The sequence below is a fragment of the Sarcophilus harrisii genome, chromosome 4 (assembly GCF_902635505.1).
Source record: "Sarcophilus harrisii chromosome 4, mSarHar1.11, whole genome shotgun sequence".
Lineage (NCBI taxonomy): Eukaryota > Metazoa > Chordata > Mammalia > Dasyuromorphia > Dasyuridae > Sarcophilus > Sarcophilus harrisii.
Genome location: NC_045429.1, coordinates 99,360,250 through 99,432,338, shown reverse-complemented (window position 1 = coordinate 99,432,338; position 72,089 = coordinate 99,360,250). Strand labels below are relative to the sequence as shown.

The window sequence follows — 72,089 nt, the reverse complement described above, 5'->3', positions numbered from 1 at the left end:
GCACATAAATGCTTAAATGTTGACTTGATCTACACAAATATGTCTTGGTGGTTGAGAGTGGAGATTTCTGTCCTATTTAAAAAGATTTCTAGGGAAGAAAATCCCACAATTTACCTTAATCCTACAGCAGTAGAACCCAGGAATTTCTTATTGGAACTCGAATATTTCTTGTTGCACCTCATATCTATTTTTTCTCTTGAATTTATAGGAAAGATTCCAGACAGTGCCTGGAAGTGAGGGTCACTGTCCATTTTAACAGTCTCTCCTTACCCTCTGCCTCCTCCCCACACACATTACCTGCCTTTAGAGTCCTCATTTCCAGACTACTGGGAAGCTTGGAAAGGCTTTGAGAACAGTTCATGGGCTTGTCAATATTTTGATCATCCTAAAAATATTGAAGTCTGTCTGCAAAGGCTATTAGGGTCTGAAAGCAGGGGTAGGAAAGCAATAACCTCAGATGTCAGAGTTATTATTTTCTTTTACAAAATCAGAGGGGGTGAGGGGGCTTTTGACACTAGTGGCAATCTAACTGAAGACAGAAGCTGGAGGGCTCTGGTGTAATCAATATGTCTCCCCTTTCCTGTCCAATCTTTTCTGGGTAATGAGCAGTGAGTGGGAATGTCACCTCTGTTAATGGGGGAAGATGCAACTGTGCACAGCTAGAAACGCCTCTCCGTCTTCATTAAGCCAGTAACAGCCTTGACTGCTTTTCCTCCCACGCTGGGTAACAGATGATTCCCATTGAAGAGTGATCACTATCCCACCGTTCTCTCTTCAGACTTCAATCCCAAGCAATGACCCGACACCCACCATCAAAAAAACACTGCCTAGGAAAGTGCCCTTTGAGGATAAAACACAGAAATGACAGATTAAAAAAAAAAAAAACAAAACAGATAAAAACACAGCCAGGAGGGCACATAAATAAAATTTTATTTTCCAGGAACAGACACCAGTCTCCACTAGGGTTGTCTTGAATTGTGTGACCCCTTTTTCCTTTTTCCTCTTTCCCTTCCACCCATTCACCTCACACTTAAAATGAGAACCCTTGACCGTGAACAGATCCTTCATAATCTCTCTGGACCTCAGTTTCCTCATCTGTATAAGGAGGGGATTTGGAGAAGGAAAAGTCAAACTACTCCTACTGCTAAGAAAACTCCAAATGGGGTCACAAAGACTTGGACCTGACTAAATCAACTGAACAGCAACATTATGAGGGGGTTGATCTAAATGATCTTTAAAGTCCTTTCTAGTTTTAAATCTCTTCCAAATTTCCCAATTGCAGTCAAGAACTCCACCATCCTTCCAGACACCTTTGTATCATTCAGCCCTCCTCACTCCCTCTCACACATGTTCAGTCTTTTGCCCTGTCTTTTTGTTTCAGGTTTCATAATATCTCCACTCACAGCCACCACCCTATTTCAAGCCTTTATCAACTCTTGCCTAGACTACTGAAACGGCCTTCTAGATTCCTCTTTTATGGTCTGCTATGTACATGGCAATGCTTCTCTCTCCCCCTCCCCAATTTTATATTTAGTGTAAATTTTTTTTTTCCTGAGGCAATTGGGGTTAAGTGACTTGTCCAGGGTCTCAAAGTTAGAACAAGTTATTTGCCTGAGGCACATTTGAAAACAGGTCCTCCTGACTTCAGGGATGGTTCTCTATCCACTGCGCCATCTAGCTGGCCCAAGTGTAAAAATAGAAAAGAAAGAAATGGCTTTCTAACTGATTTTCCCAAGTCTTTCTTAGTCTAAGCTATCCTTTGAACAAGTACCAAAGGGAATTTCCTAAAACATTGTTCTACTCACATCAGACATTCCCTACGACATAAACTCTAATGGTTTCCTTTGGCATTTAAAGCTCTACAAAATCTGGTTTCTTCCTACTTCTTTACTCTTCCTACTCTTTATTCCCCTCCATTCAATCATTCCCCACTGAACTAATCTCCTTCACAAATCCCTATCTTCCATCTCTGTGCTTTTGAACTGTCAGTTTATTATCAATCAATAAGCATTTATTAAGCACCTACCATGTGCCCGGCACTGTGCTAAGTATTATTGATGAGGGCTGAGGGTACTGAAGAAGAGGTTAGGCAGAAATGGGTGAGGTTCAGCTGTCCAAGGCACGACTTTGGGTGAAGGAATTTTGCTAAACCCAAAGGCTATGGCAAAAAGCTTTATTGTTAAAGAAACACCAAGAGGGATTCTCTTAGAGGGCATATCATTCTCAAGAGAGAAGTGATCTGCAAAGATCCTTTTTATGTATGAGTCTAAGGGAAGTCTCAAGTGGATGTGAAATATTGCTGGGTCTCATGGCTTCTTCCAAGAAGGCTTATCTTGCTCCCAGAGGATGCAAGACCATTTGGGTTTGTAGATCAAAGGAGACATTTTGCTGGTGATTTTACATAATTTTACAGGGCTCTCTCAGATCAAGCAGAGTTTTACTCTCATCACTATGGGGTACAAAAAGAGGGAAAAGACCATCACAGTCCTCAGGGTGCTTACAATCTAATAGCGGAAAAAATATGCAGGATAACCAATCAATAAATATTGATTAAGCACCTACTATGTGTCAGGCACTGTGCTAAGCACCAGGGATACAAAAAGAGGAAAAAGATCATCACAGTCCTCAGGATGCTTACAATCTAATAGCGGAGAAAATATGCAGGATAACCAATCAATCAATAAATATTGATTAAGCACCTACTATGTGCCAGGCACTGTGCTAAGCACCAGGGATACAAAAAGAGGGAAAAGACCATCACAGTCCTCAGGGTGATTACAATCTAATAGCAGAGAAAATATACAGGATAACCAATCAATCAATAAATATTGATTAAGCACCTACTATGTGCCAGGCACTGTGCTAAGCACCAGGGATACAAAAAGAGGGAAAAGACCATCACAGTCCTCAGGGTGCTTACAATCTAATAGTGGAGAAAATAAGCAGGATAACCAATCAATCAATAAATATTGATTAAGCACCTACTATGTGCCAGGCACTGTGCTAAGCACCAGGGATACAAAAAGAGGGAAAAGACAATCACAATCCTCAGGGTGCTTACAATCTAATAGTGGAGAAAATATGCAGGATAACCAATCAATCAATAAATACTGATTAAGCACCTACTATGTGCCAGGCACCGTGCTAAGCACCAGAGATACAAAAAGAGGGAAAAGACCATCACAGTCCTCAGGGTGCTTACAATCTAATAGCGGAGAAAATAAGCAGGATAACCAATCAATCAATAAATATTGATTAAGCACCTACTATGTGTCAGGCACTGTGCTAAGCACCAGAGATACAAAAAGAGGGAAAAGACCATCACAGTCCTCAGGGTGCTTACAATCTAATAGCGGAGAAAATAAGCAGGATAACCAATCAATCAATAAATATTGATTAAGCACCTACTATGTGCCAGGCACTGTGCTAAGCACCAGGGATACAAAAAGAGGAAAAAGACCATCACAGGCCTCAGGGTGCTTACAATCTAATAGCGGAGAAAATATGCAGGATAACCAATCAATCAATAAATATTGATTAAGCACCTACTATGTGCCAGGCACTGTGCTAAGCACCAGGGATACAAAAAGAGGGAAAAGACCATCACAGTCCTCAGGGTGCTTACAATCTAATAGTGGAGAAAATAAGCAGGATAACCAATCAATCAATAAATATTGATTAAGCACCTACTATGTGCCAGGCACTGTGCTAAGCACCAGGGATACAAAAAGAGGAAAAAGACCATCACAGTCCTCAGGGTGCTTACAATCTAATAGCGGAGAAAATATGCAGGATAACCAATCAATCAATAAATATTGATTAAGCACCTACTATGTGCCAGGCACTGTGCTAAGCACCAGGGATACAAAAAGAGGGAAAAGACCATCACAGTCCTCAGGGTGCTTACAATCTAATAGTGGAAAATAAGCAGGTAACCAATCAATAATAAAATTGATTAAGCACCTACTATGTCCAGGCATTCTGCACCAGGGATACAAAAGGGGAAAAAGACCATCAAGTCCTCAGGGTGCTTCAATCAATAGGGAAAATAAAGGGATAACCAAATCAATCAAAAATTTATTGCACCTACTTTGCCAGGCATGTGCTAACACCGGGATCAAAAGGGGAAAAGACCATCACAGTCCTCAGGGTGCCTAAATCAAAAGGAAAAATAAGGATAACCAATCAATCAATAAATATTAAAGCACCTACTATGTCCCAGGCACTTTCAAGCACCAGGGAAAAAAGGGAAAAGACCATCAAGTCCTCGGGTGCCCAAAATCTAATAGTGGAAAAATAAAGGATAACCAATCAACTAAATTTGTTAACCCTACTATGTAGGCACGTGCTGCACCAGGGATACAAAAAAGGAAAAAAGACTATCACAGTCCTCAGGGTGCCCAAATCCAATAGGAAAATATGGATAAAGAATCAATCAAAAATATTATTAACACCTATATGTCCAGGCATTTGCTAAACCAGAGATACAAAAAGAGGGAAAAGACCATCACAGTCCTCAAAGAGCTTATAATCTACTTAAAGGCAATTATGAAAATACACACAAAACAAGCTACTTGCTTATAAATTTGTGACTACAATAAAGTGAGACATACTAAGTTTAAAACTGGACAGAGGAGGGAGGAGGAAGAGCAGTATATTGCATGATTCTAAAAAATCCTCGGATGAATAAGAGAGAATTAATAGAAGGAAGTCATTAGACTTAAGAAGGAGGAACGCTTCCGGTTGAAGATGGCATTTTTGTTGGAACTTAAAGGAAGCCTACTATGTGTTAGACATTGCGCAAAGCGCCGGGTATAGGGTGTCACAAGAAGCCCCCATTGCCTACGAGATTTCCCCTCCACTTCTTCCTCTGAATTCTACCAGATTCAGCTCACATGTCCACCTTTTCTTCCCGGAGAGTTTCAGCCAGCTTCTCCACTCGGGACACCCAGAGACTTCTCATCCTTTTCCAAGAGGCTTCTTTCCCGGAGCTCATCATTCTGCGCGACAAAACCAGCCGCAGCTCGCACCTCGGCAGATCATTTCCCACCTTGGGCAGAAGTCAGGGTACCCCTCCCCACTTTCTCGGCGCGCTCTCCCCCATTAGCCTAGAAGTTCCTCGGAGGCGGGGCGTCACGCCTTTTCTATATGCCCAGTGCTTAGCCAGACACACAGTAGGTGCTTAATAATTACTAAAATTAATTAATTAATTAATACTTAATAAATACGGACTCCGGCGTGCCCCATAGCGGGTCATTTTCTCCCTGGGACACCTTCTATCTATTCTGGTTTAACTGTATACCCTTATCTTGGGCTCCCTCCTTTTATGGGAGGGGCCCGTTTTTTCTCGGTTTCATTTTCGTTTATTCTCAGAGTTTCGTGGTGTCTGTGGGGACTTAATAAACGGGGGGGTTTCCAAAAAGCCCCGTTTGACCGGTTTAACCAGGGAAAGGGGGGGTTTTAAAGGGGGCCCCCCAAACCCATGTTTTTCCCCCCTTTGGAAAAAACCTAAAAAAAAAAGGAGCAGGGGCCCCCCCCTTTTTTTTTGAAAAAGGCCCTTTGGGGGGAAAACCCCAGTTCCCGGGAAAAGGACCCTGGGTTTGGCGCCGAAGGGGTCAAATTTTTGTTTCCCGGGGGGTTTTCCGACCCAAAGGGGGATTTTCCCGGCAGAATCCCCCTTTAAAAGGGGGGAAAAAACCCCTTGGGAAGGTTTCCCTCCCGGGTACCGGGGGGAAAAAGGTCAATAAAAATTTTTTAAAACCCTTCCTGCGGCCCTTGAGGTTTTTCAGGAAACCCCCATTATCGGTGGGCCCCGGGGGATAAAGCCCCCCCTTCCCCTTTAGGGGGGCCCTTTTTTTCAAGTTTTTCCCGGAAAATATAAAATTTAAAACTTTTTTTTTTTAAAAAATTTTTTTAAAAAGCCTTTTAAAGGGGTTTGCCCGAAATTTAAATTGGTTTCCCCAAACCCTCCAATTTCCCTCCTCCCCACCCCCCAGGGCCCGGGCCCTTTTTTTTAGGGGAAAAATTCTTAAAAGGGCCCCAAAGTCATGGTAAAAAAAAATAAGCCTTGGGTTTTTGGTTTTTTTTTTAAAAGAAAATTTTTTATTTAAAAATTTTTTTAAAACTATAAAAGGGTAAAAAATTTTTTCCCCTTAATTGCCAAATTTGGGTTCCAATTTCACCTTTTTAACGGGGGGGTTTGTAAAAAAAAAGGGGGTAAAAAAAAAGGGGGTTTGGGGTTTTAGGGGGGGTGTGGGGGGGGGGGGGTTGTTTTAAAATTTGGGGGGGGCCCCGGGTGGGGGGGTGGGGGGTTTGGGGGGGGGGGGGGGGGGGGGTGGGGGGGGGGGGGGGGGGGGGGGGGGGTGGGGGGGGAGGGGGGGGGGGGGGTGGGGGGGTTTGGGGGGGGGGGGGTTAGGGGTTGGGATTTTGAAAAGGGGGGGGGGGGGGGGGGAAAGGAAAGGGGGGGTAAACGGGGGGAAAAATCGGGGAAATTGAAAGAAGGTAAAATTTTAAAATGGGGTTAAAGAAACCCCCCGGGGGGAGGGGGGGAAGGGGGGGGTTTAAAAGGGGGTTTTTTTAGGGGGGTAAAAAGGTTGGGGGAAAAATTAAAAAAAAAGGGTGGGTGGGGAATGGGGGGGGGGGGGGTTTTTTTTTTTATTTGGGAAATTTTTTTTTTATGGGGGGGTTGGGGGGGGGGTTTGGGGGGGTTTTAAATTTTTTTTGGGGGGGGGGGGGGGGGGGGGGGGGGGGCCCTGGGGGGGGGGGTTTTTTGGGGGGGGTTTAGGGTTGGGGGGAAAGTGAAGGGGGGAAAAAAGGGGGCTTGGAAAAAGGGGGAAAAATTGGGGGGGGGAATGGGAGGGGGGGGGGGTTTGGGGGGTGGGGGTGGGTGGGGGGGGGGGGTGGGGTTTAGGGGTGGGGGGGGGGTGGGCTTGGGGAAAAAGGGGGTGGGCGGGGGGGGGGTGGGGGGTGGGTGGGGGGGGGGGGGGGGGTGGGGGGGGGTTTGGGAGGGGGGGGGGGTTGGGGGGGCGGGAGGGGGGGTGGGGGGGGGGGGGTGGGGGGGGAGGGGGGTGGTTTGGGGGGGGGAAAAAAGGGGGGTTTGGGGGGGGGGTGGAAAAAGGGGGAGGTTGGGGGGGGTGGGGGGAAAAGGGGGGGGGGGGGTAGGGGGGGAAGGGGGTGGGGGGGAAGGGGGGGCGGGGGGGAAGATCGTTTGGGGAAAAGGGAGGGGGAAAATTTGGGGGGGTGGGGTTGGGGGGGGGGGGGGGGGGGGGGGGGGGGTGGGGGTGGGGGGGGGTTGGTGGGGGGGGGGGGGGGGGTGTGGGGGGGGGGAGGGGTGGGGTGGGGGGGGGGGATGGGGGGGGGGTAAAAAAAAAAGGGGGGAAAAAGGGGGGTGAAAGGGGTGGTGGGGGGCGTTTGGGGAAAGGGGGTGGTGGAGTGGGGAAAAAAAAAGGGCGGGGTGGAAGGGGGAAGGGGGGAAAAGTAGGGCGTGGGGAAAAGGCGTGGGGGGGAAAAAGGGAAAAAAAAAGTGGGTGGGAAAAGGGGTGGGGGGGGTTGGGATAGGGAAATTGGGGAGGGGGGGAGGGTGGGGGGGGGGGGGGGGGGGGGGGTTGGGGGGGGGGGGGGGGGGGGGGGGAGGGGGGGGTGTGGGGGTGGGGGGGGGGGGGGGGGTTGGGGGGGGGGTGGGGGGAAAAAGGGGCTGGGTGGGGGTGGTGGGTGGGTGGGGGGGGGGATGGGGGGCGGTGGGGGGGTAGGAAGGGGGGGGGGGTTTGGGGGGAAAAGGGGGGTGGTGGGGGGAGGGGGGAGGGGGGGGCGGGGGAAAAGGGGGAAAAAAAGGGGAAAAAAAAGGGCGGTAAAAGTGGGAAATAAAAAAAAAGGAGGGGGAAGAAAAAAAAGGAAAAAAATTTTAAAAAAAAAAAATAATGCTCCAACAAATTTTTCTTAAATTTTAAGCCATTTCTGGGCATTTTTCTGGTGATTCCAGACCAAAAAAAAGACCGGTTCAAATGAATGCTGGGCCTTATTTTTTTTTTTCCCTTTTCCTTGGCAATATGAAAAAAAGGGGAACCATTCAATTTCCCCCAAAAAAAAAGGGAGAAAAGAAAAAACCTAGTTTTGCTTGTGAGGGAAATTCCCTCAGGCTAACTGGCCTCAGCTCTCTCTCTCATTTTTTGCAATTTTTAGGAAACTTATGGGATTCTATAAGAAATTAGAATTAAAAGAAGGTTAAAGGTTCTTAAAAATTTCCCCCTTCCCTATTATTCCCTTTAAATTTCTTTTTCCTTTTTTTTTTTTTTTTTTTTTTTTTTTTTATTTAAAGCCTTTTATTTGGGATATCTGGTAATTTCCTTAAAACCCCCCCCTTTGTTTATTTTCTTTTTTTTTTTTTTTAAAAATTTTTTAAATAAACTTTTAAAGGTTTTTGCTGGGTAAAAAGGATTAAAATTGCCAAACCTTTGAATTTTTTCCCCCCCTAATGGGGATTACCAGAATTTAAATTTTAAAATTCGATACCAAAATATACTGCCAAAATTATTTGTTACAAAAATCGATTGAAAAGTCAATTAAACTGGGAAATCAAAATATGGGATAAATTAGGGTTGGTTCAATTAATGGTTTTGTGCCCCCTTTTCTGGGCATCTGTTGTTCATTCTTCCAGGAAATATTTTTATTTTCATTTGGGGTCCAAGAATGGCATCAATTTTGGGTTTTAATAAAGGGCTCCCCATTTTCACAAACCCTTCCCTTTTTTTCCGGTTTTAATACCTGTTGGTCATTTCACAGGTAATTTCCATAAATTTCCTTTCAAAATTTATTCGTTCCCAACATGGCATCCATTGTTTCAGTTTTCCCACCAAAACCCAAAAATTTTTCCCATCGGTTTTCCCTTTTTATAATTTTTAAAAGGGGTAACACGTGGATAAAGTATCCTTTGAAATTTTTGGGATATTAAATTCTTCCAGAACTTGGTTTTCTTCCCCAAAAAATCTTCCCAGTTTTTTAAAAATACTTTTTTTTTTGCATCTTAAAATCTGAGGGGGTTTAACCTAGGAATTTCAAGGAAAACGTCCCATTTGGGTGAAATTCCCTCTAGAAGGGTTGATTTTGATTATCACTCTTAATTTCCATTTAAAGGGGAAAACCTCGTTTTTTTTTCCTGGAAAACGAAAATTTTTAAAGTAAAAAAATTTTTTAAAACCCTCCCCAAATAATCTTAGTTTAAATAGACCTCAAAGTTTAAGATCACTCTTTTGGAAAGGGCAAACCCAAAATTTAAAGTTAAAAAATTTCAAAATTTGAATCAACTACTAAAATGTTATAACGTTAAGGGATTTGGGGGTAAATGGGGATTTCAAATTTATTTACCATTTGCCCAAAAGTCATTTTAAAATTTTAAAAAAATTTGACTCCCATCACCTTTCTATGCCCGATTTCCCACTTTAAATTTCTTGTCTTTTTGTGGGTGAACCTTTTTTAGAAGTTGGGAGGAAAAAAAATCAACATTTCAGGAAGTGATCACTTACTGAGTATTTACATGTTTATCTGTTAACACGACTTGAGAAATTTAGGTACCCATGGCATGTTCAAAAATTGTATCTAGCACAATTGTGCCCAAATTACACGTAGCATTTTTTTATTTAGACATTTTGCTCAATAATAACAATGACTCACATTTACACAGCACTTACTATGTGTCAGGCGCTGTATTTGGCACTTTGTAATTATTATCTCCTTTGATCCCTTACAACTACCCTGGGAGGTGGGTAAAACTATCTCTGTTTTACAGATGAGAAAACAGAGGCAAATGGGTTAAGTAACTTGCTCAATTCAGCCTTTTTATGATTTCCTACCAGGCATCCTAACAAATCAAAGAGGAAAAGGGTTCAGATCCCATGTGACCCTGCTGTGACTATGGACTCTGCAAGTTAAGAGATCACCTTACAATTTATTCTTTAAAAATGAAGGATAAACTACAATTTGTGAAGTCATTTCAGGCCCTTTCCTGGGCCACAGGTTCCTCTTCTATAAAATGAAGGCATTGACTTAAGTGGTTTCTGAAGTCTCTTCCAGTTCTAAATCTCTGATTCCATGATCTCTTCCAAATAGAATGTTTAGTCCTAACTAACTGGTTGGAGATCCTTTGTTTTCCTGTTGTTTGCCTTTCCAGATAATGGTATCTGCCATCTTAATGGTGCCAGTATGCTCTACCTCTACAAAGACATGGAGTAGATACTTAATAAATACTTGTTCCCCTCCTGCTACATCCCCTGCTCCCTATTCTATGCCAATTCGTCTCCAGGTTTTTCTGTTATGTCTTTACAGAGGACATGCCCAGTTTATTGGAAGTCTTATTTTTTAAATGTCTAGAGGGTACCAAAGTGTTCAGTTTACCCATCTATTGCCTTTAATCCTCAATACTTGACTAGCTAAACTTCTTTTCTGGTTATCCATGCACTGATAACTTATCATCTCTAATAAAAGTCCAAAAAAATAGATAATAACAGGAATATGCTATTGTAAAACTGTGCATCTGGGACCAAGGAGCACCGGCTTTTGTGGCAGTAATGAGAAACCCATATGTTAATTCTCAAAAATAATCATGAGGCTAAGCCCAGAACAAAGGCTTTGAGCTAATAAGATAATTTTTGTAAAGTGTTTTTAGCACAATGCCTGGCACCGCAGTAAGTACTATATATTAGCTATCAGCAGCAGCAGCACTTTTATTATTACAAATACCTAAACTTGAAAGGAAAGGTGACATAGGAACCAAGCAAGTCAATGAATTTTACAACCAACATTAATTTTGTCTTCTCTAGCAACAGATGTGTGGCTAACATTTAGTGCATCATGAACTTTATCTAGGAAGGAGAGGAAGCATTAAGATGCCAATTTTTAGAAGAACATCACTTCATGAGAAGAAATATGTCAAAGTAGATATCATACTCTCTTGGAAGAGATTCTATTCCAAATCCATAGTTTCCTTGCCATTCTGAAGACCACATGGTACAGTAGAATGAGCAGTGGTTGCCAGAAGGGATCTGGTTTCCAATTCAGCTTTTAGGATGACCCCTTTACGTGACCCTAAAATGAATCATTTAATCTCACTGGGATATTAGTTTATCTGTAAAATGAGAGGGTTGAAGGAGATAACCCCTCAGGTCTCTTGCAGCTATAGAACTATTGTCCAGCTTTCTTGCTCCAGGCTTTGCAACCTCATCTGTTGCAGTAATGTACAGTAACAGCCTCTACTGTACCCCAAATCATCCTTCAGGTCATTTGCCAGCTTTATCCTCCTAAAATGTGCTTTGCTCAGAAATTCACTGACTCCCTCTAGTCTACAGCATAACAATCATTCCTGAAAGTCGTAGTTTTATCTGGATTAACCTCCCTTTTCTATGCAATGTTCCTGAGCAAAGCCTTTCAGTTTGGTTTATATTAGTAGTTGTTATTTAATTTTGTGTCATTTCCCCAAATAGATGTAAATTAAGGGCAGGAGCTGTGTCTCATACATCTTCATAAAAAATCCTTTGCACAGAGTAGGTGCTCAATCTTTGTTGAATTAAGGAAAGAAAAGATCTGTCTTGTTAAGCTCTGCAGTATAGTGACCAGTAAACTAAATTAGGGGGTATAGGGGATAAAGTGCCAAGCCTGCTATCAAGAAGTCATCATGCTGAGTTCAACTCTGGCCTCAGATACTTACTATTTGTATGATCCTGCACAATTTACTTAACCCTGTTCACCTCAGTTTCTTCATCTGTAAAATGAGCTGGAGAAGGAAATGGCAAACCATTCAAGTATCTTTGTCAAAAAAACAAACAAACTCCAAATGGGGCCATGAAGAGATGGACTAAGTGAAACAACTGAACAATATCACTACAAAATCTCTTGAGATTGTAATAGAATATGATGGAGACAGAGGGCTGGGATCAGGTACCACTGGTTTTTTAAAATATTACAATGAAACCCCAGAAAACTGAGTTGATAATATTTTATGACTCTGCATAAGAACTGAATAGTATTTATTTTATCCCCCTCTAGGATTTGACTAATTAATTATACAGTCAATTCTAAATTATCTGAATCCAGATTATCTCCTTTGTGGATTATCCATGGTGAATTTTTAATGCTGGACTGGCTTCTTCTTTTTGCCTAGCCTGAGCCTGAGCTGCTTCCCTTCATTGCCCAGCTGGTGTGAGCTCAAAGCATATGAACTCATTTCAATATTGACCCAAACAAAACATAATTAGGAGGGCAATTTTTTCACAAAATTTTTCACAAAAGGGAGAATGTAATGAATTCCAAAGCCAAATATAAATGAATTTTGGTTTACCCACCTTGCTGCTTCCCTTAAGTAGTATGTATAATCAAGAGCTGTATGTACTAAGTGGTGAATAATAATTGAATGCCAATATTGTATGAGACTAAATTCAACCTAGTTCTTCGGTAAGTGATTATTCATAGAATAGACATAAAGGATAAGAATACTATATTGTACAGACTTTGTCTGTTGCAAGCAAAAGAAAGAGGAAAATTGGTTAACTAGTTCATATGATGTCGACAACAATTTTGGATAATTCAGACAAACCTTTTTTTTAATGGCAATTACAGACTTATTTTCATTTGGCCCGAATTATCTAGTTAATTACTTCAATTCTCTTCTTTCCTTTGCCTTAGATTTCAACTCTGAGACAGGTGGTAGTTGTGAGTTCATAGTAAGGGGGAAGTTCTTTGGAAATAGTGATTGATGCAAGGAATTCAGCCTGACAGCTGCTGATCTTTGGTTCAGTTGATTTCCCTTTGCAGATGGTTATTGGCAGTTGAAACTGCATCTCTTCCGTTGCCTCCCCTATGTAAATTGCATTTACATTTAAATTGTGCATTCTTCCAAAGGATGGGGTAAGTAAATAACTGCAGATTAAACTTTAGTATTAGAAATTGTGTGGTACCAAACCTATAACTGAAGTGACATCTGGCTTTTATTATTTCTGTTACTTAGGTTTAATAACAGCATTTGGCATTAAGGGAGGAAAATTTTTATCTACATTTTAATGAAAGGAGGATGCTCTCTGTGTTTGGATACCTTATCATGTTGAATTCCTAGTAGATTGGCAATTGAAATAACACTTTCCAGTGAATAATGTGAATAAAACACCTCTATGAGCCTTGGGAAAACTAAAAAGCAACCTAAGGCCCATGTAGACATAGTCAAACATAAGTGGACGAAGAAGCAATTAACATGGTGAATGTGGACACATTCTTCAATACAAAATCTTCCTATGAAATATCTTAGAATCATAGAGCTGGAGATCAGTGTATGGCACATGCCTTCTCTGTCCAGGGATGCCCAGGAGATATTCTTTTAGGTAAAATAATCTATAGTTTACCCCTTTATATCCTTGCTTGCTGTGTCAAACTAGATATTTTTGCCATGAAAATATCTTGAAAATGTTTGAATCATCTCAACAGCCCAAGTATTTAATGAAAGCATTTCCACCTGGCAAGTAGCTTTTTGTTAGGAGCACTGCTTGGAAATGTAAACAAATTGCTCATGCATCCCAATAACTCAAACCTATCATTTATTTGCTTTTATTGAAACAAATGTGATAATTTTGTAAGTCTTTGTCTGATGAAAATCAATGTTTGACTGTTATTAAGTGTTCACACAAAGAATATGTTTGTAAACAAACACTTTATTTAGAAACAGCCTTAGCCATAGCCCTGAAATTATGGTTGCAATCACCCCGTGAACATCGCTGATGAAGAACTGAAGAATATTAGTTCTTTTGGTCTCTCTGAATAAATGACCAAATGAGATAGTGGAAATTCATCAAGTAGGGGAGGATATCTATAAAAATAGTATAGACTCTAGCCTGGAGTGGATGAGTGGAAAATATAATTAAATAATTTCTTAGCTCTCTACTAACATCTATATTTGTATTTATTTATCTGTACTTTCTTCTTTTTTCCATGTTGGGTTTTTTGTTTTTTTGGAGGTGTTTTGTTTTGTATTTTTTTGTTTCTGTTTTTGTTTTTTGCCTTATGATTTATTTTTGGTTCAGAAGCTTTTCTTAGAAGAGACTTCAGTCTAATGGTCTGATCATTTGCTTGTTTGTTTTTAACTAGTGGTACAGTAAAACCAATCTTACCTATCTAGAGGGATATGATTGAGAGATTGTAGATGTAAATTTCTAATCAGGAAACAATTGAATTTGAATACCATCTCCAACAATTAAGCAATGTCATGGTACTTAACACTATTGAGCCTCAATTTTCTCATTCCTGAAATGGCACTAATTAATAATAAATAATAATATCTTTATTACCAACCTTTTTTTTTTTTTTGAAAACACTATGTTGTGATTCACACTTAGTTGCCACAGTCCTCTCTCTGGGTGCAGATGGCTCTCTCCATCACAAGACCACTAGAAATGGCCTGAATCATCTCACTGCCAAAAAGAGCTACATCTATCAGAATTGATCATCATATTATCTTCTTGTTGCTGTGTTCAATGTTCTCTTGGTTCTTTTTTTTATTATTATAGCTTTTTATTTACAAGATATATGCATGGGTAATTTTTCAGCATTGACAATTGCAAAACCTTTTTGTTCCAACTTTTCCCCTCCTTCCCCCACCCCTTCCCCCAGATGGCAGATTGACTAATACATGTTAAATATGTTAAAGTATAAGTTAAATACAATATATGTATACATGTCCAAACAGTTATTTTGCTGTACAAAAAGAATTGGACTTTGAAATAATGTACAGTTAGGCTGGGAAGTAAATCAAAAATGCAGGCGGACAAAAATAGAGGGATTGGTTCATAGTCATCTCCCAGAGTTCTTTCGTTGGGTGTAGCTGGTTCAATTCATTACTGCTCTATTGGAGCTGATTTGGTTCATCTCATTGTTGAAGAGGGCCACATCCATCAGAATTGATCATCATATAGTATTGCTGTTGAAGTATATAATGATCTTCTGGTCCTACTCATTTCACTCAGCATCAGTTCATGTAAGTCTCTCCAGGTCTTTCTGAAATCATTCTGCTGGTCATTTCTTATAGAACATTTATTACCAACCTTAAAGCATTATAATAAAGGAAAGAGAAATAGCATTTAAATAGCTCCTTCTTATGTTTTGCACTTTTCACAAAAATCTCATTTGATTCTAATACAACACTGTGAGGTAGGTGCTATTGTTATCCCTATTTTATAGTTGAGGAAACTGAGGCAAACAGATTAAGTAACTTCAAATCACATTTGAATTCACATTTTTCTAACTTCAAGCTCAATGCTCTATTCACTGCCAGCTATAGCTGACAGTGTTTTAAGATTTGCAGAACTCTTTACTTATATTATTTCATTGTTCCTCAAAATAGCCTTTGAATTTAGTGATTTGTTTAGGATTACAGAACTGGTAAGCATTTGAGATAAGATTTGAGTCTTAGTCTTCCTGATAGGCATTTCAGCACTTCAACCACTATGCTGTTTATATTTACTTGTTTTTCATTGTACTGATGCAAAATTTTCTCCTCAGTTTTATTCCATTGTAATTGGAGAGCAGCCAATGAGTGACGACTACTCTACAGACTTTGCCAACCTCTAATCCACTGGGGGGAATTTGGCAAACCTGTTTCCAGGCACTAGTTTGTTTTTGGCCAGTCCCCTTTTACAAATATCATGTTGGCTAATTCTCATACTAGTGTGAGTGCTTATGTTTAAAATGTTTTCCTTTTCTTCCTTCTGCTATTTCTATGCCACATAACCAAATTACTCATCCACTAGAATCCCTTATTGATTCTCCAGACGTTTAGGCTTTTCTGATCATTTCTTTCTTCTGTATTTTTTTTTTTAATCCATTTCAGTTAGTAGTGTCTCCTTATTTTCTATGAGTCACATTTATTTTTTATATATGTATGCACTTGGGAATTTTGTTTGTTTCCCATGAGAGAATGTAAGCTTCTTGAGGGCAAGGGCTATTTCATTTTTGTCTTTGTATCCCCAGCTTCTTAATACATCCAGTAGCTATACTTAATGTAGACAATTAAATGTTTGAGTGATTTATTGATAAGGAATGATGATTTCTCTGCGTGTTTTTTGCCTCTTTATTTGCCTACATTATTCTAAGAAATTAATTTCTCCTTCAGTTGGAAGTTGGAATGAAATTATAAACTTATTTTCATATCAATCTGTTGCTATGGAGGTTACTGATGTCACACTGTCAGTATTATGACTATCATAGCATCTAAATAGACAGAAGACCTGGTTGCTAGTAGAAACCCCAAGGCAAAAAGTCACATAGCTTTGGTGCCTTTTACGTTATGAAGGGTAAGTGGATTAATCATACAATTGAATTCTGTTTTAATATTTCCTTATGTGTTTCGTTATTTCCTCTAGGCAATTGTCTAGTGTTGCTTTAAATTTCTTTTAGAGTCTGTTTTGGGGGAACAGGTAAAACACCAGAAATTGCTTTGCAAAGATAGATGTCCCAACACATGCTTGAGCTAATTTTATCTAAACTGATTCTTCAGTATCCTACTTTACTTTTTCTTCAGGGCACCTCCATGATCGGTAATAGCTCACAGCTAATAATAGTGGACATTTTACCCATTCTTTTCTAACAACTGGAGTGGTACAAGTATCATTATGTCCATTCTGTAGTTGAGGAATCTTAGGCTCAGAGATGTTTGGATTTGCCAAAATCATGCTAGCAGATAGTGGTCCCAGGTCTCAGTTGAGATCCTTTGATCCATAAGTCAGAACATTTGTTTTAGCTTCTCTATAGTACAAGTTAAGCACAGGTTCATTGTCATAATTCAACAATAATACATATCAGGAACTCAAGGGCCAGTGATTTCTTTCTCATGAGAACTCCAGCCATTGATTGATTACCAGTTGCCTCTTATGTTACTTACACTCTTTGAAAACCTAGGCTCAGAAAGATTAAATGATTTGCTCTTGGATCACCAAGATCTTCAGCTCAGAGAGGATTAGATCCCAGAGCTTCAAAGCAGGCCTTTCTGATTCCAAGTCCAGTAACTTTCCTAGACTGCCTTAACAATGAACACTGATCAAATGTATTTTTAAACTTCTACCATATGCAAAGCATGTGTTAGCCTGAGAAGGTTCAGAAGCAAAAATAAAACAATTGTTATGCCCAGCTGCTTTATATTCTGACAGGGAATAAGAAATAAAGTAAGGCTGGATTTGGGATGTCACTGATTCAAGGAATTCCCAGGTAACAAAAGCTTTTTTTTCTAGAGTTTGGTATGTCCTTTGCATCCCAAGAGTCTCAGATAATTGTTTGGATCACTAAGAAATTAAGTGACTTGTTCAGGATTAAATATCCAGAAAGGAGACTTGAATTTACATCTTACAGGCTCCAAGGTTAATTTGGTCTATAGTACCATGCTGCTTTTCAATGATAATAACATTGAAGTACGGTTAAAAAAAAAAAAACTAACACAAATCTGTGAAATGATCCAGCCATTCTGGAGATCAATGTGGAGCTGTGCCCAAACAGCTGTCGAAATTGTGCATACCCTTTGATCCAGCAGTACCCCTAGTGGGCACCCAGTATCCCAAAAAAAATCATAAAAGAGTGAAAAGGACCCACAATTGAAAAAATGTTTATAGTAGCTCTTTTTGTAGTGACAAAGAATTGGAAATTGAATGGATGCCCATCAGTTGGGGAATGGCTGAATAAGTTATGGTATACAAATGAAATGGAACGTTACTTGTATAAGAAATGATGAACAGGCTGATTTCAGAAAAGCCTGGAAAGACTCACATGAATTGATGCTGAGTGAAATGAGCAGAACCAGGAAAACATTATATACAGCAACAACAATGAAAGATTTAACTCTTCTCAGTAACCCAATGATCCAAGGCACAAGGCAATTCCAATTAACTTTGGATGGAAAATACTATCTGCATCCAGAGAATGAAATATGGAGACTGAATATGGATTGAAACATAGTATTTTCACCTTTTTTCCCTTTTGCTTTCTTTCTTTTTCACAACTTTTCCCTTTTGTTTTGATTTTTCTTTCCCAACATGACTCACATGGGAATATGGTAAATATAATGTTAAAAATGAATGCACATGTATAACCTATATCATATTGCTTGCTAGTGTGGAAAAGAGGGAAGTTAGGGAGGGAAGAAGAAAAAAAAATTGGAGTGCAAAATCTTACAAAAATGAACATTGAAAACCATCTTTTCATGTAATTGGAAAAATAATATACTTTTAAAAATAAATTGAAGTATTAACATTTTCTTCATTTTCTAAAGATGTGATAATAAAAACAAACAATAAAGTTAAAAAAAAAAAAAACCAACAAACCACCTGACTTCAAAAAAGAAAAGTGATAAACCTGCTGTTCCTGAACTATTGACTCATTATGCAAAATAGCTCATAAGATTTTTTTATTCTTTTTAATGTACTATGTTCCTCCTAGTTGCATAATGATTGATTACTTATGAAGGCAGATCTTCTTATGTTACATCATTGTCTTGCAGTGATTTTCACTTTAATGTTAAAACGCTTTGTAATCTGATAAAAAGAAGTGAGTGGATGCCTACAATAAATTAACTCAAGGTGGATTTTCTTTCTTCTTTCTTTCAAAAAAATATATTGCTAATGGGTTTTGCCTTTTTTTTTCTTCAGGTTTTTGTTAAATGGGTAGAGATTTTAGTTCTCTGATGAAGGGATTATCTCAATAAAACTGATTGAACCTAAGACTGAGGACTTTGGAATACTGAATCATGACTTATATAAATCTATATAAATCAATTTCTCTGCCAGAAAATGAATAACCAACTTCATTCAAATGCCAGTTCAACAATTACAAAGTCTGCTAGCGGTTAATTAAAAGCTACCATCTCATTATATTCAGAGGTAAATTACAAGTGTGAAAAACACTACTGTTCAGAATAACTTACTGTCCTGTACTTTCTTTAGAAGGTCAGAAATAAATAACTTTCATTCAACTAACTGAAATTTCTTTCTCTTTCATATTTAATTAGTTTCTTATCTCTCTTTTCAAAGCTTGAATCTACTCGAGGTTTGCAGGCAGTTCTCATACCAATTTGTTGGGAAAAATTAGAAGTAATTGAACAAGATAATATCGGGAAGGATGTCACTTCAAGTTCTTTCTAATTGACAACTGATAGGTTTTGTAAAAGAGGGAGCAAAGATAAAGATGATTTTAGTATATCTTTGTAATAGTCATTTCACTCCCTCATGGTGAATAGTAATTTTTTATAGTAAGGCAGAAAGAAAGGCTATTTCATTCACTGGTATATATTCTTGCCAGATTAGGAGAGGCAGATTAACAAACATTCTTGTGGAATGATAATTTTTTGGTATGTATTTGTAAGACTTTCTTAATTGATTGAATGTTTTATTATTTCCAAGGTTCCATGACTAAAGAAGCAGGACAAATTTCCATTGACATGGTGGATATTAAATGTCTGACAGACAATGAATTGCAACAACAGCTTATCAAGCACGGATATAATCCAGGGCCAATAATACGTATGCATACAACAAACAAAAACAGAAATTAGGGGCTAGTGAAAATTTTCATATCAAAGAGGGAGATTTAATTTCTTCATCAATAACAGAATCAAAATACAGGAAAGAGTTATATAGCTGGGGGGTCACAAACTGAATCATAAAATTTTATTATTCAATATAATTTCATTAGACAGTAAAAGTTATTTTAATAATTTCACTAAATCAATATTTAGTGCCAACTATGTGCTAAACTTTGGAGTTACAGAAAAAGACGAAATAATCTAATGAGGGAGACAATATTTAAACAAATACAAAGCAAGCTACATGCAGTATAAATAGGAAATAAACAGAGGGAAGGCATTAGAATTAAGAGGAGGCTTCCTGTAGCAGGTGGAATTTTAATCGGAACTTAAAGACAGGCAAGTCAGTAGTCTGAGCAAAGGAGAGAGTGCATTCCAGGCATTGAGGACAGCCAGATAAATACTTGGAAGCAAGAAATGGAGTGAGTGGAACATCCAGGAGGCCAATGTCACTTGATTTATTGGAGAGTAAAGTGTAAGAAGACTATAAATATAGGAGAGGTTAGGTTATGAAGATCTTTGAATGCCAGAGCATTTTGTATTTGCTCTTGTATACAATAGGGAGCTACTGGGGTTTATTGAGTAGAGAGGTGACTTGATTGGACTTGTGCTTTAGGAAAATCATTTTAGTAACTGAATGGAGGATGGATCAGAGTGGGGAGAAACTTGAAGCAGGCACACTAACCAGCAGATTTTTGCAGTATAATCCAGTAATAAGGTGATATGGTTGTTGGCAATACCAGAGGAGAGAACAGGGTTGAGTATATGAGAGATTTTTGCAATGGTATAGATATGTTGACCTTGGTAACACTTTGGATACTGGAAAGTTGGTGAAAGATAGTAAAGAGTCAAGGATGACTCCTAGGTTGGGAGCCTAAAGGGTTAGGAGAATACTATTACCATTTAATAGGTAAGATAGGAGATGGGCAAGATTTAGAGGGAAAGATAATGATCTCTTTTGGACATGTTTAGTTTTAGATGTCTACTGGATATCCAGTTCAAGATGCTTGAAGGGCGGCTGGAAATATGATTAGCAATCAACAGAGAGACTGGAGCAGGATAGGTATATTTGAGAATCGTCACTATAGAGAGGAGGATTAAATCCATGGGAACTGAGTTCATCAAGTGAATAGTATAGAGGAAAAAGAGATGAAGGCCCAAAACAGAATCCTGGATTGTTAAAGGACATGATCTGGAAGAGGATCCAGTAAAGGAAAGAAGGAATGGTTAGATAAGTAGAAAGAGTGCCAGGAAAGAATGATATCCCCAAAATCTAGAGCTAAGTATGAATAAGAGAGTGCTCAACAGTGTCGAAAACTTCAGAATGGTCAAGGATAATGAGGATTAAGAAAAATCTAAAGGATTTGGCAACTAAGAGATCATGAGAAATTTTGGAGAGATTAGTTTCAATGAAATGATAAGGTTAGAAGCTAGATTGTAAGGGCATGCGAGGAAAGAAAGTAGAGAACTGTATTGTGATTAGTCTTTTTGAGTATATATAAAAGGCAAAATAGATAGAAAAGGGTAAGGATAAGGGTAAGATTAGATGAGGAAGGGAAGGTTTTTTTTCAGGGTAGAGGGGGATTAGGACATATTTGTAGGCAGTAGAGAATGTAGACAAACAGTAGGCAAGGAAGAAATTGATATGAGTAGAGATGACAAGAAGGGACAATCTGTTAGAAGAGGTGGGATGGAATGGGATGAACTGAAAATAAGGAATAAAGGATCATGATATGAGACAGGAGTGAGATGATACAGTGACAGAAGGCAGTTGGGTGATGGGAAATGAGAAAGAGGGGTGAAGAGGGAACTCATGGTCTCTATTTTTTCTATGATAAAGAAGGCAAGGTTCTCAAGTGTGACCAAAAGGGGAACCATGGGAGGTGTGAGAAGAAATGAAAAGGTTTGAAAAAGCTGCACTGGACAGTGGGATAGTAAGTTGATAAAGGATAATTTAAACTTTTTTTTAACTTTCTCAGCTTCTACAAGGCAGGTTTATGAGGATAAACTACAAGAATTGATAACACAACATAAGGCTAAGAAGAAAAGCGAAGAACTAAATCAGGATCTGGAATGTGAGGGAGATAAAGGTACTATGGTTAATCCAAAATTCATTTAGCTTAAAAATTCTTATTTTAATGGATTTGTCTAAAGCAGTTCAGCATATAGCTTAAAATAATTATACAAAGTGAGCCCTTAAATAACAATGGGGGGAACACAATTTTCACTTAAGCCCTCCAATAGGTCATGAAAACCAAGGACTATTTGTTGTTCAAGGACTTGGTCCTACCAAGAAGAATTAATATGACTGTTGCTATTTGGCATCATACAGATACCTGGAAAAAATTTTATTTACTTGTAAATTATATATATCATCCATATATGACCATACCAAAATTGGTATTTCTTCCTAAAGTCAAAATCTACTACAGGCAAATTTCAGAATCCCTCAAGATTATATATCTGATAAAAGGTACTTAAGAGAACCAAATGGATTCTTGTTTTGGCTCTCATACATGTAGCCTCACTGTCCCAAACAATAGCTTCTAAGTTGTCCTTTGGAATATGTGGATTAAGGATACTCTTTGGAATTGCTGAATCTTCACTTGTAATGGCACATCTCTTCAGAAGCTCCAGAATTTCTTTGTGGAGCCTCCCACTTTCAAAATCCTTAGCAGATGAATCCTGTGGTCCCAAAGCATATCATTCAAAGCAATCAAGATTAGCAGCAATAAGAGATAAATGTGTTGGAAGAGAGGATATTTAATCCTCTTTTTCCTCATAATTCCCTCATAATTTCCTCATAATTCCCTACCAGCAAGTGATGAGAATGCTTTGAGCCACCTAAAGGTCTGCTATTCTTTTCTTTCTCAGGAAATGATACTGGGTACTAGAAGATTCTCTAATAGATGTGCAAAGTACATGTAACAAATGTCCTTCCCACCTCTAACGAGTGCAATTCATATGAAATACTTAAGTTGTCTATGATGGCAAAGGGTTTGGTGTCTTGTCAGAATCCTGGCATTTTTTTGGAAATCACAGAATGCTATCTAAATGTTAACTATTATTATTCATAAGATACCTCAGGGCACTATGATAGACCCTGTAACAACTTTTTGTGATAATCAGATAATGAGAACTCCAAATTTTCATTTTTTGCAAAAAACAGCCTTGTTAGTCAATGACCTTTGATTGGGCAACCGTCTTCCTATAAAGAGAAGCTGTATAGACAATCAATTTGGTATAGTACCCAAAAGAGAACAGTAATGGGCCTTTGGTAATTCTTCCCACTCGCAGCCACTGGTAGGTTTATACTTGTTGCTCATGACTATCAATGCAAAAAATAAACTATTCTTATAACTCAGTAATCTAGAACATTGATACTTTTAAAAATAATAATTACAAGCTCATTTTTTAAGTTGTGAAAAAATTGAATTTGGTAATTAATGTTCATTCCTTTGATAGTTTTCACATTCTTATCTCAGTTTTTATTATGTTTCCCATGATTTAGAGGATCTTGATGATCGCATTTTGGAAAGAGCCATCACAAGATCATCAAGAAGAAGTAAACAATGCAAAAAAGTATGTAGCTTCCCCACATGTTAATATTTTACAAATAATTAAGAATGATAAATTGCAAGTCACTACTAATGATTAGGAAGAAAAAGTATGTGTTAATAATGTTATTTTGGTGTAGAGTTCTGTAATATTAAGCCATTTCCATGCTCTGGAAGAATTCATAGAAAAGGTGCTATTCTTACTCTATTTAAATAAATTCTAAGCTAGGTATGGTGGTTTCTGCTTCAGGGAGACTGAGACTGGCAAATATCTTCAGCTCAGTAGTTTAGAATTGCAGTGGATTAGTCATATTCTAGCCTATTAGTATCTGCAGACACTAAGTCTGATATCAATACAGTGTAATTATCAGAGCACCTAATGCTTGTCTGTAGTGGGGTTGTTGTAAATGATTGCATGTCCAACTTGATGGCGTTAAAGAGATGCAGTCCCTTTCCCCACCCAAAATTTATTAAGCAAAAAATCCTATAGAACAGATGTAGTCTCAAGTTCATATCTGTGGATCAGTGAGACTGTTTAATGAGAATATTGTTTAGATTCAGCACCTTTCCACTTGAACTATATTTGCAAAAGTTTCAAGTGCCTTCAGATTCAAGGAAGCTGGGTAGAGACAAGAAGCAATCAAATGAGAGGAAAGATGGAGTTAGATGGGAGGTAGTACAGCAAAGGGACTAGTAGATTAGTGAAAAGCAAAATAAAAGGGCAGGCAATTAGTGGATCAGGAACACTAAAATGTGGCAGTGGAGAAAAGGAGGCTCAGAGACTCAGATTCTATTAGGTACAGTTAGAATAGAAGTCAAGAATACAGATAGAATAGAATTTATTCTTTCAGCTACTACTGCTTTCACTTACTCCTGATTTTCAATAAGCCAGAGAGAGACTCTGAATTCCAAATGCTGAAGAATCCATAGAAATCTGCTAATGTACTTCCCCACCAAAAAAAAAAAAGAAAAGTTGTTGTTCCAAATAGTTTTATGTATCATATAAAGTAGTTACTTAATCAGTATGGCAAAGAACTCTTGATTTAATCAGTATGAGTATTTGTACCAGTGCTGATCACAACCTTTTCATAACTGAGTGTTATTCCTGATTTGCTATTACTGGAAAATTTTACCTAATGGTCAGCCTTCTGGATAATAACATCTCTTCTAGCCTGCATCAAATGCCAGTCCTTTGCCAAGTTCAAACCATAAATCCAGCTTGATATAAAACTTTACAGCATCTATTCTGCTGGCATAACCTTTGAAAAACAGAAGATCATCTCCATACCACAAGGAAAAATCAAAATGGAATTTTAATGGAAGTTACTATTACTTTCTTTCCTTAAAAAAAATCTACTTAATCACAAACTTAAGAGATGGAAAAGATTTCAGATTCAATCCTTATTCACATCATGAATATTCTCTACAATATTCCCAGCCTTCCTGACTAATGGAAAACCTCTAGTATTGTGGATCAATGTCATCTTTCAATGAAACTTATTCCATTTTAGGACATATATAATTTCCTTATGAAATCCCTCCTATAGCTTCTACCTTTAGGCCCAATTCTATGTTCTGAAGCCAAATACAATTCAGTTCAACATTTAAAAATATTTACCATATACCATTTTAAAGGCTCTGGAATGCAGGCATCTCTTCTGTGCGTCAAGATATAGATCTTCAGTTTTTGCTTCTCCAAACTAAACATCTCTAGTTCTTTTTCCTAGTACTCTTTGGTATGGTTTCAAACTACCCATCCTCCCCATTCTAACTGCCCTCTTCTGGACAGGCTACAATTTATCAGAGGTCTTTACAAAAAAACCCTGAACTACCCCTGAACCAGATCTAATATTCCAGATAACCAGGATAGTGTCCCCACTCTGGAGATTACATCCTTATATTAATATAGTCATAAGTCATGTGAGTTTGGGTTTCACATCATATTTCTGGCTTATTGAGCTCACAAGTCTCTTTTAAAACTATAAATTATCTAATTACATCTATTTAACACTTGGGCAATTAAATTTTTTTAACCCAATTGGAAAACTAAACATCCCTTCCAAATTTCATCTTGTTAGCTTTAAGTCCACCATTCTTTGCTGTCAACATGTTTTTGGATTATTTGTTTTTTTCAATGTAGTAATGGTCACTCTTAGTTTTCTACAACTCATAAACTTAATAGATGTTCATCTCTGGCTTCTTTCAAACAATAGATAATACTTTTTGTATGTTATAACAATAGGTTCATATTAAAATGTAATTTAGATTTATTAAAGTAATCCTGATTTTTATTAAGTTAATTTAAAAATATTTTACAGTGATTTGAAGGGATTCATTAAAATTTTTTTCCATTTATTTAATCCCTGTTTTGCTTTTATAATATTTTTCATATAAATCATCTAAAGATATTCCCAGGAGAAATTGGCAATCTGTGATATAAAACTAGGTCAGCTGAAAAAGATGCTTTTCATCTTTCAAATATATTTTGAAAAATCTCAGTTTAAATCAATAATCTAAAGAAGTAGGCAATCTGAAGGATATGATGGATTAATAGGTTTTTAATCCAAATATCTTATATAAACCATTCTAATTTGACTAAAGACCATAAGACTTAAGAAGAGATGAAAAAGACCACCTCACTCTTCCTTGCAGAAGTGGAGAAATATGGGTGTAGAACATCTATATACTGTCAGATTCTGTTGGCGTGTACAATACTTTTGCTAAACTATAGTTTTTTTTTCTTTGTTGTAAAAGATGGCTCTCTGGATAGGAAAGAATAGATTCATAAATGGAAGTTTTATAAAAAATAATATAGCAATTCATTTAAAAACAATAAAGGACTATAAAATATCTTAAATTTTAAATTCAAAAGTAGCTACAACTTTAAGTTGTTATTTTAAAAGTGATAGCCAAGTGTATTTATTAATATACTTATCAAAGGCTATACACTTCAGAATTCTCAAAAAAATTCTTGCTTAATTCATCTATCCATATCAATATCTAGCCTTTTTTTTGTGGCTAGTGTTCTTGAGAAGGCCTTTTAACAATCAATGTCTCCATCTCCTTTCCTCTCACTCTTCTTAATTCTCCACAATCTAGCTTCTGATCTCACCATTCCAAACTGCTCTCTCCAGAGTTACCAATGATCTCTTCATTGCCAAATCCAATGATCTTTTCTCAATGCTCATTTTCTTGACCTCTTTGCAGCCTTTAATGAGCCATGCCTTTCTTGATGCAATCTTCTCCCTAGGTTTCAGTGTCATAGAAACCTAGTATAAGACTTATTAGCAGTATCATCAGGACCCAATCTTCTCTCTAGGTTTCTGTGACACTGCTCTATCTTGGTTCTCTTACATATCTGACCATTCCTTTTCTCCTTTGTTGAATCTTCACCTAGATCTTTTCTACTAGCCATGGGTGTCCTATGGGGCTGTGTCCTGGGCCCTCTTCTCTTCTCTCTCTGTATGATTTCTCCTGGTGACCCCCACCAGATACCCTGGATTCAGTTGTCATCTATATGCTGATGATTCTCTACTCTACTTACCTAGACCTAACCTTTCAGCTGATCTCCGCTCTTACACCTCCACCAGCTTATCAGACATCTCAATTTAGATGTTCTGCAGACATCTCAGTCTCAGAAGGTCCCAAATTGAACTCATACTCATTCCTCCAAAGCCCTCTTTCCTTCCAGATTTCCATATCATTATTGAAGGTTACACTAGTCACCCAGGCTCACAGCATCATCCTCAGCTCCTCACTTTCTCTTACTCCCTTATCCAGTCTGTTGCCAAGGCTTGTCAGTTTTATCTTCACAACATCTCTGACATAGCCCAGTTCTCTCCTCTGACACTGCAAATACTCTGGTTTGGGCCCTTTTCTAGTGCCAGAACTCTCACAGTAGCCTTCTACTTGGTCTGTTTGCCCCAAGTCTTTCCCCTTTCCAGTGTATTCTCCTTTCAGCAATAAATATGATCTTCTTTAAGCTCAGGCTCCCTTACAATAAACTCCCATTCAATAAACTCTACTGATTCAATATGACTTCTAGATCAAATATAAACATTTATTTGCCTTCTCAAAGTCCTTTATAATCTAGCCCTCTCCTTCCTTTCTGGTCTTGTTATCACCTATTCATCCCCAGGTATTCTGTGACCAAGTTTCACTGGCTCCTTGTTGTTTCTCAAACAAGTCACTCCAACTCCTGATTTCATCTCTTTTTACTGGCTGTCCCCCAACCTGGAATGCTCTCCCTCCTCATCTCTGCTTCTTAGTTTTCCTGTCTTCCTTCAAGTCTCAGCTGAAATCTTCTGCAGGAAACTTTTTCTGATCTGATTCAATGCTAGTGCCTCCCCACTAATGATTGTTTTCTAATTATCCTTTCTGTAGCTTCTTTGTGCCTAGTCCATTAGACTGGGAGCTCTTTAAGAGCAGAGATTTCCCGATTCTTAACACACAGTACCTGATACATTATATGTGTTTAATAAATACTTATTTACTGACTGAGAAATGGAGTAATACTTAATAGTACCCAGAGAAGTATTTGCATTTCCTTGATCAGGGCACCAGAGAATATTATTTTCTTATTCCAGTAGTTACATAATAGAATTGAAATTAAGATTAGGATCTTGGAAATGTCTACAGTAAATGTCCACTGAGTCAGAGAGGCAGCAGCATCTTGGCTTGTTGGCTTGAAATGCCAACTCTGGAAAGTTTATGGTGTAATTAATACACATTCGCTGCTGCATCTATGCTTAAAGACAGGAAGATGGGCTAGGGTATCTCCATCTAGGCCAGGATCCTCATGTTTCCAAACATTCCTTGTTCTTTCTTATCTCCACATCTTTGCTTATTTTATTCTTTCAGCTTGGAATGCTTTCCCTGTTCTTTACTATCTATCAAAATATCACACATGTTCAATGTCCACCTCAATGAAGACCTATGAATATGGCACAAAACAATATTATATGTTATATAACTTAACACAATATAACAATATAAATTAATATAAAGGAGCAGCTAAGTGATATAGTAAATAGAGTCCTGGGTCTAGAACAGAGAAGACTTGTCTTCCTAAACTCAAATTTGGTCTCCCTTACTAACTGTGGGATGCTGGCCAAGTTACTTAATCATATTTGCCTCATCTGTAAATTGAACTGGAGAAGGAAATGGCAAACCACTCCAGTATCTTTGCCAAGAAAACCCCAAATGGGGTCGTAAAAAGTCAACAACCATGTATTATAATATAGCATAATATAATGGAATATAGCATAACATAATGTAATATAATAAAACTTAATTTAATATAATACAATTCAATATAATAATATTGAATATATCTACAAAGAAAAGTATATATACATGTGTGTATATATACACACATAAATTTTAAAGGGAAGAGAATGCTAAAAACTAATGGTAAGTATAAGACTTCTTAACAGTATCATCAGGACCCATATGAGCCTCTCTGCTTATCTTTCAAGCCCAGGTAAGTAGTAGTGGAGTTACTGGCATATGCAGTTTCATGCATGTTACCATGACAGCTCATCCCAACTGTGGTAGCAATTCTGCTATAGAATATATAGCATATAGCATTGTTTCTTTCCTCTTCTGGTTTCCAAAGGAAACTGTTGGCATATTATTGACATTTTTAAGAGCAGTATGAATTTATGCATCCATATTCATCATTATTGATCCATATTCACCATCTTTTTTCTGTAGGAATGAGTATAATATGTCCACTACCATGGAAATCTTTGTGGCAGGGATTATCTATCTACATAATTCTGATGCAATCTACTGACACTTGCCATCATTTGCAACTCTTGTCCATGTCTTCATATATGTTTGCTACAGGGGAGCCATATCACATATCAGTGGAATGCTCTAGCTGTCCAATCATCATCTTTTGCTTCCTCCATGTGACCAGTACATCTGCTCTTCCTATCATACATTTTTCTCTTTGATATTTTTACTCCCATTCTTTTCTTTTGAAATTCCCTTTAAAATGCAAAATGTTTCTTAGGCTAGTGCTATCTCTTTCTGCCATCACAGTCATGGTGACAGAGGGGCAGGAATACATACAGAGATGCTAAGAATCCCAGTTTTTAGACTGTTGATAAACTTTAACTTCACAGTTACTACTTTAGATGTACCATAATTTGCCCAATGACCAGTATAGACATATGGCTGGAGAGATACTAATCTTGACATCCTCACTATATATGAAACTCGGAAGAAAGAAGAAAGTTGCATCCAATGTATACATATACTGGATTCAACATATATTTTAACATGTATTGAAATACCTGCCATCTAGGGGAAGAAGGGGAAAATTTGGAACAGAAGGTTTTGCAAGGGTCAGTGTTGAATGATTAATTACCCATGCATATGTTTTGTAAATAAAAAAACTATCATTTAAAAAAAAGAAAGTTGCATCCAAATGCAATGACGGCTCACAGGTATTTCTTGGAAAGAAAGAAGTTGGTAGAATTAATTTTATCATATATCCCAAAGCAACAAGAAATATTAATTCATGGGATATTTGGTTTTCTCACCTCACAATATCACTGATAACTACATGCAAAAATCCCCATAAAAATAATCATAGTTTATGCACCAGTATCAGTTCCTGAGATTAAAGTAGAGAATTTTTTTTTATTATTTAATAGCCTTTTATTTACAGGATATATACATGGGTAACTTTACAGCATTAACAATTGCCAAACCTCTTGTTCCAATTTTTCACCTCTTACCCCCCCCCACCCCCTCCCCTAGATGGCAGGATGACCAGTAGATGTTAAATATATTAAAATATAACTTAGATACACAATAAGTATACATGACCAAAACGTTATTTTGCTGTACAAAAAGAATCAGACTCTGAAATATTGTACAATTAGCTTGTGAAGGAAATCAAAAATGCAGGTGTGCATAAATATAGGGATTGGGAATTCAATGTAATGGTTTTTAGTCATCTCCCAGAGTTCTTTTTCTGGGCATAAAGTAGAGAAATTTTGTGACAAATTCATCAAGATCTTTCAAAGGCAATCAATACACACTCTGGCACTTGGTAACTTACAGAGGAAAAGTGGAAAAAAAAATATATATATATATAGGAAATCCTGGCTCAGGAAAAATGAATGAAAAGACAAAAACTTGTAAGCTACACATACCTTTATATCATAACCTCATATCTTTTATATCATAAACATTTTACTTTAAAAAAAAAAAAAGGTAGGCAGAACAGGTAGTTGGCACAGTGGATAGAACACAGGTTCTAAAGTCAAGAGAACCTGAGTTCAAATCCAGCCTCAGACACTTAATACTTATTAGCTGTGTAACCCTGGGCAAGTCACTTAATCCCAATTGTTTTACCAAAAGAAAGAAGAAAGGCACAAAACATAGAAGCTTCAAATAAAATTACCAAAAAAGAAATTAAATATCTTAAAAGCAAGAAGGAGATTTATTATTGATGTGAGAGTTATTCCTGAACCAGCTCTCTGGCTATATCTCTTTATTGAAATAAAGATCAAAATGAGGAGAAATAAAGAAAGACAATAGGAAAAGAAGATGTAATGCAGTTATAACGATTCAACCCCAAACTACACAACAAGTTGACAAAGAAAAATAAATGGACAACAGAGATGACATTGAAATGGATTCCAATAATCTTATGAAAGTATTATTTTGTTTTGATTGTATCCAACTTGTGATTTTATCAGCATAAGAAACTCTGGTGAACACTTTCTCCCACTAATACAGATCTGTATTTTGAAATCTGTACAAGTGGTGTCATGAGGAAAGAGTTTTAAAAAAACATACTAAACTGTGATTTCATTGTCATTGAGAGCTCTTGATAAGCAAAATCCTATCATAATTGCTAGCTGACTTTAGAGTTGGAGAAAAGGGACTAATATATGATAAGTATCACGTTCACATTTTTCTTTTTTCTTTTTCTTTTTGGAGGCAATTGGGATTAAATGACTTACCCAGGTCACAGCTAGTGAGTGTCTGAGGCTGGATTTGAACTCAGGTCTTTTTGACTCCAGAGGTGATATTTCCATCCATTGCACCTACCCTCTAGATGCCCCTTCATGCTCATGTTTTTCAATTCATTGATCTCCATATGGCTTTAGAGAGTTCAGGACAAACTGAACTTCAATTTCCATCTGTTTCCAACTTTCCTTAGTCTTGGATTACCAAATAAAATCATTCATTAGATTAAAAATAGCAGCATAATTCTTTACAAATTTGTAGCAATGGCCCTCCCAAATCCTAGAAAAACAATTAAGTCTCTGAGATTCTTTGAACATGGACAGTTGAAGAATGATCTTGTCTTCTCTGAGTCAGAGCTCACTTCTTGAGATACTATAAAACCCAAATACTTAACTGGAATTCTGTAAAATGGTACTTCTTGATTGACAGCTTCAAACCAGCAAACTCCAGGTGGTCTAAAATATTTATCAGCCTTTTCCCATGTTCTTTTAGAATCTTTCCAAAGACTTGTGAGCACCTAGACACACCAATATGTCTGTATAGTTTATTTCTCCATAAATCAAAAACATCGCGTCACCAAGATGATTTGCAGATTACTCTAAAAATGGTAAAAACTGAATAGATGAAAACTATCTTCTTTTTATCTTCTCCCTTTTTTTTCTAATACTGTTTTCTGTGTAGGTCCAATAATGAAAACCAACAACTTCATAGCAAACAATCCAGGACATCTTAAAGTCTTGCAATGGTAATCCATTTTGGTTCTCTTGTGTGTACTCTGCACACATTTATATTTCATTCTTCTTTTTCTGTACCACCATCATAGGTGATACCTACAGACTGCTGAATTCTGTGATGATATTATTGATGAATAGTCTACACATGATTTTAGGATTTATTATCCTCAGACTGTACGATTTTTAAAAATTATTCTTTTTGTTCTAGGTCCTATACTTGCTCACACCTATAGTAATTCAGTTACATGGCTGATTCAGATGTAAACTCTGCCTTTCCTGAGAATATTTCTGACTTGAGCTTGTGACTTACCTATAAAATGGGAGATCTGCACCCAATATTATCTGCAGGTAAAGCATCTTTTCCTGACTTAAGTAAGTTTCATCACTGGTTTATAAACTGGTAAACTTTCTTTGCACTAGAACTTTCATTTTTTAATTCTTCTCTTTTTTGAGGGAAATAGTGATTAGTTTCCTATAATCATTATACTAGGCATTTTTGAATGATCATCTGTGTCTTTTGTACCACAAAAAAAATTACAAAATAGACTGAATTGTTTCCCCACTTTGAATTTTATATTAATCACCACACATTTCCCCAAATCTTATTAGTCTTTTTCATTTTTTTATAATGTCCTTTTTTCCCATTTCCTTTCTTTTGTTGTTGTTGTTGTTTACATTCAAGGTCTATTCCTATTGTGTTTTCAATAACTATTGTTTCACTTCATTTTTCTGTGGTTTCAGTTTTGTTCAAATCTTGAGATAATATTGTTTTCAATAAATCGGTAGTGCCAAAGTGATGTGCCATACAATAACAAATCAGTAAACAAATATGCTAATGCAATCAATAACATACAGTGCTACTATGGAGCAAGATAGAAGCCGTAAACAACAATTAGCACATGAAGAGGTAAGCAAAATCAATGAAATCAGTGTTACATATAAATAAACAAAATGTTATCAATCGTACATAACTTGAAGTAGTGTTGATCATCAGTAGAATAATACTGCTGTGTGTAATAGACATGATTCCTTAAAAATCAACCGCATTCTGTACAATGTACTTGCAATCCAGTGAAAAAAACTTGGTAAATCATGAGAGAGTACATTCCCAGAGAACAAAAAGATTTTTTTTAAAGTACCATTCAGTACTAGAAAAGAAAGGTTAGAATATAAAGAAAATTTATTATTTTCATTGAAAATGAAATAGAACTAGGAAAGAAGTGTCTTTAAAATAAAGAAAACACATGAACTGATGCTAAGTGAAATGAGCAGAACCAAGAGATCATTATACTCCTTCTAACTGCCATAATAAAGTTCTAATGTGTTACAAAAAATAAATAAATAAATAAATAAAATAAAATAAAGAAAACAAAATAAAACTCAACTCAAACACATTTTCCCAGGACAAGCATCCTTTGAAGGATCTACATCTTGGCTCAAGGATATTAATATTTCCTACAGTGCTAGGATCTGGTCATTTAGCTCATTGTCCATTTCCATCACCCAGATGAAAATATGAAAGTTCTAAGGGCAGCAGAGGAAGAGAGGAAGCCAACACCAAGTTGTTAAGTTAGAGATCCATTTATCTTGATTCTAAATTACAGCTCCCTGTTTCAGCAGGCACTCAGAACAATTGTTTCCTCTGTCAAAGAGAGGAAGATCAGGGGCATATTAGTTCTGTTGATATGTCTCATAAATTCCGTTCTGCTTCTTTCCCTCTATGGAAATATTCTGATCCCCTGAGTCTTTCCAGAGATGAAGAGGCTATACAGATGTATTGGCTATATTACCATTATTTTTATAATTAGTTCAACATATTTTATAATTAGTCTAGTATATTGGAATTTTTTGCATTTCAGCTCTCACATCCAACACTTTAACTATCTCATTCATATTTTAGGTAATCTGAAAATTTCATAAACATGTCATCTTTTCTATCATTCAAGTCATTGGTAAAAATGCAAAAGAATCATGGGTCCCTGGGCCTCTCCACTAGAGATCTTCTTTAAAGTTGATCTCAAGTCAGTAATTACTATTCTTTGATGTTGTTTGACCATTTCCAAATCCACCAGTGTGTATTGTCTAGTTCATATATCTTGTGCACAAGATGTTGTGAGAGACTTTGCAAACCATTTCCCTCACTTCACTGATATATCACTTTAGTAGCACTGTTAAAAAGGAAAATTAGGTTAGTCAGACATGATTTCTTCTTGATGAAGTCATGCTGGCTCTTTGTGAACACTAATTCCATTTTTAGTTGTTCACTAAACATCCTTTTAAGGCAATTAGGGGATACAGTAGATAGAACAATGGTCTTGAGACTCATCTTCCTGAATTCAAATCTGACTTCAGATACTAACTGTGTGACTGGGCAAGTCACTTAACCCTGTTTGCCTCAGTTTTTCTGTAAAATGAGCTGGAGAAGGAAATGGTAGACTGCTCCAGTTTTCTTTGCCAAGAAAACCCCAAATGGGATCAAAAAGACTCAAATACCCCTGAAACAACACCAACAAAAATAATTCCAATAACTAAGTTCCTGATTCAGAGTATTGATATTTTAGTTCCATGATTTGCATGATTCCAAATGACTTTGTAAATTACTTGTACCATTTCAGAGTACTAGGCCTGGAGTCAGAAAGTCCTGAGTTCCAATCCTAATACCTCAGACACTTGCTAGTGATATGCCCCAAAGGAAGTCACTTCAGCTCTTTACCTTAGTTTTCTTAACTATAAAATAAGGATAATAAGAGCGCTTAACTCCCAGGACTGTTATGAGGATTAAATGAAAGAATCTTTGTAAAAAGCACTTAGCACAGTGTTGGCATATAGTAGGTGCTAGATAATTATTACTATCCCTATTTTATAGATGAATAAATTGACGCTCATAAAAATTAAGCTACTTGTTTATGATTCTATAGCCACTGTCAGAAGTGGACTAAGACCTCAGCTCTCTTCTGATATTAAATTCAGCCCTCTTATTATATCACACTGCCTTGAATTCACCATGTCTAGATTAGAGCTAGAGATGAATACAATACAGCATTCTATATTTGTTATAGTACTTCAAATATTGGATTGACTAGTGCTACTCCAGTTCTGTTGTAAATACATTAATCATTATCAATGAAGTGTTCTCAGGTCTCCATGTCTTTGGTTATCTTCTCTTATTGGATATGAAACCATTTGCACAAGATCGTTACACATTCTGTTTCTGTGCTCTAATTCAGATTTTTTGTGTGTGTATTCTTCAAGTTGGGGAATGTTCCTTTTACCAGGTATTCCTCTCACCAGTTTCTGTGTTTTAGGTCCTAAAGGATTAAAAAATCAATCTGATATATATATATATATATATATCATGGTGCTCAGGGGTAGTTATCCCTGCTGAAAATTCTAATATTTCCTGGACATGACTAATTTTTCTAGACAGTTTGTTCCAGGCTACTTCTAGCTTATGGGGCTTTTCTCATGGTTTCTTATAGCTAAGAACAACTAACTTTACACTGTTCTTTTAAGGTTTACAAAACACTTTACAAATGTCTCCTTTTATCCTCACAAAAACCCTGGGAGTTAAATGCCATTTTTCTAGTTTTCAGATAAGCATTCAGAGACAAGACAGACATAACGTAAGTGACTTGCTGAAAATTATTCAACTATGAAGTCTGAGTCTGTATTTGAACTCGGGTCTTTAAAATTCCAAATCCAGTCTTCTATCCACTGCCATTAAAAGAAGGAACCATGTATTTATTTATTTTTATTAAAGCTTTTTATTTATGAAACATATGCATGAGTAATTTTTTAACATTGACCCTTGCAAAACTTCCTGTTCCAAATTTTTTCCTCCTTTCCCCCAGGGAGCCATCTATTTAAAAGAAGCTGAATGAGAAGGGGTATTTATGCCAGCCTGGCTATTGTCATCCATTCCATTGTGAATCCTCTGCCCAGAGATGGCTATGATCCATTTTAAATATCAATTCAGAATTGACACGATGCCAGAAGAGAGAGGGAGGATTTAAACTAGAATCAGCAAACATTTATTAATGCCTACTATATTTTAGGCTTTTCACTTTGAATCACTAGGAATATAAGACAAAAATGAAATTGTCCCTGCCCTCAAGAGACTAAAATTCTATCAGGAGAGAACATATATCCATCGTAAATACAAAGTAATTTGTAAATGAAGATACTAGCAGGATTGAGGTGAGGTGAGGAAAGGCACCAGGCAGATATCAGGGCTTGTGCTAAGCTTTGAAGGAAACCAGAATTTTTTCATTATTATAATCTTTTTTTATATCACCATAATTTCCCTTAGTATCTTTTGCCTTTAATAGAATCATCCTATATGATAAATAATATTTCTTTTTTTTTTCTTTTCTTTTTTTCCCCCTGAGGCAATTGGGGTTAAGTGACTTGCCCAGGGTCATACAGCTAGGAAGTGTTAAGTGTCTGAGATCACATTTGAACTCAGTTCTTTCTGGCTTCAGGGCTGGTGCTCTATCCATAGTGCCACCTATTTGCCCCTGATAAATAATATTTCTTAAAAAAATGAAAGAGAAGAGGGTAAAAATTGGTATAGCTTGTATTGAAAAAATGTTTAATGTACCACACTCATCCATCTTTCACCCCTGCAAAGGGATGAAGTGAAGATGTCTCCGCATATCTATGAAGTCATAATTGCCTGCTATATTTTCTCATCATTCATATTTAATTTTTTCTATAGTTCTTTCCAATTGCATCATTGTAGTCAATGTATAAATTTTTTTGGTTCTGTTTACTGTGCATCAGTTCATACAGATCTTTCCATGCTTCTGTGTATTATTCATACTCTCATTTTTTTAGTACAGCAATATTCCATTATATTCATGTACCACAATTTGTTTAGCCATTCTCCAATATTCATTAAAGATCTTGTGTGCAATTTTTTTCTGTCATTTATTTTTCTCTTGTTTAAGTATTATAATTATATTTATCTCATAAAGGGAATCTGGTATATAGAATAATTTGTGCAGTATTGGTAATAGTTGTTCTCTCAAAGACTGATAGAATTCTCCTATGAAACCATCAGGTCCAAGAAGTATTTTTAAAAATTTTCCTTAACAGCTAATTTTTTTACTTTTTTCTGAGACGGAATTATGTATATTAGTTAGTTTATATAATTTATATTTTAAAAATATTATTCTGTTTCTTTTATATTCTCACTTTTACTAACACATAGCTGTGTAATATAGATTTCACTAAATTTTTTTTGTTCTGATTTTGTTGAGATTTCACTTTGGTTATTTGATATTTTGTTGATTTGATTTTCTGACTTCTCTTTAACTTAATGGACTAAAAGCTTATCAATTTTATTAGTATTTTCAAAGAATCAGCTTTTAATTATATTGATCATTTTAATAGATTTTTTTGTTTCTAGTTTCTATTTCTTCTCTAATTTTTAATCTTTTCTTTTGTGTTTATTTTAGGTACATTTAACTTTCTACTTTTTCAATTCATACTCAGTTTATCAATCTTCTTCTTTCCTGTTTTGTTAATGTATGTTTGTAGGGATATTATTTTCCCCCAAAGACTGTTTTGGCTGCATCCTAGAATTTGGTGTGTTTCATCATTATTATTTTTTTCCTATACCAATATTGGTTGTTTCTATGATTTATTCTTTGACTTCCTTATTATTTAGGATTTCATTGTTAAGTCTCCATTTGAGTCTGTGTGTTTTGTTTGTTTTCTCTAAACTGATTACTAATTTTATTTTGTTATGATCTGTAAGGAAGAAACTAGGGATTCTAAGAGGCATGAAGGTGGGAGATGGAGAGTCCTGTGTGAGGAACAGCAAGAATGTCAGTTTGACTGGACTGAAGAGTGCATGAAGGGGAATAATATGTAATGAGACTGGAAAGGTAAGTTGCAGTCAGGTTGTGAAGGATTTTTAGTGTGAAACATTGCAGTTTGTCTGATCCTAGAGGTAAACAGAGTTTATTGAGGAGAATCAGTTGAGTACTTTAAGAAAATTGTCTTTGTAGAAAGATGAATTGGAGAGGAGAGAGTCTTGAATCCTATCAATTAAGTTCTTTCAATGGTCCAAGTAAGTGGTAATTAACTGAACTAAGCCTGAACTAAGATAGGCTATGTGAGTGAAGAGATGGGGATTAATGCAAGATTCAGTTGTGAAGAGAGAACCAGCAAGCTATTTGGATATGTGAAGTGAGTGGGAGAGCAAGGAGTAAGTGTAATCTTCTACCTTTAACTTTTGAAGAAGCCAGAATAGAAGCCTTATAGGATGAACTATCAACCATCAATCATTGGAGGCTCTGGAAAAAAGTTTCCTTCTTTCATTCTGAAGGGGAAGATGGTGGCTGAAAGTGGAAGAATTGAGCAATAGGGTAGGATGTGATTAGCTCAGAGGACTAAACTATATAGAGCCAATGAAAAAGACTAGCTATTTTTATTTGCTAAGAAGATAATAATGGTACTGTTTCTCTCTTTTTTGCCATCACTTTTCTCTTCTAGGGAGAGCAAATACTTTCCTTTGTTTCTTTATAGTTTATCATTTATATTTGTTATTCATTGGTATGAAGATAAAACTGTAGGTAAACCAAATTTTCATTTACTCAAGGGCACTGCAAAGAGGGTGGTAGTCAGCTTTGCAGAATGTAGGAGGGAGACTCTTGTCTTAATTTTTGGTTTCTTCTCTGATGGGTTCTCAAAGAGAATCAAAAATGTTATTGATAAGAATTATCATAATTCCTGATAACCATGGAATTGAGATTAAATCATATGAATCTGAATTGTTCTGAGTTTCCCTGGGTACAGATTACCAAAACTTTTCATTAGGAGAGAAGAGGCAAAATAAGAAGCTTTCTCCCTGAGTTCCTCAGAGACAGGTGGCCTTGGGCCACTGTCCTCCTTAAGGGGTCCTATCTTCCTCTGAGGGGGAATTCATGCTTCCAAGAACATGTAAGGGAGGGGAAAAAGTAGCTTCACTTACATGGGAGTAAGAGCCATCTAAGAAGCAGTTAGTTTTCCTGTTAAACCAAACTATTCTAGTCCTGAGAATGGTATAAAATAAGAATGACTCAACTTGTGAACTTGGATTGCTAGAGGGATGGTAATGCTTTTGGCAGAAATAGGGAGCTTTGGATAAGAGAGGAAGGTTTAAAGGGAAAGATAATGAGTCCTGTTTTTGACATGTTGAGTTTGAGATGTTCCTTGGACAGCCAATTTGAAATATTCAGTAGGATCTGGTAAGGTTGGATCTGAGCTTTGAAAAGTCACTAGGACTGAAGGCAGAGATCTAAAAATCATTTGTATACTGATAATAATAAAGCCCATAGAAGCTGATGAAGTTATTAAGAAAAAGTTATGCAGAAAAAGGGACCAGAACAGAACCTTTGGATTCTAATACTGACAGTAGAAGATAGTGATCCAGCAAAAAAAAAAAACTGAGATGAAGCAGATAGAGAAGGGGAACTAATAGAACAATGTCACAAAGTCCCAGACAGAAGAGATTCTGCAGTAGGAGAGAATGGTTAGCAGTGTCACATGCTGTAGTGATATCCATAAAGATGAGGATTGAGAAAAGGTAATCAGATTTAGTTATTGAGAGAGGATTGGAAATTCTGGAGAGGGCAGTTTCAGGGGAATTATGAGGTCAGAGTCAGATTGCAAGATTTTGAGATGGATTGAGAGAGGGGAGAAAGTGAAAGTAAGTAGATAGCTTATTTTTTTCTTTTCTTATTATGAATTTAATAAACGATGAATGCTAAAATGAATACAAAAACAGAAGAAAAATATATTAACTTTTGAACTTTTCTTGCATACAACTTATTTTTGAAATTTAACAAAAAAGTAATAAAATCCCCCTGCTTTTGTTCCTTTCTGAGCTTCATTTTCTTTTGTGTTTTTTAATATTTTATTGGTTCTCTGGTTTTCTGTCTCTGTCTCTATCTCTCTTTTACATTTCTTTCTCAATATAACAACTTATCTTCTAACAAGTATCAAACCAACAAATCAACACATTAGTCATATCTGAAAAAGTACGAAATTGTAGAAATTACTAATACATGTGAGAGCTGAGGATAGTTCTTCATCCTGTAAACATCCTAACCCACCAGTAAGGTAATTAAAGGTGAAATAAGTGTAAGAAAGCCACAATGTATATGATAACAGAAGAATCCAAAATGAAAGTCACACTGCCCACATCAGGGAGGCCTTTGTCCACATTCAACCCAGATTGTCTCACTTCTGCCCAAATAGAATTATTTTCTACTTGATCCAGGAGATGTTTTTATTCAGTTCAAGTTATTTAACATCTTTCTCCTATAAATCAGTCTTAAACTGCTAAGGAATACTCAAGGTTACATGAAAGGTTTGTGCTTCTAGGAGTAGAAACCATTACATTGTTGTCTCCCTGTGCTTCATGCTAAAAACTGGATGCACCTGCTGTTTTTTCAGACTGACCAGTTTCTCCTATCCTACATCAGTAATGCAAGTAATAGCGACACAGCATGAAATAGTGGTCACTAATTATTTTATATGAAAGGAATTAGACAATACAATCACTGGGGAAAGAGAGCGAAGGGGTATAGCACAGACAAGTGCCAAATGCTTCTGACCACAAAAGGAACAGAGCTCTGGGCCTGGAATCAATAAAATAGGAGTTCAAAAGAGCCTTAGACACTTATAAACCGTGTGACCTTGGGCAAGTAACCCTCTGCCTCAGTTTCCTAACAAAAATGGGGCTAATAGCAGCACCTACCTCCCAGGGTGGTTGTGAGAATCAAATAAGGCAATATTTGTAAAGGACTTAGCACTGTGCCTGGCACACAGAAGACTTATTTATTCCCCCTCACCCACTTAGACTCCTAACCTCCTTATGGGAAGGAAAGAGAACAAGATCTAGAATATTTGCTCTATAGAAGGGTAGCATTTTTTCCCTTCCTTGGAAACAAGAGAGAAAGCTAATGTGTCTGAGGGGATGCTTGGGTTAGCTCATCAATCATTATCCTGAGCAGTGAAAAAAAATAGCAACATTGGTCTAAATCATTATTGATCAGAGAAATGCAAATTAAGACAATTCTGAGATACCACTACACACCTGTCAGATTGGCAGGAAGAGATAAAGATGAATGTTGGAGGAAACGTGGGAAAACTGGGACACTGATGCATTGTTGGTGGAGTTATGAAATCATCCGGCCATTCTGGAGAGCAATATGGAACTAAGCCTAAAGGACTATTAAACTGGGCATACCATTTGACCCAGCAGTGCCATTACTGGGTCTGTGTCTTAAGGAAATCATAAAGGAGGGAAAAGGACCCACATGTGCAAAAATGTTTGTAGCAATTCCTTTTGTGGTGGCAAAGATTGGAAAATGAATAGGTGCCCATCAGTTGAGGAATGGCTGAATAAGTTGTGGTATATGAAAGTAAAAGAATATTATGGTTTATTTAAAAAATGAAGAACAAGCTGATTTTAGAAAGGCCTGGAAAGATTTATATGAACTGATACTGAGCAAAACAAGCAGAATCAGGAATATATTGTACACAGTAACAATAAGAATATGCAGTAATCAACTATGAAAGATTTGATTCTTCTCAGTGGTTGAGTGGTTCGAAGCAATTCCAATAAACTTTGGCTAGAAAATGCCATCTGCATCCAGAAAAAGAACTATGGAGATCGAATGTAAATCAATACATGCTATATTTACTTCATTTTTTCCGTTTTTTTATTCTTTCCTATGATTTTTCCCTTTTGTTTTGATTTTTCTCCCCCGACATGATTCATAAAACAATGTATATTTAAAAAAACAGATAAACAAGCTGATTTTAGAAAGGCCTGGAAAGATGCTGTGTAAAACAAGCAGAATCGAGAATACACTGAATATGGTAACAAGATTGTGGGATGATCAACTATGACAGACTTGGTTTTTCTCAGCTGTTCAGGGATCCAAGGTGATCCAAATACATTTTAAGATGAAAAATGCCATCCGCATGCAAAGAGAAAAATGTGGAGACTGCATGTAAATTAACACATGCTATGTTCACTTTTTTCTTTTTCTTTAGTTTTATTTTTCTTTTGTAGTTTTACTTTTTTGTTCTTATTTTTCTCTCCTAACACGATTCATAAGAAATATGTAAAAAAAATAAATGTGCATGTATAACCAAAATTAATCAGTTAAAGAAAAAAGAAATAATAGCATTGGTCTCACGGGAGCTCATCATGATTTCTGAAAGGAAGAAACAGGGATGCAATATACCTGAGGCTACAAAGTATTTCCTCACATAGCACATAGATATAAAACCTTGAACTCTGAATGCTGCTTTTTTACTTCTTTTCCCAGTCTTTGTCTTCTAGAAGTCTATGAAAAATAGTCCTAGAAATCATCACCAGCCATTGCCAAGAATCCTAGTTAACAAAACTTCAGTACTGGTAGATTCTAGCGCACTTTGTTCATGGCAACTTCAGGTTATAGATATGTTTCTGCACTTCTAATCCATAATCTCTCTTCCAAGAGGTAGGATATACGTTCAAAATGTCTTCTAAAGTAACAATTGGCCATTGCATTGACTGATCTTTTCAAATACTTTTCCTTTATATAATTATATCATTTTCCAATTTGTTCCACTGGTTCAATTCATTTCACTCTGCATCAGTTCATTAAAGACTTCCCAAGTTTGTCTGAAGCCTCCATTAATATTTCTTAAAGAGCAATAATATTCTCTTACTTTTTCATGTTGCAATTTGTTTATTCATTTGCTGATTGATAGGCACCCACTTTGTTTCTAGTTTTTTTCCTACAACAGAAAATCGCTGCTATAAATATTTTGTTCATATGGTAGACTTTTCTAGGACTTTACAGCAGAGAAAGAATCAGTAGATAAAGAGATATTGAAGACTGAGGAAGGGGATGATTGTTGGGGCAATCTGCTGGAAGAGAGAGAGAAGAAGGTCAGAAGGGTTTTAAAAAGAGATCAGAAGGTCAGAAGGGTTTTAAAAAGAGATCAATTTCTTCATCTGAGGTGACTTAATGGATGCATAGCTATTGTTGTCAACTGATACCAATAGATAAACAATACTTCAGTTGGCAACCAAGACTATTTTGTGGAGTCTTGAAAATATTACTTCAAAGAAATACAGTTATAGTCATAATGGACCATAAGAATCTTTTATACTTCAGAGGCCAAAATCTTAGAGTCACCAAGCATGATGGACTCTGTTGCTCTCCCATTTCTTCCTGCCCATGACCAAGAATAAATTGTCCATATAAGACAGCCCCTTGTTCATTGTTAATCCAAGCTGTCTAACGTGCCTCAAAAGGATTATAGCTGCACTTCAATCTAATCCTTTTTCCTGAATTTTATTTACACCAAATAAAATAAGCATTTCTTATATATAGTAGAAGATAAAAAGAGAATTGTACATGAAACTGTGAAGGTCTCCAAGGAAAATCTCTGATTTTCTTTTAAAGCATATAATAAATTCAACATGTAATTTTCAATAACCCTTTTGTCTGTGGGTCTTTCCGGTCTATCTTCTCTGCACATTTAAAAAATGACTTAGTGACCTCTTTTATTTGCTAGCCCTATTGTACCTCTTCTTTTTACCACCTCTTTGGCCACCCCAAACAAAAAATGGGGAAAAAACCCAAGGCTAATACAAGTATGCATAGTCAAGCATGACAGATTCCCACATTAGTCATATCTGAAAATATATGTCTTATTCTGCATCTTGAGCTATCACCTTTACTAGATAGCTTGCTTAATCATTGGCCCTCTAGAATTATGGTTAGTCATGTATCAGAGTTCTTAACTCAAAGTTTTTTTTTTCTTATAATGTTCTTGTTATATGAATTGTTCTCCTGGTTCTACTTATTTTACTCTGGATCAGTCTATATAAATGTTCCCATATTTCTCAAACTGCACTTTTCATCATTTTTACAGCACAATAATATGCCATAATTTGTTCAGTTATTCCCCAGTTTGTAAATACCTCCCCCCATTACTTTCCATTTTTCTGCTATAACAAAAAGAGCTATTTGTACACTTGTATACTTGTGACTTTATCTTCTTTGATATGGTTAGCGTGTTGACACAGTAGTGATAGAACTCAAAGTTTACAGTTATTTTGCTACTTGTTCCCATGCCAGAAACTGCCACCGATCCCACAGACATCTTGATGATTTTAGAGGTAAATTTTCTGGCTCAGATAATTTCTGAATGGGCCTGAAATTCACAGTTCAATTATAGAAAGATTTGCAGAAGAGGGATAGCTCCCACTTCTGCATCTTGCCTATAAAATTTTCCTTATTATAGAATAAGGTTAAAGGAAATGACAAGGAGACCCCCCCAAAAAATGCACTTATGATCAAATCAATTCTGATGCCTTCACCAATATTCAAGCTCATCAAGTAATTGAACAACTTGATTCAGAAGGACATGGATGATTTACCTAATTTTCCATATGTTCATCAAACCCTTAAGCCAATGGAGTTTCTAAAACCAAATAACAGTATGAACAGTTATTATAGTGTATATATCTATATCTCTCTATATATATCTATATGAAAATGTATATATATATATAAATCAAACACTGTTAGAAGTAGAACTGGTTCTGACTCATCTTCTGGGAAAAATACAACCTGGAAGTTCAGACCTAAGGAACAAAGGATGGCTACTTCCCAATCCTGGGAAACTGCTTCCACCAAATCTTATAAAGAACACAAGAAGAGGAAGAACATGATGAGGGCTGGGGTGGGAGGCAAGAAAAATAGTCAGCAATTAAATCTTTGATGCTCAGCTCCTAGATCAGGTACTTTAGAGAATAATAGTAGAAATTCCCTCAAGGTCAGTGATATTTAGTTTACTAATTTTATCAGATAGAAGATTATAGGGCAACATTGTGTGGCCACTCTAGTAGCTTTTTCTTTTCTCTAGGATAACATATAAACTCCTCTCTTTAACTTTTAATAAAGCCTTCTACAGATTCTTTCCAGATTGACTGGAATTCTTCTCCCCTCTCCATAATCAAACTATTCCTTCCCTTTGCCTCAGAGTCTCCTTCTTCCTTGAAGTTGTATTTAAAACACTATCTTCTACATGAAGCCTTTCCTGATTCTCCCAACTGCTGGTGTTTTTCCCCCTCAAACTTCCTTGTATTTAATTAATTACTTTCTAAATGTATTTCTTCTCTACTTTATAATTATGCTATATGCACACACACACACACACACACACACACGTGTCTCATTAAATGTAAGATCTTTGAGAATTGGGATTATTTCATTGTAACCCCAGTGCCTAATACAGTGTCTGGCACAAAGTTGATACTTAATGCTTATTTATGCTTGATTGATCCATTAATATAGAAGCACTGAGTTGTGAATAAAAAGTTGGAAGCATTTGATAAGATATTCTGAGATGATCATGGGGCTTTGGAAGCAAACTGTTTTAGGTTGAGTTCTTTCATTCAAAAGGGCACCCAATGAAATTGATCAATAAATAGAAAAGTGCCCTCATACTCAGATGTGTGCTACATGTCTGAAGCATTTTATTAGAATTTGCTTCTTTTTACTGAGAATAGTATATATCATAGAATGCCTTGGCCACTGGTATAACTGTGAAAAACCAAATGAACTAAGTCATCATTGCAATTAAGTCTGTGATTTCAGTAATTTTAGGCGACAATATAAAACAATTTAATATTTTAGTTAATTTTTAAAAACCACTCTATTTCCCAATGATAGCTTTTCACTTAGTCCATTTTTGTCAAAGAGGAGTAAAATATATATTCTGATAATACTTAGGAAAACTCTATTTCTTACCTTTGTCATGTACTAATGGGTGTTAGATGTCATCTTTACCATGGGAATGAAACAGCAAGTGAATAAAGAGTATTTATACAGTGCCTACTATATATACTGTGCTAAGTACTTTCTACTAATATCTCATTTGATCTTCACAATAATCCTGCAAGGAAGATGCTGTTAATATTTTCTTTTTACAAGTGAAGAAACTAAGGCAAATAAAGGTGAAGTGATTTGCCCAGAGTCGTACAGCTAAAAAACTATCTGAGACTGAATTTAGATTAAAGTCTTTGTGATTCCAGGTCAAACACCTTGACCTCTGTATCACCTAGACCTCCTGCAAGTGGGAACGTAATTTTAAATTCTTCCTGAAAAAAATGCTGAACTTAGTCAAACTGTCTGCATCATATTAATTTTATATTGACTTATTTCTTAGTAAATGTCTTGTCAGTGAAATAAAAATATGGCACACAAATATCAGAGCAAGAAGTTACTATATTTTTGAATTAATTATAAATTACTTATTAGGTCTCAAATTTGAAATGTACACATAAATATATAGATCTAGAGGGATATTATTAGTTTCTTCAGGAATTCATATTTTTTAAATTTCCCATTTAAAAGCATAACCTTAATACCCACTATCATATTCATCTGTCATATTTATCCTAATTATAATATAATGCTGATAACTTGATATGCTATTTGCTTTATTGGCGTGCATCTACTTAAGAAAAAGTAGGTTGCTCAGCTATGCCCAGAGAAAGAACTCTAGGCGATAACTAAAAACCATTACATTGAACGCCCAATCCCTATATTTATGCCCACCTGCATTTTTTATTTCCTTCACAAGCTAATTGTACAATATTTCAGAGTCTGATTCTTTTTGTACAGCAAAATAACGGTTTGGTCATGTATAAAAAAAGAAAAAGAAAAAGTAGGTTGCTAATCCATTACCATTATGAAATACACTTTTGTGTTTTTTTCTAAGGACACAGAAGTGTGACGTGAATTAAAAGTATGGATTGAGCCCTTCATATTTTTTCATCCACTCATAACAGCTCAACAGGGCACTTGGTGAATTCTGTCACCATGGAAGTTTTTCCTGTGTATAAAGCCAACCAATCTAATTAGAAATGTTGGTCCCTTTAACATTACACTCGAATCCTCTGAGTTAATGAGCCCAGATACTCTTTTAGAAAATCAAATAATTTTTTAACTGAAAAATATATTGGGTATTTTAATTTAAAAACAATTAAATGAATTAGAAATACATTAGTTAAAAAAACGAGTATTTTTTTAAACTCTTGAAATCAGTGATGGCTTTTCACTTAATTTTTTTAACTAAAAACTCTCAGTCAAAAGATTCTTCCACATTTACATATCTCTCAGTAGTTAGTTTGCAGATAAAGTGGGCCACTGGCAACTGGATCAATGTCTACAAATGGGTTTTACATGTACATAAAATTTCACAATTGCATGGGACCTCAGACATCTAATCTAATCCTTCCAAAAGAGAAGTCCACATCTTTTTTTTTTATTTTTGATTTTAGTAGTGCTAACATACTACTAACAAACTAACCAATGTTAGTTGGTAACTAATATTACCAATCTGTTCTCGAAGACCCTCGTATGAGGGAGTAATTCCTAAGCTAGTCCATTCTACTTTTGGGCCACTCTAACTGTTAGAAATATTTCCCTAACATTGAAATGGTCTTCTTTCCTGCAATTTCTATCCACTATGCCTACTTTTCCCCTATAAGTTGAGCATATACCTGAATCCAAGAAGGCTAGAATCTTAAGCAAAGATCTGATGCTGTGCTAGAGTCAAGCCCCAGACCCTACATTTGGAGACAAAAAAAACTTTGTCAAAAGAGAATGTCACCTTTCCATCCCCTGCAACAGGGAACCTTAGACATAAGATTGAGCTTGAATGCCAAGAGGATGGAGGCCTCTGACACCAGTCAGAGTAAATGGTCCATTTGTGATGGATCTCTATGGCATGCTTCATTTCCAACCATCTGGGGATGCAATTACTAACTGGTAGTGATGTGTGATATCAGTCTGCTCTTTGATACTACGTGCCAGACACTACTAAACACTGGAGACAAAAGGGTAAACAGTCTATGCCCTCAAGAATCGTACACTGTGTGTGTTATGGGTTGGGGATTGGAGGGTTATGGGAAAATAGGTCAGGGGCAATATAAACACAAAGTTTATATAGGATATGCTATATAATATATATGAGATATTGTGTCTATATATACATATATTCATACATTCACACACTATATATACTTATATTCATAAGTTTATATTCATAAATGCATTCACATATATGTATATGTATGAATGTAACCCCAGTCCCCAAATCCAGTGGTATGGGACTTTCTCCTCATTGAAGGAAGGGAGGGGGAGGGAAGGTAAGGAGGAAGGGAGAGACAGAGAGACTGACAAAGAGAAACACAAAGAGAGAGGCAGAGAGAGAAGAAGGAGGAGGAGGAGAAGGAGGAGGAGGAAGGAGGAGAAGAAGAAAGAGGGGGAAGAGGAGGAGGAGGAGGGGGGAAGAAGAGGGGAGAGGAGGAGGAGGAGGAGAGACAAAGACAAGCAGAGAGATTGATTCTCCAGAAGCTCTTACTCAGGTTTCTTTGGGCTTTACAGTCCCTTCTGGCTTCCAGTTTTGAGAGAGAGGCAATGGAAGATTTCAGCCCTATTTCAGGTTGCTGAAGGAAAAGACTGAGAAGACAAGATGGGAGTTGCTAGAATATCCCCAGCTTGTTTCACTAAAAACTAGAGGGAACGTTTTGCTAAAATCTAGGATTCTCTCCCTCTCCTCTCTCTGTCTGTCTTTGTTTCTCACTTTCTGTCTTTGTCTCTGTCTCTCTCTGTGTCTCTGTCTCTGTATGTCTGTCTGCCTCTCTCTCCTTCACCATGTATTGTCTGGAATATATTTCCACATGGATACTTTCTCTGACTTCCATTTTCCTATCAATTTAGATAAATGGGTTTCTTGGCTGTTACGTTTGTTCACTGGGAAGCTGATATTTGGTGATAAAAGGGTCAAGCCTTGAATATAAAACTTGCTTCTCCTATTAATGAAACAGTGATCAGAAGTTTAGCTTGAACCTAAAAATCACATCCACTAAACTACCAAAGGGCAGCTAGGTGTCTCAATGAAAAAATGCTGGGCTGAAAGTCAGGAAAACTCATCTTCATAAGTTCACATCTGTCCTGAGATATTTAACCAGTTGCTTGACCCTCAGAAAGTCACTTAATCCTATTTGCCTTTGTTTCCTCATCTGTAAAATGAACTAGAGAAGGAAATGGCAAACCAGTCCAGTATCTCTGCCAAGAAAACCACAAATGAGGTTACAAAAAGTCAAGAATGACTGTAACAACAAAAAGACTAACATTCTTCAAGAAAACAGAAAATTATAATTCTTGCCTGATGAAAACAGAGTGGTAGCTGTCTCTGGAGAAAGGTACAATAAGAAGAGACTGGTAATATATATTTTACCTCCCTTCAAATCACACAGTGACATCCCCTTGCCACAAATGGAGAACAAAAAACATATATATATATATATATACATATGCTCTATATGAGTGTTTATATGTATGTATACACATACATACATATCTTGTTCAGTCATTTCAGTCTAACTCCTCATGACACCATTTGGGGTTTTCTTGGCAAAGATACTGGAGTGATTTGCCATTTGCTTCTCCAGCTCATTTTACAGATGAGAAAATTGAGGTAAACAGGATTGAATGACTTGCCCAGGGTCCTACAGTTAGTAAATGTCTGAGGCTGGGTTTAAAATCAGCTGTTCCTGACACCGGGTCCTACACCCTATTCACCTAGCTGAGTGCAGGAGCACACACACACACACACACACACACACAGTGATGAGATGGGTGTGGGGGAAGACTGAAGAGGCCTAACTGCTGGAGAAATCAGGAATAGTTTCTTTAAGTTAGTAGAATTTAATCTGAGCTTTAAAAGAAGCCAGGAATTCCAAAAATGAATGGATGAATAAAGATTTATTAAATTCTGACTAAGTACTAAGCAATGGAGAAACAATTTAAAAAGTAAGACAGCTTCTGCTCTCAAGTTACTCACATTCCACTGAGGGAGACAACAAATATGGGACCTTAGGATTTAACAACAAAACCAATTTTAATGCCTATTCTTTAATGTCATTTCTACTGATAAAGAAGTTTCTTGTATCCCAAAGAGATCATAAAAAAGGGGAAAATGTGCAAAAATGTAGCAGCCCTTTTTGTAATGGCAAGAAACTAGAAATTGAGTGGATACTTTGAATGACTGATTAAGTTATGATATATGAATGTATTGGAATATTATTGTTCTATAAAATATGATGAGCAGGCTGATTTCAGAAAAACCTGGAAAGACTTAAATGAACTGATGCTAAGTGGAGTGAGCAGAACCAAGAGAACATTGTACACAACAACAAGAAGGTTATGCGATGATCAACTGTGATGGATTTGTCTCTTTTCAACAATAAGATGATTCAAGGCAATTCTAATACACTTGTGGTGGGAAGAGCTGTCCATAGCTGGAGAAAGAACTATGGAGACTGAGTGTGGACCAAAGCATAGAATTTTCACCTTGTTTGTTTTCCTTTCTCATGTTTTTCTCTTTTGATCTGATTTTTCTTATGCAGCATGATGAATATAGAAATATATCTAGAAGAATCACATGTGTATAACCTATATCAGAATTGCTTGCTGTCTAGGGGAGAGAGGAGGTAGGGGAGGGAAGGAGAAAAATTTGGAATACAAGGATTTGCAAAGGTGAATGTCGAAAAACTATCTTTACATGTATTTGGAAAAATGAAAAGCTATTATTAAAAAAAACAGGTTCTAATGTTGAGCCATTTGACGGTACCAAGGACTTTGATGGGAAAAAACTTTCCTTTCTGGGTGGTCATTAGCTGTGGCTGTAGCACCCACATAAGCAATTTTGAGACCATACTTCCACAAGGGCTGTTTCAGCCAGGATGATGACCATGAGGGCACTGCTCAGGAAGCATAGTTATTCTCACAGCTTTTGGATTCTGGGTTCTGGGATGTCTCCCTCAGGGTCTGACAGAAGATGGTTGTCCAGATGGTGGTAGTGGTATGATTTTTCCTAGCAGAAGCTGCCTCCTTTCTCCTGCAGTTTGCCTTGCTGCTTTAGCTAAACTGGTTTGCCTGTTCTTTGGGTGGCAAATTGATTGGCAATTGGTTGAGATGGCCAGCCCCACCTCCACAGGAGTTGTTTCTCCAGATGATGACAGTGAGGGCTGAATTGGAAACAGGGATGGAGATCTGGAAGGGGCTGCTTCTCCCAGGATTTTTGTGTTTATCAGGTGAAGAGGGGGAACATTGTAGGCAGAGAAAACAGTTTGCTAGGGGAGATGTGCAGGGAATAAGCAAACCAGTTTGGATAGAAAATCAAATATATCAGATGAAGTAAAATGTAATCAGCCTGCAAAGACTAGCTGGATCTAGGTTAATTGATTGTTGTCCTTTGTTCTCAAAGAGGACCAAAATGACATCATTATGTTAGAATCAGGTTACAGTGTGTCCAACTGTGACTCATCAGACCAATATGAGTTCGGAATATCTTTGCTACAGGTTGGACACAAATAGTCCCAATGAACATTTGTAGTGGATTCTCTAATTTTGCATAGTTTGTGTTTCTTCTGAGCTAATTCAATTTTGTTTTGCTCATAAAGCACAGCACCTTCTCTGAGGAGGGAAGTGTTTTCATGTCATGCAATCAATTTTAAAGTTCTTAAGAGAAACCTTGAGAGTATATCCCCTTTTCTGACCACTGTGTACATGCTTGTCCTGAGTTCTCCCATAAAATAATCTTTTTGGTAAACATACACTTGGCATTTAAACAATGTGGTCAGCCCAATAGATTTGTGCTTTCTGCAGTAGAGTTGGAGCCCACTTTATGAAGCACTTTAAAATGAAGCACTCTAAATGCCAAAGACTGAGGCAATGGGGAACTATGTGTTCCCACATGTGCTTCAAGAATAGCAATCAGGCATATTTTAATATATTTAACATCTACTGGTCATCCTGCCATTTAGGGGAGGGGGTGGGGGGGTAAGAGGTGAAAAATTGGAACAAGAGGTTTGGCAATTGTTAATGCTGTAAAGTTACCCATGTATATATCCTGTAAATAAAAGGCTATTAAATTTAAAAAAAAAAAAAAAAAAAAAGAATAGCAATCAGGCAACTAACTGTGTGGAGGATGGATTAGGGAGGGAAACTAGATGTAGAGATAACAGTTAACAGAAGGTACCAGAAATAGTCCAGGTGAGAAGTGATAAGGACCCAAGTGTGAGTCTAGTGTAAGAGAAGGGGATGGCTCTGAAGCATGGTGAGAAGATCTAACTGACAAGATTTGACCACTAGTTGGCCATGTGGAAATGGAGTAGGAAGAGCTAAGGATGATTTCTTGATTATAAATATTAGTCTAGGATAATGATAATGCCCTCAATAGAAATAAAGAAATTTGGAGGAGAAGTTAGTTTAGAGGTGAAAAATGAGTCTTATTTTGGGTTTGAAATGTTGAATTGGATATTCAGTATTGACCTAGAGGCAGGTAGATGCAAGATTAGAACTCAGGAAAGAGAGGTACATAATGTAGATTTGGGAATCATGCTGTCTGGGGGGTTCTTTGAGGAGATGTCCCATTAGGGTGGAGGGCAGTTCCAGTATTATCTCAATGAAAATTGAATAATTGCTAGCAATTAGAATTTATAAGTCTGCCCTAGTTTATGGGCATACACACACACATGCATACACACACAGAGCTTTTCTAATATAATCATATTGCATGTAATAAAATGCTACATTAATATTTTAGTGAAAGCAAAAAAGGTTTTGTACTAGTCATAAGAAAAGATTAAATATTTCATAATTATCTTACTTTTAAACTAAACATGATTAAGCTATACATGTATATGATTTTCTTATATAATAGTACATATGTGTAATTTATAAGTAAATATATATATTAAAGATGCATGCTCAATTAAAAATTTTTTACCATATTTTACATATTTTTACATTACATTTTTTACATTTTTTTTAAATTTTGGAGACTGTTGGTCTATAGGGTAAACTATAACTCCCTTAAGCCTGATTTCTATTTGCCTTATTTCTATATTATTCCCTTTCACAAGCTCTATATTCCAGATAAACTATATTAGTAGCTATTGTGTAAAAAAATTTTTTTTGTTTCCATGAATTCACACAAACTACTCCCCCCACCACACACACACACACACACACACACACACACACACCTGGAAACTCTCCCCCTCATCTCCATTTCTGAATCCTTATCTTCCTCCAAGGCTCAACTTAGATGCCACATCCTCTTGTGATACCTTTCCCAATCTCTCCACTTATTAATGAGGTCTCCTTCCTCAGTTTTCCTTGTGTTATGTTCTTTGGTGTGCAGATTACATCCTCTTAATAGAACATAGGCTCCTTAAGAGCCAGTTCTAATTTTTTCAATCTTTGCATGCTCAATTCTTGCCCAAAGTAGGTACTTAATAAAGGATCTGTTGAATTGGATTCAACTGAAATACTTGAAGGCAGTTATCCCTTCCCACCCGTTTTCTTTTTCTTGGTTCTTTCAACTGTTCCTCATATAGCATGGTGGTCTTCAGTTCTCAAACTATCCCTTGGTCACTTCCTTCAATTTTGTTTCAAGTTTGTCAGTATATTTCTAAAAATGCCATTCCAGAACTAGAAAAAAAATACTTGAAACATGGTTTGTCCAGAGAATATCATGTCACTTCAAATTCATTCCCACACACATCTTTTCACTGCCTATCAAATACATATATCTGACATGAAGGCAGCCTACAAGCACTCCACAAGGATGGCTCTGATCATGGTTTCCCTAACCCTAAGTTTAGATCTTTGCATTTGTCACCATTTTTGGTCTGATTAGTTTCCACTAGCCTACCAATAGCTTTTTGTATCCTGCCCTTGTTGTCCCATAGGCTAACTTTCCTTTCCAGCTTTGGGTCATTTGCAGTTTGATAAGCTTTTCCATCTAAGTCTTTTTTATGAGTCATTAATAAAAATGTTAATGAGAACAGAGCCAAGAACAGAACTGTGAGGCATGGAAACATTATTATAAATGGGAATTAGGGCTCTATAAATACTATTACTACAACACTTCAGGTTTATCCTTGGTTAACTATGCTTTTGTGGAGCAGAATGAGAAAAATGAGAAAATAACACTTTCAATATCTACCTTATAAGATTTATTGTGAGGATCAAATGTGTTAATATATGTAAAGTGCCCTGTAAATCTTAAATTATTACATAAATAATAACTGACATTTGTATAGCACGTTAAGGTTTATATAGTACTTTACATACATTATTTCATTTGGTCCTAAAAATAATGCTTTGAGAGAAGTTTTAAAGTAGTATTATCCTTGTTTTCCCAGTGAGGTCATCACAGTTATTAGGTCAGCTCTTCTTTATTTATGATCTTGTTTCTATGGGAAAATGCATTCTGAGTTCCAACAGTTGGCTTATAAACTTTTGGAATATTGCCTGTGGGTAAGTTGGTGACTGCTTATATATTATATCACATTAGGATCTGTTGTATTCTATTATAAACTGCCACAACACTCAGTGCCCTAGGTCACCTTGTATTCCACTAGATAGTCTTCCCAAAAAGAAATTAAGGGGAGTTCAGAAGCCCACAGTTTCCATAGATACCTTATGAGAAATTGAATCTAATCTCAGTCTTTTCATCATTGCTCATACCCTCCTAGTATCGAGGGGTAGAGGTAGAGGGATGATGGACTACACTATTATCCAGGACACAGTACAAGCCTTATACACAATCTTTCTTATACCTAGTCTAATGTTCAAAGCCAGGACTCCAAAATGTAATATATGCTCTGAAAGTCACTCACGGTTAAATACCACAAACATCTAAAACTTCACCCTTTTACTCTTCAGTCTTAACTGATTAATCACTTTAAGGTTTGTCTTTCAACCATCTAACAACCAATATCAACCCTAAGTTTATTTTATTCTGTTTTCAAATACCCACATGGAATTTTAGGCACCTTCTCTGTAACATAGTGTCCTAAAGAATCATCCAGCACATTGAATAGTTAAGTGACTTGCCCAAAGTCACAGAGGTAGTACATGTCAGAAGTGTGACTGGAAGTCAAATCTTTTTAGCTGTATTATGCTATTTTTCTTAATATGTAATATGACACAATGTAATCCAAGAGAAATATTGTACCATAGTGGATGGAAGACCAGCTTTGAAGTATAGGTTCAAGTGTGGTCTCTGTGTGACTACTAGTTGTCCATGAATAAATCATTTAATTTCTCAGCATTCTGGCAACTCTCCTGATACTACAGGTTATCCATCCTAATTAATGGGAGAAATTTCTACACTGGGAATTTATTACATTTACAAAATCACAGTTCTGGACAAATTCTATATTTATACAAACACAAAAGTGAACAAAACTCCACATTAATATTAATGTATATAGCCTATATATGTAGAGAATGAGTATCTAAAAAAATTTCATCTTTTTTATTTTCAAAATATTATTCACCATTGTATGTTAATGGACTATATTCATGCACCCAGAATATCTACAGAAGTGAACAAATTATCATAATTATTGCTGTCATCACCGATGGCAGAAAAGGGGTAGGTGGTATTGTTTTAGACTTAAGAATTAGCAAAATGTTTTTAAAAGTGTTTCCCTCTGATATTTTCACTGAGTATACCATAATGGAAATATTTTTCTGTATGATTGTTTTGTCCATCAAGGCAATACAAACATTTTAATAATCAAATGTTGCTGGTTGAACTTAGTTGTATAACTCTGAAATATTCCATTTGCTATTGTAGACATGACCCTATTTGTACTTCAGCTTTCATCTTTTCTTTTTCAACTAATATCCATCTTTTTCTGACAGGAGAGTTGTGCACTTGAAAAACCTGCAAAACAAAAGAGTTTTAAATTAGAACAGAGTGTCAGTCCTTTACTTCAATGTGGCAGAAAGGTAAATTGTAGTGTTTGTTATCATTTCTTGAGTTGTTTTAGAATAGGGATTTCTCCTCCTTTGGATGGAGTGGTGAGAGGGACAGATTTGGAACATACTGTCATTTGATTTTCTAATACACTTCTCCACAAGTAAAATCCTTTATTTATATTAAAATGCAAGTAGATCTTTTCTTTTGGGAATCACTATAGAAAAGAAATAAAAGTGGACTATTTATGTAGGCTGTGATATACTTGAGAAGAGAGAGCAGTGAACTAGTTATATAGGAATGACATCGCTCATTAAATGCTGAATTGTTTAAAGCATGCTCTGTGGGAAATCACAGTGTAGTTGAAGAAATAGAATCCACATAAAAGAAACTATTGAAGTATGTTTACAAAATAATATCTCAAGAACAAATGAATAAACAAGTTAGTCAGTCAACCAGCATTTATTAAGTACTTACTATGTGTCAGACACTATGCTAAGTGATCCCTCCCTTGAATGATTATTATTAGTCTATCTCCTCTACTATGTTATAGACCCCTTGAGGACCTAGTTTTATTCATCTATGTCCTCTAAAATGCCTTGCAGTTAGAATGTGAATCAGAACCGCATTTATTAAGTGCTTAGTATCAGCTAAGCACTATATTAAGTACTGGAGATACAAGTAGAAAAAAACAAGACAATCCTGCTCTGAGGAAACTCACATTCTCATTAGGGAAGTTAATACATATTAGAATTGTTCTACTGCCAGGCAAATAGAAGGACCCCAAAAAATTTAGAGTGTCAAGGATGGACAACTAAAAAGAAAAACCCGGGGGTCCTTGGGCTATAATGGCAAGTCAGATGGCCATACCTGCATATCAGAAAGGCATAGTGGCAGGCCAGATTGTAAGACTGGGTGGACTTTAGGAAAAATGGTATATTCTTGAGAGTCTCTATTAGTTATGTATTTCTTTGTCATAATACTTATATTAAAATGATCCATGTATTTTATGTTAAATTTTCAAGTCTATGCTTTCCCAAACTATATCATGAATTCCTTGAAGCCTAAGGCCTGCTTTTAAATTTCTTTGTTTGCCTTACGGTACACAGCATAAAGCCTAGTATAGAATAAGTGCTTATAAATATTTGTTGATTGAGAAACCTCCTGAAAAACAAGATATTGACCTAGTTTCTGTACTATTTTGGTACCTTTCCCATAGAGCTCCAGGAACATGCCAATGTAGGATTCATATAGACAAATCTCCTCTATACCACATGAAAGAATATTTTATACAACTTAACTATTTTTGCACTAAGGACCCAGGTTTCCCAATCAGATCTAATTCAGTGACCTACATTTCTCTTCCTATCTGGACCAGATTATATGGGAAAATCAAATATAGTGCCAGGCCGGCCAATGGGCAAAAGCGGTGCTATCAGACTCACATATAAAGAAGGGCCACAAATTAATTTATGTTTATATTTTTTAAATTAATGTGTCAACACATTAAAATCACAAATCCATTTTAATCTGATTCCCTGGCACTTGAGAGTGTTGTGGATTCCATTTAGCTTGCAGGCAGTGTGTTTGACATCTCTGGTCCAAGACATTCTGAGGAGGCCTAACCAGGGCTTTTACTCCTCCATGGAAGGTAAAGAGTACAGAATTCAAGAAATATTTAGTCCTGTAGGGTGATCTTTAGATATCTAAAGGATTTTTTGGACAGAATATTTAAGAATAGAGCTATACTTTCTTGGTCCTATTCACTGGTTTATTTATCTTATAAGTATAATGATGCTAAACTTGAATGTTTTGTAGACTATTAAATAGGAAAATAGTGGGGATTATGGGACACTAAATTAATCTTTAATCTTTTAAAGCCATTTTATTGAATTGTTTTCTTTGGAGACCTAAAAATATTGAACTACCCTCTTTTCTTATTTGAGGGTACTGTCTTGCTTGAAAGCAAGAAGATGGCATAGGAAGATGTTACATCACTCCTAAAGATTCTGTCAGCTCTTAGGTTACTTACAGACAATATCTAGAGGTGAAATAGGCCAAATTGCAACTAAAAAATAATCCTCATTGTAATATACCCAATAAGCTGCCAATCAGCCTTTGCTTGAAGATGTCCATTTATGTAGAACTCATTACCTCCCAAGGCAGGTTATTCTATTTTTGGATAGTTCTAATTATTAGAAAGTTTTTCCTGACAGTAACCTTAAATTTACCTCTTACTTTCTACTATCTTCTAAAGAGAAATAAAATCTAATCTTTTTTCACATTGACAAGCCTTACAATAAAAGAATATGGCTATTACATCCCCATTGTATTATAGATTGGTAGAAACCTGTATTTGTGGAGGAATTTCCCCTATATAATTATAGTCCATGGGATCCTATTAGTCTTTTCTTTGAACCCACTAAAATTTACAATCTGTGCATGTGCAGGACCTATGGGTTCAATGTTTTCTACTCTTTTATCATAAACTCTAGAAGGGAATGATCATTTTCTCCCTCAACATTCCCATTAGTTCCACTCCAGCAGTCAGTTTTCTTCTGTTACTAAGAATCAGAGTCCATATAGAATTTCCTCTTATTGATTTATCTACAACAATAGACATCAATTTATTAAGCACTTAGTATATATTAGCTACTGTGCTAAGTGTTAGAAAGCCAAAAAAAAAAAAAAAAAAAAAAAAAGAGGAAGCCAATCTCTGCCCTCAGAGAGCTTACATTCTAGAAGGAGACATGCACATAAATGGGTTTATATAAGATATACACAGAGTAGATACAAGTTGACATCATAGGAAAAAAACATCAGCAACTGGAGTGCTTTGGGGAACTGGAAAGGGTCTTCCAGTGAAGAAAACCATTTAAGCTGTATCTTGAAGGGAGTAAAGATTCTAAGAAGGGAAGATGAGAAGGGATATGAGAGACAACCAATATAAAGGCATAGGAGGGAGATTTTTTGGTGTTGGGAACAAAAAATAGGCTGTTTGGACCACAGAGGGAATAATTTAAAGACACTAGAAAGATAGGGAGGGACTAGATTCCAGAGAGCTTTAAATGCCAGCATTTATATGATCCTCGTGGAAATGGGATGTTCAGATCTGTACTCTAGGATAATCATTTTGGCAGCTATGTAGTTGGTGGACTGAAGTAGAGAGACCCTTGGAATTTAGAAAATAATTAGGAGAGTATTTGGAGGCTTACAGGTTAAAATCCTGAACTAAATAGAGTAGTAGAAAGATACATAGAGAGAGATTTTGTGGAGATTGTGACTGCTACAAGATTTACCAACAGTGATTAGCTATAGGGTGAATGGGACTAAGATATCGAGGATAATATCAAGATTGTGAACCTGGGTGAGTAGAAATGTAATGGAGTTATCAATAATAATTTGGAAGGGGAATGGGTTTAAGGTAAAAATGAGTTTTATTTTGGACCTACCAAGTTTGAGATGCCTGTGGGACATCTAGTTCAAAATGTCTAGTAGGTAGCTGATGATCAAAGTAGAAGAATACAGAGAGAAAAAAAGAAGAGGATAAAACTTTAGGAGACATCCTTGGTCAGTAGGCATGATATAGATAAAGATCCAGCATTGAGAAAGGTCAGGCAGATCAAAGGAAAATGAAGAGAGAGAAAGAGCATAAGAATCTAGAGAGCAGAGAGCACTCAAGAGAAGATGATCCACACTGTCTGATGCTGTGAAAGGATTGAGGCAGGGACATTAAACTTGTCCATTAACAGACCTGTGGTAACTTTGGAGAGAGAATTTTCAGTTGGATGATGAGGTCAGAAGCAGAATTATAGAGGGTTTTGAAGAGAATGGAAGGCATTGAGTGTAAATGGCTTTTTCAAGGATTTTAGCTTTTAGAAGGGGAGAGACATTAGATGATGGAAATAGTAAGTTCTCACAAGGGCTTTTTTAAGGTTGGGGGATACTTGGACTTTATGAAAACAGCAGGGGAGGATTACAGTTAAGGAGAAATTGAGGATTAGGGTCAAGTTAGATGGTGGTGGTAATCTTTTGCAAAAGATGGGAAGGGACAAGATTAAGAGTATAGGGAAAGGGGTTAACCTTGGCAAAGAGAAGAACTTCACTGAAGACTGGAATTTGGGAGAATACAATAGAGGATGATGTCAGGGGGAACTGACATGAAAAGGGAAGAAAAGGGAACTTGTAGCAAATGGCATCATTTTTGGAAGGGTGGAAGAATAATGGTTTTTGGAAAGGAAAATAAGGTCCTATTTATAGGGCATTTAGTAAGAAAAACAAAGACCTCATGAAACACTCTCTTTTAGTTATCTTCAGATTATTCCTCGAATGGTGATGTTGACATCTTTTACGCTGATCCCTCCTCTCACACAGGAATAAGGTACTTCTTTGAAATATAGGAAAGAACTATATGGTGGGAATGTAGGAAGAACTAATTATCTTCTATCATGTCTCTCTTATTACCAGTTTCTAAGGTCCCCAGAGTTAATCAGGTCCCTTGGATCCCTGAATGAGAGGTTGGAAAGTGAGATAGTGCCATTTATTGTTAGCACCTACAATTTCAATCTGGGATGTTAAAGGTGCCTTCCTATACGAAGAACTAGCAAAGAAAGACAGACCAGATGTCCTGAATTTTCATCCTTGAATTCATGTTTGTAGCATTCCAGATGTAGCCATATCCCCAACCTGATTCTCTAACCCCCACTAATATAATAACCAAGTCTTTCTTTCCTCCTCTGTCCTTCCATCCTACTCTATGTTAAGAAAATAGCCTGGGATAAAGTATCCTTTTTTGGGACAGAGTTCCCAAGCACTTATGAATTTATAGTTTTTAACAGTAAATTAATTAAAATTTATTTGTCCTAAGCTTTTACCTAATAAATAGTAGAGCTGAGACTAGGACCCAATTCTCTTGAATTATTGCATATTCTTCTTCCTGTCTTTGAAGAAGGGAAAATAGAAAAGTGTTTACTCAATAGAAAGGTCAGGTTGACTTATTTTTTTCATCAGTGTATGCCATGTATGTATGGCAAAGCTTTATGGTTCCTTGATTTCTGAACAAAATATGTAAAGTATCTTGGATGTATATAGTCTACTCCTTTGTTTCACTACAGAATATTATAAATCGTAGGTACTTAGAGACTATAGCAGCAGAGCACAATGGTTGCTAGTATGGTCCATAAAGCTTGTAAAACTTCAAGAATCATACCTCTACCAAAGATTCTATCTACCAAGAACTGGCCTACCTAAATACAAAGATGCTAACCAGTAAAAGGTTGAAATGAATTCTTTGACCATGAAAACCTATGAATTGACTAAAAATTGCTACATTTTTATCACCACATACCTGTATTGGACATATGCACTAATAGAACTAAAAATATAGACCCCTAAAGAAAATGTTTTGAAAATACTACCAACTCTGGGTAAATATAAAATAAACAGGCTCAAATTTCCCCAACACATTCTTAATTCCAATACAGTTGGTTATTTGGACAGATTAATTTTATTTCATTTTTACCAATAAAAGGAAAATGAAGGAGCTCCCTTCCTTTAAGAGATATTCTATTGGTTTTTACAGTTTTTCCATAGGGATCAGTGTTCTCTAAATAATAAATTGTCAATATGTTGAATAATTGATTATCAGCAAGTATAATTGTTTGTAATTTCTAGAATTTAGCTAAGGTGAGTACTGTGTGCAAATGATATGTTTTGGGAAATCTTAACTATCTCTGATAACACCCTTGAATAATTAAAAATTTTAAATAGAAAGCAGTCTCTCAGTATCCCTTCAATCTCTAGTTCCAAAGCTTTGCAGAGAGTATTTATGTAGTAGCCATATATTTAGATAGATATTTAGACAGACAGATAATATGTAGATAGATAATAGGTGTAAATAAATAGATTGATAAATAATAGATGTATAATAGATAGATATAGACAGACAGATAATAGATCTATACATGTCACAGAGATCCACCAACATTTTCACAGGATTACAATAAGAAGACCATTAAATTCCAAGACAGAGGATCCAGAAAGACAGAAAATGTTGGAAGATATGAAAACTGTAGAAAAGAAAGTAGGAGTGATTTCAATCGCCTTTATAATTACTGTGTTGCTCATTTTTGCCTTTATAATTTTTGTCTACTTAACCATGGAAAAGAAGGTCGCAGGCTAGTTACATACAGTAAGACTAGCATGAAGACAACAAGCAATGGGCTCCTGACTGAGTAATGTACCACTCTCTCTTCCCTCAGTAAAAGAACTCAGAACAACTTTGGAATTAGTATGCTCAAGTAAAAAGCCAAATGCAGTGACTATGTGGTCTTCCTTTGAAAGATTACTGCTTTAAAAAAAAAGAAAAGAAAAAAAAACACATTAGTAGGTAATTTATCCATATGCCTATCTCAGAATACAAGAAAGCAAATGGCACAGAGTAACCTTTTCAAGATGGAGAATATAATTAAGAAATCTCTCTGTATTCATTATTGTACCCACTTAATATGCTTCTGAATTTTGGCAGACATAAAAAGCAGAATATTGTTTTTAAATAAGAGAATAAGTTATAGATGATATTTCCTTTACTACTCAAATGATCTGATGAAACATACATCTTTTATTAAGAGCTAATTGTGGAATTCTTAGTCATTTGATCACTAATAGTAATAAACTTTGATTTGCTTAAGGCAATTTGATCACAAAACATCCTTAGAGAGACATTACTAATATCTATAGTTTTTGCTAATTTCTTCTTACAATTTAGAACTTTTATGGCATGAAGAGACATTTGAAATGATAACATTAATACCCAGAATAAATTCCCCAAATCAACAATTGGGATTCCCAATGAAATTTGTGTAAGTATTTTTGCTTAGTTATTTCTAGGTATGTGTGCAATGACTTTGTAAGTATCCTCCTTGTTTTACAGTAAATCCTTCACTAAGAGTTTTTCATCATCTGATTGTCAAATATGTAAATACTGTACATACTAAAGTAGTTGGGATCCATCCTTTTACATTTATTTTGGTGCATTTTGTTTAACTTACTTTGTATATGGAAAGATGAACAACATTCTATTGTGTGTATGTTTAAATCTTTACAAATAGGCTAAAAGAAAATTTGAAAAACTGTTTTTTTTTGGGGGGGTCAATTCAGAGAAGCACAATATACTATTGCAAAATGGGTTAAATACCAAATTATTGCCGTTCTCTGAATACTAATGGTAAATAAATAAATACCAACCTTTGTTTATTACAGCCAATAGCAGGACTTACACAAACAAAAGAACTAAAGACTATTGATGCTTGGACTTTTATTTAATGGGAGAAAAAATCTAGTTGATTAGAGAAATGTCTTGGGATTGAGCCTTAAGGAAAAGTTAAAACTTACCCTTTCCTGAAACAAGAATTCATCTCCTACTTTAATTTAAGAAAACAATTTGTCCAGAGGCAGGTTTTGAAAAGAAAATTCCCAAAAGACAGTGGATAGTAGAAAATAAGGGCTTGAGTATATTAATTGATCTACTTCTGGGCTGACCTTGTTAAGGATGAAATGGACCTACAAAGAGGTGAAAGTCACCCATGAGCTCTGCCTTTTTTCAGAGTACATTTCTAGTAAAGCAGGTAAATGAAGAGAGAGAAAAACGTGTGTAGGTGTAGGTACAGGAAAAAACAATATTGATAGGCTGAAATTTCTGCTGTTGTACAATCTCATTCATGGAAAAATGATAGTTACATTGTGTAGGCAGTTTCCTTGTGTGGGTAGTAACCTAAACACAGTCCCTGACTAATACAACCTTCTCTGAGGAATTAGAAGGGTACTATTCTAGGTATAATGCAAAAGTAGCTTGAGGATATTACTACTGTATTCCTAGGCAACCAGAGAATGGCTTTATTAGTAAAATTCCAAGGAATCCCATTATAAAATTTTCCTTGAGCCAGAGTAGGGATCATCTGTAAACATATATGAAGCATATATGCTTCTCTAGGGTAGAAACTGTCCTTTTTGTTTCTGTTTTCCATATATATATATATATATGTAATTTTGATTAGAAAGTAGACTTTTTTCTTTCATAAGATTGATAAATGGGATAAAGGATAACCCACTACCAAACAGAGAAGGTAAGAGCTAATATTTATATATAATGCTTTAAAATATATAAAGCTTTTGTTTTTGTTGTTATTGTTGAGCCAATTTTCAGTCTTATCTGACTCTTCATGATCCCATTTGGGATTTTCTTGGCAAAGATACTGGGGTGATTTTCCATTTCCTCCTCCAAGCTCATTTTATGGATGAGGAAACTGAGGCAATAAGGATTGAATGACTTACCCAGGGTCACACAGCTCATGCGTATCGAAGACCAGATTTGAACTCAGGAAAATGAGTCTTCCTAACTCCAGGTCCAGACTCTACCCATTGATATACCTAGATGTCTACAAAGCTTTATATATGCTTCTTTTCAAATTAAATTATTTTTCTCAATTAACAAGAATCTATTTTTTCCAACCCACCTTCCTCCACTGCTAGAAAAAGAAGAAAAAAAGCCATCATTGTAATATACATATGGTCAAGTACAGTGGCTATGTCTAAGAAAATAAGACTCAGCCTACACCTTGAGTCCATCCCCTCTGCATCAGCATCTTTCTTCATGGTCTTCTGGAATTTTGTAATCATTGCCCTGATCAGACTTAAATCTTTCAAAGTTATTTGTCATTATAATGTTGTTTTTGTATAAAGTGTTCTGATTCTTCTAAGTTTACTTTGCATTAATTCATATGTCTGTCTTTTGCATATTACATGTATATGTACATGTATATATTATAAGGAGTTTAGCTTTATTTTTTCAGTGAGAGGAAGGTATGAAGAATAAATATATTTTTTAATGCTTTATTTTTTCTCTCCTACCTTTTCCTCTCTATTCTCAGGGAAAGAGAAAAAAGAAAAAGAAAAAACACCAAAACCCTCATAACAAATATGTCAGGCAAAACAAATTTCCACATTGGCCATGTCCAAAAATGTGTGTCTTATTCTACATATTTGTTTTTCACCTAATTGAAGAGTAATATCAGGAGGTGAGCAATATGCTTTATCATGAGTTCTCTAAAATCATAGCTACTCATGGTATTGATCAAAGTTCATAGATCTTTCAAAATTGTATGTTGAATTGTTTTATCTTTTTCTTTCTTACTGTACAACAGCATTTCATTTCATTCGTATGATATGCCATAATATATTCAGCCATTGATATATCCCTTTTTAAGTTCCAATACTTTGACAATACAAAAAGAATGGTTATTAATATTTTTATGCATATGAATCCTTCATCTCTTTCCTGGTTTCTCTGAAATAGACCTAGAAGTAGTATCTTTGGGTCAAAGAGCTTAAACAGATTAGTAACCTGGGGGCATAGTTCCAAATTATTTTACAAAATAGCTAGACTAATTCACAGCTCTACGAACAATGTATTAATGTTTTTGTTCCCCCCCCCCATCCCAATATATTCCCTTCAACATTTATTATCTTCTTTTTTCGTCAGCAAATGATTGTAAGGTAGAATCCTGGGGTTTCAACAATTTGCTTTTCTAGTGATCTGGAACACTTTTTCTCTATGCCCACTGAAAGTTTAGATTTTACATACATAATCCTAATGGGGCCTCTTAACTCCTCCAAGAATATATACTATGGATATTCCCGATCCTTTAAAGCTGAAGAAATTGAGTCTCCAAAAGGTTTTTCTGATTCCATTCTGATACCATGGCATGGTATCTACTACACCAGGCTGCCTCTCAAAAAATAAGATAACTTATTAAATAAGGAAAGCTTTGCCATTGAAAAGATATGGTTTCATTTAATATCCAAAAGACTGACTTCCTACCAGCACCGTGGAGATTAAAACTGTGTCTACACAGTCAATTTCTGAGGGACATTGATGAGGAAAAACCACTAGACTGAACCAGGAGTTAAGGGAAGTGGGGTCTGTTACTCTGAATTTATAGGACCTTAGGCAAGGCTTTTAAGCAATTTCCTCTTAGAAATCAAAATGATATGCTGATCTCTTAAGGCCCCCTTCCAGCTCTAAAATTCTTTGATTCTATGATGTAGAAAACTAAGCAACTGTCTACTGGTTTTGCTCAGTATAGGTTATTAATCTGTCATTCCCTCCGGAAAAGTTTGCACATGTCATAATGCTTGGATAATTCCCTCAATTTTCTACTTCATATTGCCTCTGAATATGACAAGAATTTGACCAGTAGTTCCATTTATAAAGCACTTTAAACTTGCAAAGTGTTTTCCTCACAGCAACCCAAGGTAGGTATACAAGTATTATTCTTTCATTTTTACAGATGAAAAAACTGAGACTCTGATAGGGAAGAGGCTTTGCCCATGATCACTCACCTATCTGAGGTGGAAGTAAACTTACTCCAGATGGTCTAACTCCATGCCTGGTATTCTATTTCCTTTGCCACACTGGCAAACTTTCCTGGCAAAATCAGTCAGAAAGTTGAGGGAATTGTCAAAACTGAAAACTCACTTTTCCCTCCGTGAATTTTAATTCTTTCAATTGCTTACTTGTTTCTGCTACTTAGTCAAAAGTACTTAAGACTGGGCACACTACGAATGTTTGTGGCAGCCCTTTTTGTAGTGGCTAGAAACTGGAAACTGAATGGATGTCCATCAGTTGGAGAATGGCTGAATAAATTGTGGTATATGAATATTATGGAATATTACTGTTCTGTAAGAAATGACCAACAGGATGATTTCAGAAAGGCCTGGAGAGACTTACACGAACTGATGCTGAGTGAAATGAGCAGGACCAAGAGATCATTATATACTTCAACAACAATACTATATGATGACCAGTTCTGATGGACCTGGCCATCCTCAGCAACGAGATCAACCAAATCATTTCCAATGGAGCAGTAATGAACTGAACCAACTATGCCCAGAGAAAGAACTCTGGGAGATGACTAAAAACCATTACATTGAATTCCCAATCCCTATATTTATGCCCACCTGCATTTTTGATTTCCTTCACAAGCTAATTGTACAATATTTCAGAGTCTGATTCTTTTTATACAGCAAAATAACGTTTTGGTCATGTATACTTATTGTGTATCTAATTTATATTTTAATGTATTTAACATCTACTGGTCATCCTGCCATCTAGGGGAGGGGGTGGGGGGTAAGAGGTGAAAAATTGGAACAAGAGGTTTGGCAATTGTTAACGCTGTAAAGTTATCCATGCATATAACCTGTAAATAAAAGGCTATTAAATAAAAAAAAAAGAAAGAAAGAAAAAAGACTGGGCACACTTTGTAAAACTTTTGTGTTTGATTCCTGTTTGGAAACCAGTGTGGTAAACACTAAATGCACTGGACTTGTAGCCAGAAACCCTGTATTCAAAATCTGGTTCTGACATTTATAAATTGTGAAATTTGGGGCAAGTCACAACCTTACATTCCTCTGTGACCTTGTTTGCAAAATAGGGCATTTGAATTCTACAACTTATAGGATCTTTTGTTTGATATGTTTTACCTATTTCATTTAGCTGTTAGAGAAAGAAATTTGCCCTACAAAAGTAAAGATATCATATTTTTAACCTCCTCTCAGTGTCAACAGTTTTGGAAATATTTTTATAAGAAAAATTTAAAATTTTTCACAATACTTTAAAACATTTTTCTTTTGCATAAAGTAGACTGTACTGAATAATTTGCCTTTTTCTTAGTGAGTCAGGATCATAATAGACATTGGTTAGACATCTTAGAGACTATAGACATAATATGTTTAACTGGTTTGTTTTTTTTTTACAATTTTGCCCAGAGGGGCTTTGGTATTGTGTAAAATCCCATTTGCCCTGACACTAAAAGGCCTCAGACTCCTATGGGTTAGCTTTTGCTTCTTAGAGTTGCCTCTCCTTTTTTGCTTTGCTGCTTGTATTCTACAGGTGGCTGCCAAATGAAGTAGCAAGTCTGTTAATATTGTATTGAAAATATCAATTAAACTTCTGAGTAAGGACCTGAAAGAATTTCCTAAAGCTATGGACTTTTGTAGAGTTTTCTGCTCAATGTTTGAAGGTTTTTTCCCCTTTTAAAAAACAAACAACCTTTGAGTTCTCTGTTATTTTCTGGATAGTTGAGATTTCTGCATAAGAAACCTCCAGATACATGTAATACTACTATAAATGCAGATATGCATATTGAGGGTTCTCCCCCATCCCCTGCAAATGATGGCTATCCTAAAGAGTAAGAAGAAAATATTAACAAACTACTTTTAATATGGCAAGGTTTGAAAATTCAACCCCATGATGAAATGTTTATTTTAGCTACTTGACTCAATAACTCCTAATAACCCCTTCTGTCTTTGGTTTTGATGTTTCTCATCCTTCCTTCCCCAAAACTGAATGTTTTTAAAATTTTCTTGGAATACTTTGTTTAGCTCTCTTTTGTCCATATCACATTCAAGCTTCTACCTTCTTAAGAACATGTCATAATGCTGGTAATCCATTGTAAGCTCTTTGAGGGCAGAGGCTTTGTTAGATTTCATCTTTCAGTCAACTAGAATGTGGTACTTTGCACTAATAAAAAAATTAATATATAAAAATTAAAAATAAGCAGTAATAAATGCTTATTGAATCGAATTCTGCTTTTGACTTAATTGTTTTCTGTAAGTAAATGGATTCTTCTAGTCTCTTTCTTAGGTTGTATGCAGGAACTGGCTCCTGAGACACAGTATACCAGCCAGAGGAGAACAAGGATGCCCAATTAGCATCTTTGCCTTTCAGACTACATACTAAGTGCTATATCAGAGAGAGGGTTCTTCGGAGATCAAATTCCAGAAACTAAAGCAATGGGACATTTTGTTCGCACACCAACTCAACTGGTTAAACAACTTTTATGACCCCAGGATTGCTGGCCTGGAACCAACGTTTAGTCCATACACTTTTTTGTTTAACGAGGTTTTAAAAAGCAAAAAGCCTTGCCCTTGATCACTTTCAAAATTATAAAAGAAAAAGTAATTTTTTCTTACTTCAGAACACTTTAAGACTTATTGATGAACTTGACCAGTAATAAAGCCAAGGCTTGATTAATCAGCTTCCCAAATCAGCTTGCCCTTTCTTCTTCGTCCTCACCAAAATGGTTTTTGGGGTCGGCAGCATAGGATAGTGGAAGAAATAGCCACCTTTGTGTGACTCTGGGGAGTCATTTCCCTACCTGGAGCTCCATTTCTTTATCTCTAAAATGAAGGGGCTTGACTCTTACATGGCCTCTAAAGTCCCTTTGATCTCTAAATCCATGATTCTATAAAGGGTCAGGAAATAAGATGAAATTCACATCAGTTAACCTCGATACTAGCCTAATAGTTATTAATTTTTTAAAAATTAGTCAGCTAGATGACAGTTGATAAAGTCCTAAGCCTTGAGTCAGAAGAAATCCTAGTTCAAATCTGCTGTCAGACATGTACAGATGTGTGACTTTGGATCAGTCAGTGAACCTCTGTCTACCTCAGTTTCTTTATCTATAAAATGGGGATAATAGCATCTACATATGAGGATTATTGTGAGGACCAAATGAGATAACATCTGTAAAATATTTAGCACAGTGCCTGGTATATGTTGTTCAGTTGTGGTCAACTCTGTGTGACCCCATGAATCATCCTCTACTATCTCCCCAAGTCTATCCAGGATCATACTTGTTGCTTCCATTATACTATCTATCCATTCATCCTCTGCTATCCCCTTCTCCTTTTGCCTTTAGTCTTTCCCAGTATTAGATTTTTTTTTTTTCAAATGAAACCTGCTTTCTTATTATATGGCCACCTGACATGGAGTAGACCGTTAATGAATTGTTTCTTTCTGCCTTTGAAAAATTAAATATAAGTGAACAAAGAAGATGAAATAGATAATTAAATGTGTTTTATATTTTTTGTGATTTTAAGTGATCTGTTTTACTTCTTTTTGTAACTGACCTTAATTCTGGTTGTACTTGTTTAGCTATGCACATATGGAAAAGATAAATGTTTCAAAAACTCCTTATATTTTCAAAGTTGTTACCCTTCAGATCTTTATTATTTCATGCCTAGATTTCTTACATATTTTCCAAGTTGATTTCTGACTCAGAAAGTGAGGGATACTGCTAAGAGATATTCCTAAACTTTTTTGAAGTCTATTCATTGAGGGTTTTTTGTTTATCTTTGGATTCTCTGAATCCTTCTTTCAACTCTGCAGTCAAAGTAATCCTCTTTTTAAAATTTCATTTTACTCTTTACATTAGAAACCTTCAATAGATTCCCTACTTTTTTCAAACAAAGAAAAATTTAAACACCTGGTATTTAAAGCCATCTTTAATTGGACCTTCGTTGGTCTGTTTAGTTTCTTCTCACCCCAATTTAGATACCTCACTATTCTCCAAAAGAATCTTAATTTTCTTCCTCTGTACCTTTGATCATGTCATCCTCTCTACTGGAATGCCAACCCTCCCCAATTCTTTTCCTAGTGAAATCTTACTCATTTGTCATGATCCAACATGGAAATAATTCTTCCTCTATGACATACCTATAAAACTTGTTTGCTCTATTTATGCTGTATTGTCTTGAATTGTAGATATTTGTTGTTGTTAATGGATTATATACTCCAGAGGGTACTTTGAATAATGCTTTACCATTAGGAGATGTGAAAGAAAGAAAGGGAGGAAGGAAGGAAGGAAGGAAGGAAGGAAGGAAGGAAGGAAAAAATAAAGGTTGAATGAATAAATGGTTGCCTTATATTACAGCTATATTTCCTTCACCTTTTTGAAGTTTCTTCACTCTGGAACCATTTGAAGAATGAAAATCAGATAGATACCATGGGCAAATCAACTGGCCCATAGACCCATAGAATGCAATCTTTTGATTAAGGAGAAGAGGAAGCAATGCTAATCTTTCCTGCTCCAAAGAAGAAAAGAGGGAATTTCAAAAAATTGCTAACCATTGCTTTAAAAAAATATAAGCTCTAAATGAAAATATCTACATGATCAAACCTGGGTTTGTTTCTGTGTAGAAATAGATGTCTTTCAGCATCTGTTTGCGTATTTGAAAGAGGTAAAATGAAACCTGGGATGCACTGTTTGCTGAAGGATTTGATCCCCTTCTTTGTCTGTTACAGTTAATCCTAGAGTGACTTAAAGCCGCCTGCTTTTTGCCTCCTGATTCAGGGAGATGGGAAGAATCTGAACCAGTCACATGACGATTATCTAAAAAGTGGCTTCTGGAGAGTACAAATGAACATGTGGGAATTTGTATTAAGGGCATTGAGGTTGGCTGTACTGTGATTTTGAATGCATCTGCTCTTTTCATTTACATATCTGATGATAATCCTTTATTGATCTCTGTTTCTGCTCCTCCTTTCCCACTTGTGTTATTTCTCTATGATGTCAGACCTTTTTTTTTTTTTTTTCCCCCCTCAAGATTCTAATTCGATGCCTTCTAATTGAATGCTCTAGTTGGCTAAAGGCTTTTATTCAACTGCAAGATTGACATTTACTTATTTGATTCCCACCTCTCTATCCCCTCTCTGGCCTCTTTTGTGAAAAGAGCTTAAATTAGGCAAGATCTCAGATCCAGTACTTTTTTATATATTTTAGCTTCAGCCTCCCCCTCTTTTTTTTTTTTTTTTTTTTAACCAAATAGAGAAGGGCCTTGGAAATATGCTTTTGAATGATAAGTCCTGGCACCTGCAGATCAGTACAGCTCTGCTTCCCAGGATCCCAGCTAACTCTAAGCTGTTTTTCTTTGTTTGGTTTTTAACTTGGACCTGAGCCTGTTGGGATTAGATTTAAAAAAAAACACCTTTATTCTTGTCTAGAAATATCACTGCCAAAATATATATTATTACCTTTTATAGCTGAGAAGGTTCTAGGTTAAATATTGAATCCTCCTATTTCTAAGAAATTGCAGGTAGTATTTTAATGTTGTGCTATGACATTGTCTTTAATGACAGTCTTAATTCTCTCAAAAGATAACTTTTCCATCATGCTCTCATCCTTCCCATCCCAAACACAGATGTGCCCCTTTTCTGAAACACTGGAACCACTGAATGGATAGCAGGATTGAAACATCTTTCCTTATGAAAAAGGATTTCACCTCAGCATTTGCATCTTTAACAAGGGTTGTAAAACAATAACAAAAATGCCTTTTTATATAGTATAATTTGTAAGCCAAACATGTATAAATTATTTCAAATTGCTTACCATCTCAGGAATGGGGCAGGAAAAAGAGAGAGTGAGAGAGAGTTAGAATTTGGAACTCAAAACATTTTAAAAATGTTAAAGATTGTTTTAATGTATAAATGGAAGGAATAAAATAGTGTTTAAAAATAAAAAT

At 36.1% G+C, this 72,089-nt stretch overlaps 1 protein-coding gene across 2 annotated transcripts; it reads left to right on the top strand.

Annotated features, from left to right (window-relative positions):
- Positions 1-16,224: 16,224 nt before the first annotated feature.
- LEMD1 (LEM domain containing 1) lies at positions 16,225-62,594 on the top strand. 2 transcript variants are annotated; one of them, XM_031937231.1, is made up of 8 exons: positions 16,225-16,319; positions 18,660-18,890; positions 19,410-19,529; positions 21,571-21,681; positions 23,103-23,173; positions 55,676-55,762; positions 60,038-60,111; positions 62,497-62,594. In XM_031937231.1, the coding sequence occupies exons 3-8, from the start codon at positions 19,415-19,417 to the stop codon at positions 62,510-62,512; spliced, it is 474 nt and encodes a 157-aa protein (XP_031793091.1). In that variant the 5' UTR covers positions 16,225-16,319; positions 18,660-18,890; positions 19,410-19,414; the 3' UTR covers positions 62,513-62,594. The 2 variants fall into 2 exon arrangements, with proteins under 2 accessions (XP_031793091.1, XP_031793090.1); XM_031937230.1 differs by lacking the exon at positions 62,497-62,594 and adding an exon at positions 61,725-62,050.
- Positions 62,595-72,089: the final 9,495 nt, after the last annotated feature.

Excerpts from the sequence above, each read along its gene's own strand:
- LEMD1 (XM_031937230.1), top strand. The coding sequence starts at position 19,415 with ATGACTAAAGAAGCAGGACAAATTTCCATTGACATGGTGGATATTAAA. Across the intron at positions 21,682-23,102 it reads GGAATGTGAGGGAGATAAAG|AGGATCTTGATGATCGCATT; the intron begins GTACTATGGTTA and ends CCCATGATTTAG. Across the intron at positions 23,174-55,675 it reads GAAGTAAACAATGCAAAAAA|GAGAGTTGTGCACTTGAAAA; the intron begins GTATGTAGCTTC and ends TTTTTCTGACAG.